General features: G+C 38.0%; 2 pseudogenes; both read right to left on the bottom strand.

Moving 5' to 3' along the window:
• Window positions 1–17,983: 17,983 nt before the first annotated feature.
• Window positions 17,984–19,973, bottom strand: LOC149183878 (magnesium-chelatase subunit ChlH, chloroplastic pseudogene; annotated as a pseudogene).
• Window positions 19,974–20,351: 378 nt separating this feature from the next.
• On the bottom strand, window positions 20,352–47,330 carry LOC149183879 (C2 and GRAM domain-containing protein At1g03370-like; annotated as a pseudogene).
• Window positions 47,331–72,089: the final 24,759 nt, after the last annotated feature.

Below are 72,089 nucleotides of genomic sequence, written 5' to 3' on the forward strand. Positions count from 1 at the left end.
TGGACGCAGTATACCTTATGCTGTTCTGCGTGCAGACGCACTGTTCCTTTTGCTTGTCTGCGACCGACGCACACATCAACACTATCGCGCCGCGTCTTTCGCTTCAGAGACGCACCCAATACCACAGTCGCGCCGCGTCCTTCGCTTCAGAGACGCACCTGATCCTTTACTGTACTGCGTCCCGACGCACTTTCCCTTCACTGAATCTGCGTCCCTTTAGATATAGAAGATAAGAGGACTTCAGAACCAACCCAAACACTCAGATCCACAGATCTGATCATGCGCCATATAGATCGTAGTCCATTAGAAGATTTATCCTTAAAGATATGGACTAGATCACACCAAGAGATGATCAACCAAGATGATACCTAATCCAAATGAACTCCTTTGCTTTATATAGGCAAGCTTCTCCCCAAAGCGTGGAACAATACCACGAGCCGACACCAGAGAAACACGCAACCGTCGGCTAGATACCACACAAGAAGCCCCCACGAGTTTTTCTCTACCTTGAAATGTGTGCACTGGGCGGACGCACCTTCTGAACGGCTGGCCGGCGTCCCTAGACGCGGGTTCTGTATGGAATACCTGCGGGGACGCGCTTGCTAAACAAAATTTCCTGCGTCCTTCTTGATTTACCACCTGAAGGCGTTTGCCATCAAGTACAACACCTGAATCATAATGCCAACAAACTCCCCCTTTGGACTTGATGGCAACCACATAAACTTTCAGCTTCATCATTCTCCCCCTTTGACATCAAGAGCAAAGGGTATGCTCCCCCTATGCTCATGCTTCTCCAGAATTGTAACCAGAAATCCATCATGAAGAAGACAGAGACATATTGCAGCTATTTCCAAGATCTCCTTCTCAATAATGCCAACAATGCATTATGTGCTCCCCCTGAGCCTAGACCATCAATAGGAAGATGGTCAACAGTGAGATGATGCATCAACAACCCCCAGCTTTTGCCTGAGGTATTCAAAAGTGTCCCTGGGCAACGGTTTGGTGAAAATATCAGCAACTTGTTCCTTAGAAGGAACATACTCCAACTTGAACTTCTGTTCAAGTACTTGTTCCCGGAGAAAATGGTACTTGATTGGTATGTGCTTGGTTTTTGAATGCATAACCGGATTCTTTGAGATGCTGATTGCACTTGTGTTGTCACATAAGATAGGAATAGGAGGTGTACAAGTGATTTGATAATCCTGCAAAGTCTGCATCATCCAAAGAAGTTGGGTGCAACAAGATGCAGCCGCAACATATTCCGCTTCAGCTGTAGACAAGGCAATTGAACTCTGTTTCTTGCTGAACCACGATACCAGTCTAGAACCCATAAAGAATGCACCACCACTTGTGCTTTTCCTGTCATCCACGCTTCCGGCCCAATCTGCATCTGTATAAGCATGAAGAGTGAGATCTGGATCTCTAGGATACCATAGGCCATAATTTTGAGTCCCTTGAAGATATTTGAAGATTCTCTTTACTGCTTGAAGATGAGTCTCCTTTGGATTTGCCTGAAACCTTCCAACTATTCCAACTGCATGCATGATGTCTGGTCGGGTACCTGTCAAATATAGTAGACTTCCAATCATAGATCTGTAGGTTGGTTGATGAACTGCTGCAGATTCGTCATTTGCACTGAGACTACATCCTGTGACCATGGGTGTACATACTGGTTTTGCATCTTCCATGCCATATTTCTTCAAAATCTGCTTGAGATACTTGGTTTGAGATAAAAGGATTCCTCCTTTCTTTTGTTGGATTTGCAAACCAAGAAAGTATGTCAGTTCTCCTAGCAAGGACATCTCAAATTCTTTCTGCATGACTGAGGCAAAGCTTTGACTCATAGCTTCTTCATTACTGCCAAAAATAATGTCATCTACATACACAACAAGTATTAGTAATTTGTCATTTTCAACTTTTATATAAAGATTGCTATCTGCTGAACCTTTTGAGAAACCTTGTTGATGAAGATATTTGTCCAACCGGTAGTACCAAGCCCTTGGAGCTTGTTTGAGACCATAGAGCGCCTTTTTTAATCGGCATACAAGATTTGGATCGTTTCCAAGAATGAAACCATCTGGCTGTTCAATGTACACTTCTTCATCCAAGTCTCCATTCAGAAAAGTTGATTTCACATCCATTTGAAATACTTTGAAGTTCTGACAACTTGAGAGAGCAAGAAACATTCGGATGGCCTCAAGTCTTGCAACAGGAGCAAAAGTTTCTTCAAAGTCTATTCCTTCTTGCTGTGCATACCCTTTACAAACAAGTCTGGCTTTGTTTCTAATTACTTCTCCATTTTCATTCAATTTATTTTTGAACACCCATTTTGTTCCGATAACATTCTTATCCTTTGGTCTAGGAACCAGCTCCCAAGTATTGTTCTTTTCGATTTGCTCAAGTTCTTCATCCATTGCTTTCACCCAACATTCATCTTTGCATGCTTCTTTCACATTTTGTGGTTCAGTAGAGGAGAGTAATGCCAAATAACTTGAAGCTTCTGCAACTGTTCTTCTAGTTTGTATACCTGCTTCCTTTTGTCCCATGATCTGAGATTCTGGATGGTTCTTTTGAACATATCTGGATGGAGTCTTTTCTTCTATTCTTGTTCTTTCTTCTGCTTCTTCGTGAGGTCCGTCTTGAAATTGTTCTTGCGGTTCTTCTTCTTCATCATTCTGTCTTTGAGGGTAGCTTTCATCTTCTTCAATGTCTTCACGATGTATTTGCCTAGGAATGTATCCTTTCTCATCAACCACTACATCAATGCTTTCAACAATTCTGCCAAGTCTTTTATTGTAGCATTTGTATGCTTTGCTATGTGGAGAGTAGCCAAGAAGAATTCCTTCATCTGCTCTAGGATCAAGTTTGCCAAGCTGCTCCTCAGTATTTTTGATATAGCATTTGCTCCCAAAGATTTTGAAGTGCTTTACTGAAGGAGTTTTACCACTCCAGAGCTCATGAGGAGTTTGAGTGCTGTTCACTCGAACATTTGTCTTGTTGAGAATAATAACTGCCGCATGTGCAGCTTCACCCCAGAAGGTTGCAGGAGTTCCTGATTCATCAAGCATAGCACGAGCCATTTGCTGGACTGTTCTGTTCATTCTTTCCACTACTCCATTTTGCTGAGGAGTTCTAGCTGTAGAAAATTCTCTCCTTATTCCATGTTCATCACAGAAATCGAAAAATTCATTTGAAGTAAATTCTCCACCTCTGTCGGATCTGAGGCACTTAATCTTGTGACCTGATTCATTTTCAGCCAAGGCTTTGAAGGATTTGAATTTTTCGAAAGCTTCATCTTTGTGCTTCATAAGTCCCAACCAAACAAACCTGGAGAAATCGTCAATAAATAATATCAAGTATTCCTCTCCTCTAGGTGTTCTTTTTCTGAATGGTCCACATACATCTGTATGTACTAGCTCCAGAGGCATACTGGCTGATCCTTCTTTCTCTGGAAAGTTAGTTCTAGTCTGTTTTCCAAACTGACATGATCTGCACATGGTGTTGTCAGGAATTTTGATATCTGGAAGATCGCGAACTGCCTGATATTTGCAAGCTTTCCTTATTTGTGAGAAACTTAGATGTCCCAATCTTCGATGCCATAACCAGTGCTCTTCATCCTTGCTTAAATAGCATTGTTGTTGTTCTTCATCAAAAATGTATAGATTATTTGAAGTTCTTTTTCCTTTGAGAACTGTTTTACCTGTATCAAGATCACGAACAAGACATCCATTTGATCTGAATATAACCTCGGTTCTTTGATCACACATCTGGCTTACACTTAGAAGATTATGCTTTAGTCCATCAACAAACAAAACATTTCCAGCCTTAACATCTTCTTTTAAAGGAGCAATACCTTTTCCTTTTATAGTTGCAGGAGTATCATTTCCAAAAGAGACTTTCTTTCCCTTTTCTAAATTAGAATAAGATTCAAGTTTTTCTTTATCACCTGTCATGTGCTTTGAACATCCACTGTCAATGTACCATAGATTTTCTTGTCCTTCTGCATAGAATGCTATCCCACATCTTTCTGTTTGAGGTTCCTTTATTTTCCATGTTTTGGTGCCTGAGGTTTGTTCCCTTTTTTGTTCTTGTACCTTTCTTTCCGGAAACCTGCTTCTGCATTCAACATCTTCATGTCCAAAATTATTGCAAATAGAGCATTCAACTTCATTTTCAAGAGCTGAAAAATTGTTATAGGTCCTTTTTGTATTCCCTGTCATGCTTCTTTGTTTTTGAGCTTCCCTAGTCATGATTGTTTTATACGCAACACATTGGGCTGCTTTGTGACCAAAGTTATGGCAAGAAAAGCATTGTCCATTGAAGAAGTTTCTGCAATTATTGAATCTACCAGCCGACTGATTGTAATTTCTATTTTCATCTATTCTTGAACCAAATTGAGAAGGTTTTACCTGTGGCTGGTTGTGGCTTTTGTTCACCCTTAAGCTGGATTGCCCCTGATAGTTTGAAGTTTGTCCCTGCTTTACCTGATGATCTTCCTTGTGTTCTTGCTCATTTCTTCTTGCGGCATCAAGATAACTTTTTGAAGTGGAAGCTTGAGAAGTTTCTCCATTGTAGCCCAGACCTGTCTTATTTAGAGGAGATCGCTGCACACTGATAATCTCATTCAACGTTTCAGATCCTTTGACAAACTTGAGATTAATAGTTTTTGTTTTCTCAATTTCTTTTCTAAGACCAACAATTTCACCTTCTAATTTTTCAAGATGTTTTTCCTTTTCATCAATCTGAAATTGTAGAGTATCAATAATCATGTTCTTTTCTTCTATACATCTCTTGAGTCTAGTAATTTCATCATAAAGGTTATCCACATCTATAGCATCCTCATAATTGTCATCTTCAAATGCCATTAACAATCTATATTTGTTACCTTGTTCATCTTCATCACTGTTTGATAAGCCATCGCTATCTTCATGGGTGTAGTAGCTTTTCTTATTTGTACCCTGTTTCTTGTTCCATCTAACTGGTTCCTTTCCTTTATCCTTATAAGAGCATTTTGCAGCATAATGACCTACTCTTCCACAAGCAAAACATTTGAAAGGTAGCTTACCTCTGAACCTTCCAGAACCCCTTTGAAGATTTCTGACAAAGTTTGATTCTTCTTCCTCTTCTTCTGGAACATGACATGCTTCATAGTGATCTTCTTTGCCTGATGCTTTAAAAGCAGCTTCCCTTCTATCTGATGGACCTCCCTTTCTCATTTCATAAGCAGTTAGAATTCCATGCAGCTGAGACATAGTGAGAACACGGAGATTTTCCTTTTCTTCTACTGCAGATACTTTAGATTCAAACTTGGGAGATAAAGATCTTAGAATCTTTTGAACTACTATAGTCTCTTTTATTTCTTCACCCAAATTTTTCATACAATTAACAATCTCATCTACTCGAAGAAAATAATTAGCCACACTTTCATCATTATACATCTTGAGAGTCTCATATTGAATCCTGAGAGTTTGAAGTTTAGCTTCTTTTACCTGTTCATCTCCTTCATAGCTAGTGATCATTTTGTCCCATATCTCTTTTGCTGATTTGAAGTGCATGACCTTCATGAACTCTGTTTGAGATATACTTCCTAATAGAGTGCTGACTGCTTTTGCATTTGTTTCATACTGCTTTTTCTCAGCTGGATCTGTAGGAGTAACTGAAGGAAAGGCATAGCCTGATTCTACAATGTTCCAAACTTCTGTACCAAGAGATTGAAGATATGCAGTAACTCTTACCTTCCAATAATTGAAGTTTGTTCCATCGAAGACGGGTGGCCTGATTGATGCTTCTCTCTCGTAGTTGCTCATGATGAACGATCTACCTTCAAGCGATCAAGCTGTTCTGAAGGACCTGCTCTGATACCAATTGTTGGAAATAATACTGAGGGGGGGGGGGAATCAGTATTATCTAGCAATTTACCAAATCTTCCTTATTTGATCTTTTGAAATATTCTTGCATATCAGTACCATAAAACAATGAGCATGAATAAAGAAAATAGACAGTCACACCAAAGAACACAAGATGTAAGGTGGAAACCCAATGCGGGAGAAAAACCACCTGCTGCAATAATGTCTCTATCTTCTTTCAAGAAATTCTTTTTACAATGATTTTGTACTGGTGCAGTCCTTTACCAGCACGCAGGCTGCAACCTGCAAAGAGCTACAACTCTTCCTTGTTTTCCAGACTTCTCCTGGAAGGGAGCTACAACCCCCTACTTCTTTTCAAAATGATCAACAAGTATACAACAGATACAGTCTACTACAGATATCAGATCAGTAATTACAGAAACAACCCATAACACCTTATGAACAGAAATATACAGTTAACAGATCATCTTGAGACAGGGACGCATATTTTCTTTCTGTGGCCTGCGACTGGACGCAGTATACCTTATGCTGTTCTGCGTGCAGACGCACTGTTCCTTTTGCTTGTCTGCGACCGACGCACACATCAACACTATCGCGCCGCGTCTTTCGCTTCAGAGACGCACCCAATACCACAGTCGCGCCGCGTCCTTCGCTTCAGAGACGCACCTGATCCTTTACTGTACTGCGTCCCGACGCACTTTCCCTTCACTGAATCTGCGTCCCTTTAGATATAGAAGATAAGAGGACTTCAGAACCAACCCAAACACTCAGATCCACAGATCTGATCATGCGCCATATAGATCGTAGTCCATTAGAAGATTTATCCTTAAAGATATGGACTAGATCACACCAAGAGATGATCAACCAAGATGATACCTAATCCAAATGAACTCCTTTGCTTTATATAGGCAAGCTTCTCCCCAAAGCGTGGAACAATACCACGAGCCGACACCAGAGAAACACGCAACCGTCGGCTAGATACCACACAAGAAGCCCCCACGAGTTTTTCTCTACCTTGAAATGTGTGCACTGGGCGGACGCACCTTCTGAACGGCTGGCCGGCGTCCCTAGACGCGGGTTCTGTATGGAATACCTGCGGGGACGCGCTTGCTAAACAAAATTTCCTGCGTCCTTCTTGATTTACCACCTGAAGGCGTTTGCCATCAAGTACAACACCTGAATCATAATGCCAACAAGTAAGAACCATCCTACTTGAAAATTTTAAGGTTCTAAAAGTCTAGTTTTGAATTCTGTTGGACATCTTAGTTAATAAATCTTGCCAACAAGAGATTTGTTTTGAATATCACTCCAACGGTACCCACAAATAATTCGCCAGGAGCTGGCCTCTGTGAAATTTTAGAACACGAGTTAGATAGTGTTGAATAGATTCCTTACAATTAAAGAAAAATACATTGGTTTTCTCTTTGTTAATAACAGTAGCAAAGGCTAAAAAAATATTTGTAATATCTTTTGAAGGCCTTTAATTTCACGTAGTGTGGGTAGACCAAATAAATAGATGTCATCAACAAATTGTTGATGTGTGAATGAAAAAAACTCCCCAAATAATTGAAGGCCTTTAATATGACCCTTTATACGAGACCAAGATAAAAATATACCCATTCCTTACATAGCCAAAATGAAAATAAATGGTGATAAAGTATTCCCCTATCGTAACCCTCTAGAAGAACAGAACATAGAAGACGAGAAGTTGTTAACTAAGATAAACAAAGAGGGGGATGAAATAAGAGAAAAAACCCAAGAGATACACTACCAAGAAAAGTCGAATGCATTTAAAACCTGGAGTAAATAATCCCAACTGAGGTGATCATAAGCTTTTGACAAGTCCAGTTTAATCAACATACCTGGTTTCTTCATACTTTTAAGGAAGTGAATAACTTACTGGCCATTGAAAATGCCATCGATGATCTACCTTCCTTCCGCAAAGCTCATCTGTTCTAGATAAACAAGGATGGAAAGAAAAGGTTGCAGACATTTGACCATAACTGTAGAGATGACTTTATATATAACATTACATAAGACTATAAGTCGAATGCCCTTGGGATCCTCTTAGTGTCCATCTTTAGGTACCAATGTAATGAAAGTCACATTGAAACCCTTTAAAATTGACTGAGTTTGTCTAGATTCCTCCACTAATTCATATATCTCTTGTCCAAGAAAAGACCAACAGGCTTGATAAAAATTCAAGGTGGACCCATCATGCCCCAATGCTTTGTTTTTTTGCATACTCATTACTACCATTTCAACTTCTTGAAAAGATATAGGTTGCATCAAAGCTAAATTATACTCTTTAGTGATCATTTGAGGTATACCTGTTAAGATCTTACATATATGTACTTATAAATGAAAATACATTTCAGAAAATATACCCTGATTATAATTGATCAATTCTTTCTCAATATGTGAATGGAGGTTTTTCTTAGTACCATCTGACCTCAACAACCTATTATTGTGGCACCATTGTGTTGACGGTGATGGACCTGCCAACATTTAGGCGCTCTCCTCGATATGAAATCCCAATTAGACCTCACACCATTTGGAGTAGGAGCGCCATTCATAATATGGATCGATAGTCGAAGAAATGGGTTTTAATGATGTGCCTTGGTTGCAATAACATGCAAAGTGGTGTATTTGTGACTTTGGGAAGTAAGTGTGTGACTCTGTGGAGAGTCAAGTGCAATGTATGAAAGGTTATAACACAACGAGGGGAAATGAGTGAGCCCCTTAGAATATTGTAATAGTACGCAGCTTGAAAAGAACACACGAGCATAAAATATATCTTGAGTTAGCCTGCAAAATAGTTCACAAGTTAACCATTATGGAAATATACAACAACACACATTGAACAAGATTCATACTAATGCAAATGACATAGTTCATTAGCGTTAGAGTAAGTGAAACAACAAACATTGCAAACATAACAAGAATAGTCCTACTATATTCACAACATATGCATGAAAACGTGTTGGCTCTGAGCTTTTGTTAAAGTGAAAGATCCAAGCATACATATACCATTGACAAACCACTAGTACCAATAATGGAACATGAAGTCTACACCTTCTCCTCCAAAGAAAGATACTCCCTCTATGCTATGAAGAATCCAAGGCTCTCAACAAAACTCCCAAGCTCCTGATCCTAAGCTAAAAGCCTAGCCAAAAGCTTGGCTCCCAAAATCCATTTACATGAGTTATGAGGACATATTTATAACAAAAGGGGTGATTGTTCATCTCCCTTTTGTGACTCTTGGACTTCTCTCATGACTCTTCAACTTATTTACAAAATGACTCTTCACATTCCATAATTGACACTTGGAATTCCACTTACAAATTAATTACAAAATAATATTACAATATACTCATACCCATATAGGACAAAATTGGGTAGAGCCAACTAGACAACTTAATAAGACAAATAAGTCAAGCTTGAGTTTGGGGAAACTCCAACTCAACAACTTTGACTTGTAAGTTTTTGGTCACATGATGGTGCCAAGCTCTATACTGCGCGATGACTTCGCCAAACTGTGCGATGGGATCAAGCTGAAAGCAAACTCTAACCTACATGGCATTCAGGTACACTGATTTGGAACCAGCTCGAGTTTACTTCTTTAACATGGTATTGATATAAACAGAGCCACCAATGTACTTCTGCATATTCTTCCCATTCACTTCAAGATCTTCCTCGATAGTGATATGTCTGAACCGATCCCAGTATTCTTCAACCTCCTTCCTAACCTAATTCCCACGTCTGGATTCAATGAGTGAGCCAAACGATGGGATCTTGTATGATTTCACCATGAAATCCGCGTTGTTGTACAATCGTGCATATGAGGAATGAATATTGGCGATGAATGAGGTGAGTTGTTTGTTACTCTAAATGATCATCTACATTCATGCTTTCTCCAACTCTTCCTGTTTCCCTATTTTCTTCGCCAATTCGGATGGTGCCCCTTGGTATTACATTGACCACTCATGCATGGAAGTGATGGGTGTATGGACAAAATTGAGGGTTTTAGCATTATCATTACGCTTCTATTGCATGTCATGCAAGCAAAAAACTTCTTTATGCACAATGACAAGATCCTCATAAAGGATCCACATGGTTTCTCCCAATATCGATATTTTAGCAAGTGTGGTTGCCTTAAGTTATTCTAGATATACTTGTATGGGAGATGCGTTTTGGACCTCTGCTCGAAGTTGTTCAAATTATTGCTTCGTATCCTATAAGTTTTTTGCCAACTGGTTTTTCTCGGTGATCGGATACTTCGTGTTTGACTTGGTAGCACCTACGAAGGCCAATTTGGTTGCGACAATGGCATTCAGATTCCTTTTGGTGTCTGTCACAATCACCTTTTCTCTAATGAATGCAGGAATGCGAGATCATTCAGAAAATTTTCTTCCTTATGCAATCTTCTTCTAAAGCTCATCATAAGTCATATTGTACATGTCCATGACCAAACTCATCAAGAGGAACAATTTCCTCTTCCTCACTTGGAGCTTGGTTTACTATTGGAGGAGGTGGAGATTGAATGGTGACCTGCTGAGTGCTCGGCATCAGATCAACATCTTGGTTCAACGAATCTGGTTCCACCTCCACGTCTTAAATCACAATCAACTTCTCAATTTCTTGAGTGAGCTCCTTGTCCTGCAATCGTTCACTCTCCTCTCCTAGTATTAGGTTATGCTCTTGTTCCTCGACTTATTTATGTGTTGCTTCTTCTTCTTCTTCTATTCTCTGCCTTTCTTATTATTCTTATGTTTCTATTTCTTCCTCCAATCTCCTATGCTCTTGTTCTTCCCTCTGCTTCATCTCTTCTTCCTCTTCCTTTGCTTCTTCTTCTTCTCTGCTACTATGGGCACTTTCAAGATGATTGAATCTTATTTCATCTTGCGACTCTACTCTTCCACCGGAATGTATGTAACTTTCCTCTAACCCTTTTAGTGCACTGGGTTTCACATTTCCGCTGGTACTACCTATGGAGTGACTTCCTTTTGCGGAGTAACCTACAATCTTCCTACGAAGTTTCACTAGTACAAAATGGCTAATTAGTTACTAAAAAAACAAATAAAATTTGCATATAAGCAACCATTTTTCAGTCGGTGACCAATAGTAGCTAGTTTACAGTATCTTATAACACAACCAACTTTTAGTCATTTTTAGCTTAGTCATTAATTGGTTGTCTCAATTTTATCATCTAGTAGTATATTTAGTCATAAGTTTGGTCATTAATTTAGTCATTGATTTAGTCATTAATTGCCACAATTAATGACCAAATATACAACAAAATATATTACTATATGATCACCCGTGAAAATGTTGGCCGTGTTATAAGATATTGTAAATTAGCTACTAATAGTCATATATATGTAAATTTTAGTCATTGTTTGAAACCAATTAATGACCAAAGAAATATGAGTAAATTTTGGTCATGTTATAAGATACTGTAAATTAGCTACTAATAGTCGTATATATGCAAAATTTAGTCGTCATTTGTAATCACAAATTTATCATTTGCAGTAGTCATTTATCTTTTTTTGGTAGTTTCATATTCATTATATAAACGACTAATTTAGTAGTTTATATTCATTTCATTTACTTTCATTAATAATCATTATAAATGACTAATTTAGTTATATATTCATTTTATTTATGTTCATCATTAATCAATATAAACTAATAATTTAGTACTTTTACATTGATTTTATGCATTCATTATTAATCAACATAAATTAATTAGTATGATTTTGCAATTAAATTAAAAAAATACCATACAATTTGCATGTTCATCTAATAAGAAAATGCAAAGTTACATATGTTAATTACAATACTAAACAATATCAAGTGCAACTAAAAATAATTTCAACCACGTAAATTATATTATATGAAATTTCAAGTATTACAATATGATTTTCCAACTTAATATTAGTTGGACTACAATTTACACATGAAATGTTGTTTCATCACTTCAAAACATTATCATTGTGTTTCCAAGGCATTGCGGGTGAATTCACCAACTCTAACGACTTGACCATCAGTCTCTATATGTATGTCTTATGTGGGATATTGGATCGAAGGGTATCACTAGACCAATTATTTTATCTCTCCTTTTCCATTTGTTGCTCCAATGTTATTGTTCTCCTTTTTCTTCAATTCCCGCTTCTTACAATCAATACTGAGTTCTTTTTTTGAAAACAAAAGAAGATATAATGCAGAGTGTAAGACATGAAAGATGATGAATACTAGAATATAAACTAAAGCATAATATAAAGGATTTATACAACATATACCTCAACATCAACAATGTCAAAGCCATTTTTCTCCATAAAAGCAAGAAACTCGAACAAGTTTTCTTCAGTTGGGCGATAATGTCCATTACGTGGCCAGATGACCTGTATAAACAAAGCAAATAAAACATCACCATAGAAAAAACGTATTAGTAACTTAATATTCAACCTTTATGGAAAACTTACGCACAATCATGCCAACTAAGTTACATGTTAAAAAAGTAAAGTGGTAGATAACTTGTGAAAACAAATAATCTGAGGTGTGATGTCTAATCCTTGTCGTTTTATTCGCAACAACATTTAATTCTATAACGCATGAACTTGGTCAATTATATAAACAACATGTGCTCAAATAACATGAAAGTAAACTTTTCTAATAGTCATGATTTTTTTTTTTAACACAAAATAGTTAAAAGGATTTCAATTAATATCGTGTAATACTAATTTCATATTCAAGCTTTGGTTGTTGTTTAAATGGACATGATACTAAGTATTTTCAATTTCATACTTAAAAGACAACAAATAAAATAAAAAAATGTTCAAAATACAATCAAACAATAAAGAGAGGATATCATGGAATGACATTGCAATTATAAAAAAATTGTTTACCTATCCATCGATGTCTTGTTTGGCATTCCTAAAACATTTTCTTGCTCAAAATAGTCATGAGGTGAAAGAATCATATCCAAGACATGTTTTGCATTATCTCCCCATCCTTTTTCCAATCACATTTCTTGTAACCTACCCACACCAGAGTCAAGTAACAATCAAACGAGGGCATTGACATTTGTTTTCATCTTTTATATCTATAAACTTTGAATTTGATCTATTTCAAGACCATGTTAATTCATATTTAAAGCCTTCTTGTCATGAGAAGGTATCAATCAAGTAGGACATCAGAAAATTCAACCTCAATGAGGACATCAAACGATTTCTACAATATCAATATTTTTATTTTGTGATATTTTGGGTAGAAAAAAAAAACATATCTACAAAAGAAAAATCCATATATTACTTATGTTCAAACTTTGTATATGTTGTATTCTTAGGCATCTTTTTAAAATGTTCATTTGACTCTACCAAAGCAAACTGTAGCCTAGTTAAACTCTATATCCTTTCATTTAGCATCAGTTTTTGCATGATAAATATCACACATTATTCTTTCCCATTTTTCAACATGCTAAATATGATAAATTAAAAGTCACATAAAACCAAGAGAAATCCCTTTTCTAACCAAAACAAACAGACAAACAGTGCATCTAATGAAATTTCACACCTCATAAATTACTCTGCCACGTGCTTAGGCTAAAGGTGAGATTATTTTAATCATATTTAGGTCATATTTAATGGGATATTTGTATGTTTACCGTGATGTCAATTTGGTGTTAAAAACAATATATAAATCCAGGTTATTATCAATGAAATTCAAGTATAATTCAGAAAAATAGCGTCATTGCAAGGTAGTGGAGAGAGAAATGTCTTCATAATTAAGTGAGACTACAGAGTGTTGAAACACCAAGCCAAAACTTCAAACCCAGCATGTGTGGGATGCCAAATGAAAAAATACTACAAATAATTCTTGTAATTATTATGAAATAAGGTAGCTTCTTTATGATCTCATTGTTGTATAATATATATATTTCCTGTACACAAATCAACCTAATATAAGCACTCATAATCTTTTATTTGCAAATCATTTCAATGTTTCCATTCACTTTAAAGAGAAAATCTATGGAAATTTCTTTTGCTTACTTTCCGCTTCCCAAGAATTTTTTTCATTAATCTTAGAATTCTTCGTTTAATATGACGTGTAATTTTATGTTGAACCGTGCTATCCACGTAAAGGGAAAGAAGTGACAATATTTTAACCATAAGCAATACCCTTACAATTTTTAATGGACAACCTGGGCAAACACGTAGTTAAATATCCTAAGCCAGAAGAGTGGAGTTGGGAAAAGATCTTTGGAATACCTCAAGTATTTGGTGATCTAGTCATTGGAATAGGCTTCTTTCGCTAGGGGGTGACAGTTATATATTTGAACATTATGTCGGTGGTTGGGAGGAGATTCTAAAACTTGATCCCAATGGCCATTTTAAGTCACATTTTGCTGAATGTTTTATTAACTATCTGGCTAAGGTACAAACTACAATGATTTTTTCACCTCATGGTTATTTTGAGCAAGCAAATGTTTTAGGAATGCAAGACAAGACATTTATATGCAAATTTTAGTCACTTTTTAGTAACTAATTATCCTCTGCCCTAGACCTTGGAAATCCCATGTCAACCATCATAGAAATGATAGCCTCATCAGGTGGATGACCTCTAAAACGTTGACCTGTGCTTCTAGGAATACCAATTCTTCTTCCTTTAACATCACCTATGGCAGTGTATTCATGGGTAATAATGGAAACAACATAGGTAATCAAACATGGACTGTAGTGACAAAACATTGGATTTCTCTAGATAGATAGAACAACATTGATAACCTGAGCCTATAGGGTGCGAACAAAAATCTTTGGATCCCTTGGAACACTGATAGAGCCTCCAACAACTAGTTGCATGAACAACTATGATGCAGAGGGCACAATTAATAGCAAAGAAGAATTCACAAGGTACTCCAAAATCTTGAAATAGCTTCATAATGTCTCTAACAACAAAGGTGCATGCTCTAGCTTGTCATTTTCAATACCTTAGTCATTTCTTGTTTCCACTCCTTGTTGTGACATAATGGTACGGTCCATGGTAAATGACATGTTTCCTCAAAAGTATTCAAAATACTTTTAATTGTACCTTGAGCATAGAAACAATTCACCATTGCTATATTGCACATTTCCTTTCAGTTGTCATATATAATTGTTTTCATGTCATCCACAACCTTCCCCGAGTAGAGACACTTTGAAGAAAGTGATGACTCAAACTTAGACAAGCTACAGTTCTCATCGACATCAAGGTTGTCATGAAACATTTTGGTAAGAAAAACCACCACTCTTGGCTACTGCAGCTACTGCACTAAGCAATCCTCTCTCATCACAACATCAATTGGGTACTACCAAAACCTTCACAAGATTCACATAGAATGATTGCATTGTAGACTCAACCTTATTCATATTCTCTAAGTCTAGGAGATCAAGAGACTTCCTTTTAACTTTTTGGGCTTGAGATGTCAACCCTAGATGCATCTGCATATCTCCCAAGCCGACCAAGGCGCATTCTTGAAATCCCTTTGATACCATGGTCACTTCTTCTATGGAGATGAAGTCTTGTTTGTATAATAGAAAGATATTCAGGTTCAATGGACTAATGAGAAGCAAGTCCATTCCTCATAGACACTAGGTTCATTTACTGAACAACTGAAACTATGTTAGTGTCACTGCTAGCTTCTGTACCTACTACATTTGGTGCCAAATTTCTAGTTGCAAGTGCTTGTTCAACCTCTTTATTTACATCTACTTTTGAATCACTAACAAGAGATATTTGAAAACAATTTCTTTGTACACCCTCCCTACATCATTCAATATTTGCATCCCCAGAACCAATTTTAGGCATCATTGTTGTTGTGTTTTTCAGTAGATGTGTTGAAAAGGATAAACACCATATATACTTGAAAGGAATCTCAAAATTCTCATGTGTTGTGCTACCTCAATATCATGTCAACTTTGTTCCAACCAACAAATGCATGAATTCAATTGCAGGTTTCATGTGTTCTCCCAGAGTAGTACAAACTACCCTTCTCAAAGGAGATGAGTGCTACGATGAAAATTTCTTAAATGTTGTTGGGACTCAGAAATGTCATATTTTCATCCACCTTTCTCTTCACTATTCCTTACATTTCATCATCCCATTAACCTTTTATCATATCATTTTCATAAATACATTTGGGTTTCACCTTCTTATTTTCCATTTTATTCATTTTTGTATTACAAGTGAATTTATGATTAAATATTAGAAAATATACATATTTTTATATATATCTCAAGAATATGTGAGTTTTGTGATGTGTAGGAAATATGTGAAGAATTAATATCTCCTCCACCATATTAAGGAGATAATTATGCAAGCCTATTCCTAAGGAGAAAATCATGGAGAATTTGGTTGGCATATCTTATCCTATTCCTAAGAAGAAAATCATGAAGGATTTGGTGGGCATATCTTATCCTATTCCTAAGGAGAAAATCGTGGAGGATTTGGTTGGCATATCTTATCCTATTCCTAAGGAGAAAATCATGGAGGATTTGGTTGGCATATCTTATCCAATTCCTAAGGAGAAGATCATGGAGGATTTGGTTGGCATATCTTATCCGAGATATGTGAGAGATTTATGGAGGATTCAAAGGGATCATATCTTGTAATAATGGGAAAGTAGTTAAAAATGCTTGAGAGATTTGTGGGATCATATTTTGTAATAATGGGAAAGTAGTTGCGAGATTTGTGGAACTAAAGAGAGATTAGTGGATGATCATTATTAGTTTGTTACTCATCCCATTGTATAAATAGGAGTACAATCTCCTCCATTTGTAATCTGGAAGTTTTTGTAATCTTAGAATTTGAGATTTTGAAATAAAGGATCATACTTCAATTTTGCTTCTACATTTGAGTCTCCATTGAAGTGGTGTGCTTGTGGAGTTATGGAGGGCCCCCATGGCCTCACTTGCATGCTTATTTGCTTATTTTAGGTATAATTTATTTTATGTTTTTGTTTGATTTCAGCTTTCAAGTTTTGTTAAATGTTCTAATATTGGAAGAATCTTATTTGAAGGTGTTCTTGTAAGAGAACCATAAGATCTCATACAATTATTAGATCTAGGTTTATTTCATTTCAGCTTTTAATTTCTTATTAGATGTTTTAATGTTGGAAGAGATCTTGTAGAATATGTTCTTGTAAGAGAATCATAGATCTCAAACAATTGTTAGATCTAAGTTTGATTAGTTATTGAAAGAGATCTTAATGAATATGTTCTTGTAAGGGGACTTTAAGATCTTGGACAAATTAGGAATCTTTCTAGATCTATATATTCTAGATAAGCACTTCTAAGTTTACCTTCCCGGGTTGACATTAAATTAAGCTCTAATTTGCATATGCATTTTAGACCACACAAATGCAACAACAATACGCTGGCCACTTACAAATGATAATGGTAAGAGGGGTAAACCAAATAGTTGCAGCACGACCTCTATAACTTTTTTCGTAGAAAAACCTCCCATACGTATTTGTGTTATGCAAATTATTCTCTAAGATATGTGTAGCATTGCTTATACAATTTGGAAAAATGATTCGATGTTTGAAGACAAATTTTCAGCAAAAGTATCAACCCCCCAGCTCAGATGTTTCCCTCGATGATTCATCTCCATCCATTGAACTAACTATTTTATGTTCTAAATCTGCTTCCATGGGAATAAGAACATAAGAGCTGGCATATTCTTGCAGCAGGGGAGACACTTCATCACTAAATCCAAGTTTTGTAATAGAATTTAAGTTTTCAATCAATACATCACTCCAAGACCCCTCAAAGAAGCATAATACCACATAAGCTCATCCAAGGTAGACGAGAAGGACCCAAGAATGTCACTTGCCAAATTCAATAAGTAGGTTTTTGACGTAAAAAAAATCACAAAACATCTTAGAGAATCATGATCATTAATAGCTTGAAGACCAAGTTTATTAAGGCACAAAGCATCCAAACATTGTGGTATACAAGCTACTGCATCTGCAGAAGGGAGGACACCAACCATGATGGCATCCAAAAAAACATTAGGCAGACCAACAACATCTAGAACAAAATAGAAAGTTGGATCTTTGTTAATAAGATCACTCATGACTATAGCTGCAAGTGAAAAGACCCCACCACCAAAGTCCTTTTATCTTCTAAATATAGTGCACAAGAAAAATGGAAAAGAACTCTCTTCAGATCCATATAGGTAACAAAATTGTCTAGGTAACATACATCACTCATACCCACTTGCTTGCTAGACATAAATTCCAGGGATCCATGAGTTTCAAAATGCAAGACATGATCAACCTTAAATATTTTATCCAAAAATGAGTAATAAGCAGCAAATCCATGGTGTGGACTTGCTGATTTTGCAAAAAATAAGCCTCATTGGATTGCCTTCATATATGAAAGTTGGTTTCACTCCAATGAAAACATTGCCAAATTGTTTTCCATATACAAGCAGGTTCTCCCCATCATAATTAAGGTTCCTTGGAGGTTTGCCCCAATTTTCTTCCAAATCCTTAGCATAAGGTGTGAGTTGTTGGTACTCTCTCACATTCATTTTGTAAGCAATATTAAGATTTGGGTTGTTGAACTTAACTTCTTTGCCATGAATTGTGTCTTCAATCAGTGCTTCAGAAGTATCTAGCAAACCTTCTACATTATATCCATCTGTCTTTAGTTCATGTAATACACTGAAAATTGAAGAGAATACATTGAGGTAGGTTGTAGTGCCAACATTGGCTTTGTCAGGTGGGAAGCTAAATACATATACAGTTATTTTCTTGTCCTCCTGCAAACATGCAAGTAATAATATATTTCATTAGTGAAAATTGTCGTTATACCTAACTTCAATTATCTCAATTAGGTTGTAACATCCAAAACAAATTGAAATGACATTTTGACATGATCACGTTTACTATTTTCTTTAGCTGAGCCCACTTGAAATCCACAAAATTGTTCAAAACACTTATGAAGTGCATGGGACTTTCCTACACATCAATATAAAGAAGTTAGAAACAAATTTTTACGAACACTTCAAAAGGACCCTACAATGGCTCAAGAGGAACTTTGATCCTACATATGTGTATGGTACCATGACCCCTATTTTGGTATTCTGACATCAATGTAATGATAATTTGATTTTCACAACAAGTTTAACATTTTTAGACAGATTATATTGTTAACATATTACCTGATTGATGAACTTTCTGAAACAATGTTCATAAAAACAATGAAACCTACCCATTCTTGCATCGCAGCCTAAGAAAACAATCAGCTCCAAACCACCATCAAGCTCAGGAAGAGAAAACTTCTATTCAACCTGAATTGGATGCAATCCCAAAGTGTTGATAAGCCATTCCTCTGTAGTATGCAACACTAGTGGCAATGCCACAATGTAGGGAACATCAAGCTTGGACAAAGATTTATAGCACGAGGATGATCCTGTCTAGAAAGTCCACCCACAAGTGTAAACACATTCAAGGAAACCAAGACATCTATAAGAGATTTCTTTGTTATTGTATCATACAAGAAATGCTCCATAGGGGTGCAAAAATCTAATCCACCTAAAATTATTGCCACAACCTTTTCACCTCTAGTTTCCAATTCCATCACAATAAAAGTGACTATCATCACCAATAATAATGTGGCTACATTGCAAGGTGATACTAATGACTAGTTCATTTAAGTTTTTGAGTTTCTCAATTGCATACTTTCGAGTGTAATACCAATTAAAATACTCTTTAACAACATCATACATGCAAGGAGCCAGGGGGTGCCATATTCTTGTGTCCAAATAGACAATTAGATCAAAAAACTCCAATTGTGTTTTATTGAGAGCAGGCACATACAACCCAACAATAATCTTAAAGAAGTTTTCAATATTCTCTAGGGATCGACCTAACCAAAACTGCAAACTTGTGATATAGGCTCTAGCATCTTGAGCCTTGTTGCTTGGAAAATACTTGAGGACTTTGGGTAGGGTCCTAATAAGCTTAAGCATGCTTTTCTCAAAGCACGACGACTTGTTATTTCTTTTAAACATTTGAAAGAACAGACTTTTGGATTGGACCAACTGATACATACTAAGCATGGTTACCAAGTATCTGATGCCTTAGAAGGAAGGATTACTATTTTGGATCCTCATAGACAAAAAATGGCCTTGACTGACTGTGATCACACTTCATCTAGTGACACCTTTGTAAATAGAGATATCTCTAGAGATCTTCACCAAAAGGAAGGTACATTGAAATTCAACAATGACTCTCAAGGTATCCATCCTACTCGTGATGAAGAGGCTACATCCTCTCATACTATGGGCACTAAGAATGTATGTGATATATCAGGAAAAAAAATTCACGATTGTAAGGTTGAACTGTCTTCCAGGTCCCTTGGTTCATTCAGGTGCTCTAATAGAAAAGCAAATGATAATTGGCAAGACTTGTAGGTAAAGGCTTTCAAATCCACTTATTTACCTAGTAATGATTATTGTCTTGAAGGATCTTGGAATGGGTGAAATCGGAGAGATGAGGAAGCACTGAAAATGGTCTCCAAAAAGCATACCATGAAGGGCAAGAACTTCATCAATAATCCAACCATTTCTAGCCAGAAGCTTTGACTTTTGCTGGATATTTGTGATCTCTACACCAAACCCAGAAACATTTCTATTGAACTTGTACCAAATCTTCCTTTTAATACTTTTTGATTGTAAATTTCCAATGTTGCGGTTCTGTAGTTTAGACAACCAGATTTCTCCATTATCTCTTTGTCTAAGCAACCCCCGTCATATAATACCATGAGTGACTCAACCTGTCATTAGGAATTGAAAAAAAAATATTAGTAGGGATGTCTTTCTAATCAACAAGTAATACTAAATCAGTAAGGGCCATTTTTCGCAGGTTGTTGAGTTTCATTGTTTATTATATCAATGATGTAGCATGATCTTACCAAAACAAACCATCAACACAACAATTTGAACTTTGTTCGAAACAACCTAAATATCAGAATGATAACTTCACAGGAATGCAGACTAAGGTAATGCCTCATGAATTGAGATACTTACACTAAACGGTAATGTTTGTGAATGGACCTTGGTCATGCTTTCTTCCTCGTCACGCAAAAAATATCTAGAATCTTCATTTTAGAGATCCCCTGAATCTATTGGTTCTTCATCCTCTACTATTTTCATATTCTCCTCAAGACTCAATTCCCTATTCCTCCATAGTGCCATGATTGCCTTGTTTGACATATAAATTGTAGTTTCTTAGGAATCAGACAAGAAATATATTTCAAGCTTTGTTCAAAATTCCAAACTATATTGTCTCAAATTCATGCACATTCGCTCTTTATTTTAAATTTTCTTTATTGGAATTCATGAAAATCAATCCTCTTTCATTGATCTAGTATTACTTCTTCCATTTTTACAAGTGACAGAGGACAATGTATGGTTTCTATGATGAGAAAATAACTCAATGTGTACCTACATGCAACATTGTAGGAAACAAAGGATTGAAAATGGAACTTGAGTCTTCCTTTGTCATCTGTGTACTTTGCACCATGGCTAGCATCAAGGCCTCTACCTCTGTGAAGGATAATGAACGGAGATGGACTACGCATTAATGATAAGGAAGGAGGCAACTCCACTATTTCCTCTATATCTTCCCACAGGAAGGAAAATTTGGTTTTATGTCCAAAGAGCAAGCAACCCTGCAAAACATAAATTCACTTGAGACCCATGTTTTGGTTTGTTATTTGCAACAACCCATGCAAATGTATCTAAGGCATAGATACCCAAAGAGGCATTCTACGTTTCATGTAGCAAGAAAAATCATTAATCAAAAACTCCTCACTTGGAAGTGAAAATAGCTTCTGGAATGTTGAATTTGCCTGAGTTGAGCACCAGGTAATATGCATAGAATTCTTTCTCATTCTCATGATGTCTAGAAAAATAGGACAATCCATTGAACTACACGTATGCCAAGGAAAAGACAAGTATCTACTTGAGATTTAATATTGAAAGATGAATACCTTTTTCCAACTTCCTTTTCCATATTTGTTATGTACTTAGTAACAACATCAGGACCCTTTGTATTTGTCAGAAATATCCTAAGGTGCAGCTTCAATTAGCAAGCTTGTGCCAGTCTTTCCTAAAGTGGGATCAAAAAATTAGCCAGTTCCTGTGAAATAAATTTCAGAAAATTGATCTCATCATACCCTAGAGATGTAACCTCAGCAAAAGGCCCTTCAAATTCAAAAGACTTATACATCCATCACAGAAGGAGGTTGTTATGTCGCATCATATTCGAATATTTCTGCAGAACTATTTGGAGAACGAAAGTCAGAATGGAAATCATGAATAGAAGCATGGAGAAGCATAGAATCTCAAGAACAAAATATTTGGATAGTTTTATGACATTTTATCATGCCATTGAGGATCCAGTGTTTGCAGTTTGATTGAACTTGTTCGAGGTTTCCCATTACAATTAAATACCACATATGGATTTGAATAACCAGTAGCATCTACAACATAGAAATTCTCCCCTTCAATTAGGGAAAATGTCAATAGCCATCCATCTACCTGTGCTTTAATTCCATGATCACTAGCTGTAATCAAGCCATGAATAAGTGTAGAGAAACCAAAATGTTTTTTAACTAATGCCAATCTTACTTTTACTTAAATAAGAGCTCTAGTAACTGAAATGACTTAGAGCATGAATGAAATACTGTCTTACCCTTTTGGAACCGTGCATGCATGAAATGTGAAATCATCTTGAAAATATGCTCCACTTGGAGAACAAATAACCCACATGTAATAACTTCTCCCAAATAATCAGGTAAATCTAGCCCACCAAATTCCAAGCCCTGCATCACACTAGGATTGGCCAAGAAGATGTGCGAAAGGAGATATGCCGAAGAAAATAATGTAGATACCAAGGTAGAAACCCCAACGTAACTAACAATAAGCTTCCATTACGATTGGGGATCCATCTGCAAATATAACCTTGGTTGTGCTTTCTTAGAGGCCAAGGATGAAACATCTAGTGGTGTAACATACTAAGAAAGAAACTTGGAAAAATGTTGGTAGTTGTCCTTTATTCCTTGTCTCGCCCCACCTTCAATCATGATTTTAATCATTGTACATTGAATAAAATTCATTCTCCAGGAAACATAAAGATGGGAGGATTCCTGGTTGTTGGTTGTCGGGGAACCGGGAGCTGAGTTTTTCTAAGAACTGCGAGATTAGGGTTCGGGCGATGGCTTTTTCACAGGTGAACAGGGTATCTGAAGGCCCGGATGCCGCCGATGCTCTCAAAGATCAACACTGTGCAGCAAAGGAGGGGTACTGGGCAGATGGAATTGCGATACATGATCGCTTCAATCGGTTTTGGCCCGGACTTACAAACGGAAAGCAGTTACAAGAACTAGATCATAGCAAACAGAAAATGGGTTTTACCCACCCCATCGCGGCTCAGGAGATTACATACATGACGGATCAGGATGCTCATCGACACTATACTCGGATTCTCGCATCAAATAGGCCGGATCTCATCCACTATCGAATGGAGGCGACGGTGAAGGCATTCTACAGGATCACAATAGATCTGGTTTGTGTCGCCGCTAATCACATAGAACAACACGGGGTAGAAACGGATGGGGCCCTGGTAAATGGATGCGCAGAGTAACTTTTCATTCGGGTTTGGTCCGGATCCACCACCGGAAAGCAGCCTCAAGATTGGGAACTATACAAACAGAGATTGGGATTGCTGCTCCGCTCCTTACGCCCTAATCGCATCTGTAAAACCCTCGATTCGCCCATAAGCCAACAACTTGGAGCTGCAAGACCAGCACGGGCCTTCTTTGCGCCGCCGAGAGCAAGGGTTACATTTTATTTGCAGGAGATAAGGTTCAAACGCAGCCCGGAGGCTCGGATCCGGCCGGATCTGTTACAGGAGGCGAAAATTGGTGGTAAACCCCCAATTGGCACAAATAGATCGGCTATATTGCTGAAATGCACGCGGATCGGACGGTGGAAAGCTTGCTCGGTGCATGTAGTCTTCATGAGGACTGAGAAGCCGCCGCAGACAAAAGAGCCAGGTAAATCGGAGGTGAGGGCAATAACCTGGCCCCAGCCAGATCCAGAAAACGAGTATGCAGCAGAAGACCGATACTCAGGTGGAGCAGCACATAGATCTATAGTAATTGGTAACAGATCGGGCCATAGGCTTTCAGATCTAGACCTCTGTAGAGCAGATCTACCTCTATGCAGATCAGATCTGGAAACACACTCACCAGAAAAGTCGAGTAAAGATAAAAAAATCTCTCTCTTTATTAAATCTATGGGAGGGAACACAATATGCATCGAAATAGGGACATGGGAGGCAACAGAAATCCTCAAACAGAGGATACATGAAAAGACTGGAATCCCACCATACAAACAACTCCTCATCTACGCAGGGAAGGTAATTCAAGAGGGGTTCAAACTAATGGAATACGGTATAGCAAAAGACTCTACCATCTGTCTCAGCACAAGATTGTGCGGAGGCTGCCCTGGCTCAAGTTCAAAAGGACCTGTTTCCTTCAAAGATGCAGTCAAAGGGAAGATGGAACCACAAAAGAAACCAGAACAGCAAGCTACAGCACCAGGGGCATACATTGTTGAGCAGACAACACAGAACCCTGCATTAGCAATCTCCATACCAGAGGTAAATGAAATACAAACTGATTATTTAACTAAAGCAGTGATATGCAGGTTCAATGGATTTTGGCCCAAACCGGAAGCCCTTCGTCAATGGATCTACTCCATATGGACAGAAAACTGTGATATCCATCTCTGTTCAAAAGGATTCTTTATTGTCAAATTTGACACCATAAAGGACAAAGAATATGCTTTGAACGAAGGGCCATGGTTTTGGGGAAACGCTGGCCTTTTCGTGAAATCTTGGTTCCCGGATTTCGATCCAAACAACATGGTGGTCACCAAAATGCCAGTTTGGGTAAAATTGTTTAATCTTCCTATACACTTTTGGCACTACAAAGTGCTGGAAGGAATAGGCAATACCCTGGGATCTTTTTTAAAAGCAGATCATGAGCGCCTATCCAAGGATATCTACACATTTGCCAGGATATGTGTGGAGGTAGACCTCAGTCAAGGCCTACCAGAGCACATTATCCTAATACACAATGGAAAACAATGGGCACAACCACTGGATTATGAAAACACCGCCTTTCGCTGCCGCATATGTCGACAAACAGGTCATCTACAGAGTACATGCCCACAAAACAAAAAAGATAGGAAAAGGAGACAACCACCAAAACCGAAAGGATGGCAATTTTCAGCCACATGGACAGAGGATGCAGAAGAGGATAAAGAAGAGGAAAGGAATGCGGGAACCAACAACAATATACAAGAAGATGAAGATGGAAAGATAAACCCAGAAATCAGCAAAGCAAGCTATCCACACCACCTACAGAACAATGAATATCTGATCGAAGGAGCAATAGACACAAATGCAGGTAACCCACAGCAGCAATATGAGAACACCAGGCAGGAAATTGGAGGCAGCAAACGAGCATACTCGCCAACAAGCACAGATTCTGAAAAGGATATCATGGCTGCCACAAATGAAACTCAAATGATTATTGTAACAGCTCCGCCTAACAATGAAGGTTGGCGGAAAGTGGAAAAAAAGAAGGGTAGGAAAGTCTAGATTGTCTAGTTGATTGATTATTAGCTCCTGATTAGCAGGACAAGTTTTGTTACTATGAACATCACAACAATGCCAACGGCATCTACTATATGTAATTTTCTAATCTTAATGAAAATCACTGATTTTTCCAGTGGAAAAAAAAAAAGATGGGAGGATTCCTCTTTGGTTGGTACTTCTGGCCCTCATTTGATGCAGAAAAGAAATTCACACCTAAATAAAATTCCATATGGAATATCTGGTGTACTTATACTTGCTAATACTACAAAAACCTTCCCATTTGCTACAAGATAAGTTTTTCCTTCTGTAGCTTTGATGACCTTCTCCAGTTTAGTTGCAGATTTGGTGTATGTGACCACTCTTTTCATGGGTTCCCCTATTGCTTTTCTCCAAGGTCCTTCAATAAGGTTAGTTGTCCCCTCAAGTTGCGCTAGCTCATGCTTGAAATCATTGTTGGGCCCAAAGAGAATGGCATTTAGATTTCAAGGGCTAGTAGCATATGTTTGGTCTAAAAGAATTCCTCCTGGCAGAGGGCTAGGAATTTCCTATTCGCTTGAATCTGCGCTATCAAAGCCTTCTTCAAAAAACCCATCTGACTTCTCTTCCTTTGAATTATCTTCACAATCATGGTAATTTTCTGACAATTTTGACTCATCCCTTTCAATCTAGTTGGTAGTTTCAGTAGTTTTGTTGGTAGTTTTAGTAGTTTTGTTGGTAGTTTCAGTAGTTTTGTTGGTAGTTTCAGTAGTTTTGTTGGTAGTTTCTGTAATTTTGTTGTTAGTTTCTGTATTTTTGTTCGTGAACATTGCAAAGAAACTGCCTGCAAGGGATGGGGTGTTTATTTTATCTTCTTGTACAGATGATGCTTCTTCTGACACTCCAAATCCAAAGAAGGATAGTGAACTGTTGGGAATTATTTCCAGTGTTTCCATTAGTTCCCTTGATTCCCTTGTACTAAGACTTTCTGCATTAACGTATCTGGTCAACCCAGACCCTTGATGAAGAAATATGTTGTAATTCTCTTTACCATATAATGATATGGTGAGAAGAATCTCGCCTGAATTGCAAATATCACTGAGTGTTTGTTTTTTGAGTTCTAGTAATGAAGTATCTGACTAGGTAATTGAATGAATTCTTGGGTTTTCCCCCTTACAATCAACTCTATTCAAAACTGTAGCTAAAAGAGACAAATTAGGGTGCAAAGAAGAATGGATTCAAAAAAACCATTTCAATTTTAGGAGTCAAATCAAATCATGAGTGAATGATAGCCTTAGTCAAATTGCTGCAAGTGCAAATTATCTTATAGCAGTCTTCAGGAAGCTAGCTTTTAAGCCAAACAAACATTTAAAGAGTGGATATAGAGACGTCAACTAGTAAAGTGAACTCGGAAATGTTTTCTTCCTTGACTCCTGGAGAAGATAGAAACATGCATCAAGCTCAAGTTCTTAGTGAAGATACTGTTGATGATAGTGTTCATTCATTTTCTGATGTTCTTGGAGAGAGATGTAGTCTGAAATCCAAGACATTAGATAATTATTTTACTAAAACTATAGGTAGAAAAATTGGAAATCAAGGTGGAGATTTAGAGACATATTCAGGGAAATATGTTGGTTTACCTCTGCAAGAGATCTCATTGGGTGGTCAAAGGGATGAGGAACTGAATGTTGAAGTTGAATTGGAAAGGTTAACTCGAGAATAAAATTGGATGTTAAAACACATGCCAAGGTTAGAAATTCAGGATCAGAGGCATATCTTCCCCAAAGACCCGAATTATCTAAGAATTATGGGTGTGATTTTTTGAGGACATGGTTAATGCAGTAATAAAATCATTGTCAGGACCACCTAACCAAGAAAAAGAGTGCAGACTCGACGATGAATATTTTGTTACAATTGGAATGGGGGATTGTGTACAAGCTTCAGATATTCTTGAAATGTCAAATGAGCATACAAGAAGAAAATAAAGTGAGATGTGTGACTCCAAAAAAGAAAGTGAAATTAATTCCAAAATTGAGTATGTATCATTCAGTGTCAGTCCAAACAGTTTGGGGACAGATATAGAGATTTGTGCAACATCAAAAGGGTGGAAGAGTAATGATACAGATTATTTTCATCTTCTTCCAAAATGTGGCAATGCCCAACAGACTCATTTTTTTCAAGGTATGCCTCTATTTGTTGTAACCTTTCACTACTTAAAATGTTGTTAGACCATTGTAACTTCCAATTATTTTCTTTTCAGTCATGTTGTTTTGCAATGACAAAAAAAATTATACCAATTTGTAGCCTCAGAATCCAAACCAAAAATCAGTTTGACAGATCACAAGAATAAGTATTCATGAAAAATACAAACCATGTCTGGCTTGTACATAGACTTGCATGCACCATAAAGTGACTCTGCAGTAGTACCAACCACAACAAAGTCCTTTGCCAGTTCCCTGTGAACTAAACACAGTCAGCAAGATCTATAAAAGGCATCCAAATCCAGCATTCACTATTTTCTGAGTCAAGAACATATATCTCTCAATAACACAAAGTAAGCTCCTACGTGTTTCCAAAAGATCCAAAAGTTACTTCATTTAACCCCCTGAATTTAATAAAAATAAATGAAAATGCCGAATCAAAGTCAACAATTCACAGATAAGGAAATAATTGCTTAAGAAGCATATCTAGGTTCCATTTATAATTATCATGAAAGAAATTTACTTGGGGAATTGTACCTTTTCAAAGAAGAGTAAATTATATTCAAAGAAGCACCTATTTGGTCATGAGACTCATGAACTATCTCAAACAAGGAAATAAATTGTTTAAAAAGGTTTCATCATTTCTAGGATATATTCTACTAGAATAATTAATTGCTTTACAGTTGGGAATGATATTTGTGATGGAGTAAAATAGATAACCAACCACAGGGAGTGATAATGGATTGCCATAAGAATTCAGCAGGCAGCAACAAACATGCCCCTGATAGCCCCCTCCTACTCAATAAACAGTTTTGCATGCTCCATTAGACAACCCTAACTATAAATGTTACAATTAGAAACACATTTGCAGTCATCAAGAAGGATCTTGATGAAAGTTGCCCATGCAGATTAATATTTCAGCATAGAATGTTAGCGGAACCACTGGTGATCCAAAATCTTTTACTATATATGTGTTAAAGAATTACATGCATAACTTGTAGCTTAATAGAGAAAAATTAATGTGCACGTGAGACAAGAGGAGAAACACATAAAGCATGAAAGAAGACAACAAGACTTTATAACGAAGTTTGTTTGTCTTGGACTACGTTTCCGAGCCCTGCTCGATCAATGGGGAGGTCTTCATTCATTAAGTGGCATGAAAAAGAAGAGTACAAGCATCAGTTACAAAAAGGAGTCTTATACCTCCATACTGAAAAATGGCCAAAAAATGCAAAACTCTGATGGAGAAACGAACAGCGCCATTGCGTTCGTGGCATCGAGAAGTGCTGAAACCATATAAAATTTGTCAAATTTTGACAAAATGAAAATTCGACCCTCCTGCAAAATTTTGCCTCGAACTACGTGCACTGTCTCCTCTGCCCGAGCACACTAAAAAATTACGTTTAAATATAAATTCTGGGGTGGATTTCTCAATAAAGTGGTTGGTGCAATTGGTTAAGGATTCGTTTAATAGGGAGGAGGTCGACAAGCCAATCCTCGCTTCCTCCTTTTTTATACACCACCAACAAAAATAATTTAAAATTAAATAATGGTTGGGTCGGGCCCGCCCACCATACCCTCCTCCGCTCTGCATGTTTTGTTCTAATATATTGGGTTGTGGTTTTGGGTTGGGTTCGCACCCCAAGGGCCGGCCCACCCGTTCATTGTTTTGTTGTTAGTTGTGGGAGCAATGGAGTTCCGTGAGTGAGGTGAGGGACCCATGGGAGGGGCCGAGGGTCGTGGCCCGCCCCTCCACCAATTAATCTCTTTTAATTTTGGGTAGATCTGCTTGGGAATTGGGGTGGCAAGGTTGGTGGCCCGCCACCCCTTTTTTTATATATATATTTTTTGTTATATAAATTAGAATGGTGCAATTTTGGAAATTCGATTTTGGACCGAAGGAGTCTTTTTAACTAGGCCACGATTTCACTCAGAATCTAGCCGGAGTTGGCCGGATTCTGTCTGTTGGAAAAGTGCAAATTGTGTCCTTGTTAAACCCGCCTAGTCATCAAAGTCAACCCAGCTTTGACTGCTTCTATCTCCTTCATCCGGACTCGGATTGGAGTGTCGTTCGCACCGTTGGAATTAGGGCAACGAGCACTTCAATTTAATTTCAAGTCAATTTCCTTTCCACCACTTTGAAATTTGAGCTTTTTCCATGCCTTTGTGTTTGAAGATCCACCTGGATCAATCCTCCCCATTGAGGAGCTTTTGGACCGCCAAAAGCTTTATCAGTCAATTGGCAAGTGATGGAATTGTTCCCTCACTCTTTCCTTTTCCAGCCATTTTGCCTTGCTAGGGTGCATCCCCTTGAAACCAACTCGAAGGTATTCCACATCTCCCCGTCGTGAAGTCCTGGTTCTTCTGTCAAGGATGATGTCTTCAGGTAACTCATCGAGATACTCTGGTGCAAAATCATCAACTGTAGGAACTGTTCCCACCTCCTCGGTGTCCATAATCAATGGTGGCTCATACAACTTTAAGTTCTCCACATTCACTACAGAGTACATCTGCATATATATTGGCAAATCGAGATGAAATGCATTGTTTCCAATCTTCTCCGAAATGGTGAATGGGCCATACCAGATGGGCCTTCTCCCTTCATCTTGTCCTTGCTGATATGGAACCACACTTTTTCGCCCACTTGAAATTGATGGTCAACTCGATGTTTGTCATGTCGAGCCTTGTAATGGGCTTGATTTTTCTCCAACTACTCCTGTACTGCTTGGTGAATCAATTGGATCCACTGAATGAACTGTTGTGCTTTGTCCCTATCATTACGTCCACTGGAGTCATCTTCCCTTCCAAAAACCATATCAAAAGGGTCCTTTGGCAGGTAACCAAAACATGTCTCAAATGGTGAACATTGTGTAGATGAGTGCACTGCTCGGTTGTAGGAATGTTGCACATATGGAAGATGCTCATCCCACAACTTAGGATGTTTCCCACAATAGCCTCGTAACAAGTGTACCACGGTGCGGTTTACAACCTCTGTCTGTCTGTCAGTCTGTGGATGAAATGTCATGCTTCTTTTCAACTTGGTGTCCATCATCTTCCACAAGCTGGTCCAAAACTCTCCGAGAAAGCGAGAGTCTCAATCTGACACAATTGATGTGGGCAACCCAAAATGGACCCAAACATGCTGAAAGAAAAGATAAGAAGTCTGCTCTGTGGTGATCTTCTTTTTACAAGGCATTAAAATACACATCTTACTAAAATGATCAATGACGACATACAAATAGTCGTGACTCTTTTTAGACAAAGGCAAACCTCCTACAAAATCCATCGACACACTTTCCCATGGATGACTCAGAATAGGGAGTGGTGTGTAGAGCTCGAGTTTTCTATTGGAGGGCTTTGAAACATAACACATCACACAACCCTTTACATAGCGAGTCACAATTTTCTTCATATGAGGCCAAAAACAAAATCTTTGTACATGACACAAAGTTTTTTCAATACCAAAATGACTAGACACAAGGGAGGTGTGGGCCTCCCGGATTACATGTACCCTTTCTCCTATGGGTATGCATAATTTTCCAAGGTGATACAACAATTTCCCCTGCAAGTGATAGCTGTCCACCTATGAACCATGGGTTAGTTTTGCATAAATCTCCTTAAAGTCATCATCGTTAATATACTGTTCAACATAACTTTCAAAAGATAATGAAGCATTATGAAAAATAACAGAAGCAGAAATAGGAGGGCGAGATAGCATATCGGCCACTTTGTTTCTAGTGCCCTTCTTATACTTTATTACGAGATGAAACTGCTGCAGAAAACCCATTCACCTGAAATGACGAGATTGCTGCAACTTGGTCTCTAACTGAAGATACTGCAAGGGCTAATGATCCGTATGGATTATGGTCTCCTTGCCGATCAGGTAGTGTTTCCACTTTTTCACACTCTGGACCAAGGCATATAATTCCTTGTCATAAGTGGGATATTTTATCACAGCCTGAGAGAACTTCTCTGAATGGTAACATATCAGCTTCTTTTGATGCATTAGTATAGCTCCCATGGCATATCCATTGGCGTCTGTTTCGATCTCGAATGGTTGTTGGAGATCTGGTAAGGTCAAGACCGGTGCGGTGTTGATCTTTTCTTTCAACGTTTCTAAGGACTTCTGCTGCTTTCCTCCCCATTGAAAGACTTGCTTTACATGTGTCAATGCATGTAAATTTGCTGCAATAATAGAGAAATTGGCAATAAATCTCCTCCAATACTGTACTACACCCAAAAAGTTGCGAACCTCGGTTACACTGGTAGGCTTAAGCCAATCTACAATTGCTTCAACTTTAGAAGGATCAATTTTTAGCTGACCATGACCAACAATATGACCTAGGTAAACGAAAGAGGTTTTCCCAAACTCGCACTTTGACAATTTTACATAGAGTTTTCATTTTTCAATACATTAAACACTTTCTTCACATGACATACCTGTTCATTCCAACTTTTACAAGATATTGGCATGTACAAGATGTCAACCATTGAGATGGAGGAGATCAAAAAGCAGCTGCAGGAACTATTGAACCAAGGGGTCATCAGATCGAGTACTTCTCCATGCAGCTCACCGATTGTCTTAGTGCCAAAGAAAGATGGCACATGGAGGATGTGCATGGATTATCAAGCACTAAACAAAATCACGGTGAAAAATCGTTACCCTCTTCCCTGCATTGATGACTTATTAGATCAGTTAAAGAATGCTATCTATTTCACCAAATTGGATTTGCGTAGTGGTTATCACCAGGTCCAAATTGCAGAGCAGGATGTGTGGAAAACCGCCTTCAAGACCAAACAGGGGTTGTTCGAATGGATGGTGATGCCATTCGGACTTTGCAATGCTCCAACCTTGCTTAAGAATAATATTCCGAATTTAATAAAAATAAATGAAAATTCCAAATCAAAGTCAACAATTCACAGATAAAGAAATGATTGCTTAAGAAGCATATCTAGGTTCCATTTATAATTATCATGAAAGAAATTTACTTGGGGAATTGTACCTTTTCAAAGAAGAGTAAATTATATTCAAAGAAGCACCTATTTGGTCATGAGATTCATTAACTATCTCAAACAAGGAAATAAATTGTTTAAAAAGGTTTCATCATTTCTAGGATATATTCTACTAGAATCAGTAATTGCGTTACAGTTGGGAATGATATTTGTGATGGAGTAAAACAAATAACCAACCATAGGGAGTGACAATGGATTGCCATAAGAATTTAGTAGGCAGCAACAAACATGCTCTTGATAGCCCCCTCCTACTCAATAAACAGTTTTGCATGCTCCAATAGACAACCCTAGCTATAGATGTTACAGTTAGAAACACATCTGCAGTCATCAAGAAGGATCTTGATGAAAGTTGCCCATGCAGATTAATATTTCAGCATAGAATGTTAGGGGAACCACTGGTGATGATAGATAGACCAATGTTAGAAGTTAGAACCCTCATGGCCAATCTGTTGCCTACATACAGATGTGCTCTTCCTTCAAGAGGTAAAAGGTCTTGGCTTCAAGTTTCCCTTGCTGATATACGATTGGAATGGTGAATATGTTGCTACTACTTATGAGGAAGGTTGTATGTGTGTGTTGGGGGGATGGGCATTGTTATTTTCATAGTTGGCTCTAGACTAGTTCCTTATATTCTAGATAAGGAGCAAGATCCCATGTCTTCGTATTGCAACCATCATACTAGCTGGCATGGTGCAAGGATTTTTTAAGAGCATGCCCCAAATGATCCCATTGGTATAAAACACCTTTAGAAATGGATGGCCCTATCTCTGCCTAATGCTGAGAGGATCTTTGAAGGGAACCTTCAACATGTTTGAGTAGGAAGGGGACCGTATGGGAAAGAGTGAAATTACTTTCCACTGAGATGAACAAAAAAATTGGAATGATTGCAAATGGATGCTCAGTGTATTTAACTGAGTGTGGGGAAAAAGAAGAATCATGCTTCTGAAGGGTGGAACACTGGGTAAAAAAGAAAAATTCCTCTCCACTTTGTTAGGCCCCTATACTACTAGTGTAACCCCTTATTGTTATTAGTACAAACCCCCTTATTATATTGTTGTACCCATGTAGTCCCATATTTTTATTATTGTGCCCCATAGAAGCCCACTATTATTATTATTGTGTCCTTACATTATTATTTTTATGTCAGCTCTGGTTATATTATAACCCCTTAGACTCTTATATATAGAAAGGAGGTTTTGTCATTTGTATCATCCAATAATTGTTCATTTGTGTAATGTAAAGGAGGTTTCCCCCCCGAAGAGGCTTATTTCTAAGGCGTTCATCTATCTTTTCTATCTTTTTGTGAGTTGGTTTCATAACATTTGGTATTAGAGCTTCGGATTCTAGGGTTTCGCTGCTCTAAACAAGTCATCGTGTGATTTTCTCTATAATGTTTTCGCAATGAAGTTTCAGACGCTAAAAAAAAACCCATTTGAGAAGAAATCGGTTTGAACCTCGTTTCTAAATTTTAGATCTTGTCTCACTATATTTTCGGATATATGATCTGAGGAAGTTAGAGTTTTTGGAAGCTCCAGAATTTCATCTAAAATAGGTCATCATGGAATTTTCGCTATAATATTTATTCTACGAAATTTCAAACTCTGAAAAAACCCATTTGAACCAAAATCGTGGTGAATCTTGGGTCCAAATTTCAAATCTTGTCTCACTATATTTTTGGAGATATAATCTGAGACATTTAGGGTTTTTGCAGGCTCTCAAATTAAATAGATGACCATGGAAAATCGTCATAACTTTCTCTCTGAGAATCAAATTGAACTTTCGTAAGAAGTTTCAAAACGAGGACATAGTGTAGTTCTTTTTGTATTGGTTTTAGGTCCTAAGGTTGAAACAGTGGCACGTGTCACTTTTTACAAGTTCGCTCTACTGAACTAGTCTATAATCCAATCATCATGGGAGATTTGACATAACGCTTCCTTACAGAATCCAATATTGATCATACTTTTGGGGTTAGAAAGAGGACTCAGGGGGCTACCATAGGATGAAATTTCAGAACTTGGAAATATGAAATTACAGAGTTACAATCATTTCAAGATCGAGCTCCTAAAATCAAGAAAAAGGGAGATGAGGAAGTTTGATGGCAAGGATCCGGTAAATTGGATACTGCATATGGAGCAATATTTTGATCTACATGGTGTACCACTGTTACAAAAGATATGTATTACATCTTCATATTTAGAACCGGATCAATTTTTATGGTATAAAGGGCTTTGTTCTCGTAAAAAAACTTGTTACGTGGTCAATTTTCATGGAGGAAATGGTAGCACATTATGAGGATACAAAGAGAAACACCTTCTTTAGAGCAACATCACAACAATTGGAAGAAAAAAGAGCAAAAGGGTTTTGTTACAAAGTGGAAAGCAAAATTATGGCAACAAGGAAGTCTACCCCTCATAATTATAAATATGGAAGTGTTTTTTGCCCTAGCCTTCCACAACCTACTAGGGTTACACCACAACAATTGGAAGAAAAAAGAGAAAAAGGGCTTTGTTACAATTGTGATAACAAATACATTAAAGGTCATAAGTGTGCTGAGAAGAAATTATTTTACCTTGATTGTGGAGAGGAGGAAGAAAAGGATCAAGAAACGTTAAAAGAGGAGTATATACTCCAGGAACCAACCCTAGAGAAAGAAGAAATGAATCCGGCCATATCTTGTAAAGAATTGGAAGGAATTACTACTCCTCATTCTCTTAAGAAAGAAGGACATATCAAGAAGAAAAAGGTTCAAGAATTGAAATATCACATCGAGAAAGAAATGAATCCAACCATATCTTATAATGCATTGGCTGGAATTACCACTCCTCAAACTATCAAGATAGAAGGACATATAAAGAAGAAAATTGAAAGATCACATCAAGCATCAAGAAATGAAGCCAACCATATCTTGTAAAACATTGGAAGAAATTACCACTCCTCAAATTCTCAAGATAGAAGGACATATCAAGAAGAAAAAAGTTCAAGCAGTGAAAGATCACATTGAGCATCAACAACAAGTTCTCCAACTTTTAAAGGATAATGCCACTTTGGTGCAGAATCAAATGAAACAACAGGTAGATCAACATCACAGTGAAAAAAATTTTGATGTAGGTGATTGGGTATTTTTACGACTACATCTCAAGCAAGCTATTTATGAGAAGGAAATGTTGGCAATACTACATGCACTTAAGAAATGGCGACCTTACCCAATGGGAAGACACTTCAAGGTAAAAATGGATCATGATAGTTTTAAATTAGAACAAATATTATCTTTAGAAGAACAGAAAAAACGGGTCACAAATATGTTGGGTTATGACGTTGACATCCTCTACAGAAAAGGGAAGAAAAATTTTGTTGCAGATTCACTCTCAAGAAAGGATGAGGATGTGGAAGCATTGTTTTGTGCTATTTCTATTATCCAACCAGATTGGATAAACAAAGCAAAGGATGAATGGGAGAAGGAAGAAGAAGTGTGGCCACTCATTCAAAAGTTACAAAAGATCCCAATTCAAACAATATTGCCAGAACTTGAAGAGGAAGGAAAAATCATATTGGAACCTGGAGCAGTCACAGAGACAAGAACCCGACAGCTACAAAATCGATCAATTTCAGAGTATCTCATCAAGTGGAAGAACTTACCTGCTGAAGATTTCACATGGGAGGACAAGAATTTTATACAGAAGCATTAAGGACTACTCAAGTGTTGAGGAAAACACTTTTTGAAGGAGAGGGGCATGTTAGGCCCCTATACTACTAGTGTAACCCCTTATTGTTATTAGTACAACCCCCTTATTATATTTTTGTACCCATGTAGTCCTCATATTTTTATTATTGTGCCCCATAGAATCCCACTATTGTTATTATTGTGTCCTTACATTATTATTGTTATGTCGGCTCTGGTTATATTATGACCCCTTAGACTCCTATATATAGAAAGGAGGTCTTGTTATCTGTATCATCCAATAATTGTTCATTTGTGTAATGTAAAGGAGGTTTCCCCCTCAAAGACGCTTATTTCTAAGGCATTCATCTATCTTTTCTATCTTTTTGTGAGTTGGTTTCATAACACACTTGGACAAACAACAAACTTGGAAGGATTGCAAATGTATGTTTGGTGTGTCTGACATAGTGTGTAGAAAGAAGAACCATGTTGCAACAAGGTGGTACACTTGGTCAAATAGACAAGGTGGAAATCATAGTACCAATCATAGGGAGTGCAAATGGACTACCATAAGAATTTAGTAGGAAACAACAGACATGAACCTGATAGCCCCCCTGCTACTCAATAAATAGTTTTGCATGCTCCATTAGACAACCCTACCTATAAATGTTACAATTAGAAGCACATTTTCAATCATCAAGAAGGATCTCGATGAAATTTTCCCATGCATATTAATATTTCAACATAGAATGTTAGGGGAACCATTGGCGATGATAGATAGACCAATGTTAGAAGTTATAACCCTCATGGCCAATCTATTGCCTGCATACAGATGTGCTCTTCCTTCAAGAGGTAAAAGGTCTTGGCTTCAAGTTACCCTTGCTGATATATGATTGGAATGGTCAATATGTTGTTGCTACTTGTGAGGAAGTCTGTGTGTGTGTGTGTGCATGAGGGTGGGCGTTGCTATTTGTACAATTGGATCTAGACTAGTTCCTTATATTGTAGATAAGGAGCAAGATCCGATGTCTTGGTATTGCAACCATCATACTAGTTGACACGGAGCAAGTTTTTTTTAAGAGAATGCCCCAAATGATCCCATTGGTATAAAAAACCTTTAGCAATGGATGGCCCAATCTCTGCCTAATGCTGAGAGGACATTTGGAGGGGACCTTCAACATGATTGAAGTGGAGGAGGACCATCATCTGGGAAGGAGTGAAATGACTCTCCATTCAGATGAGCAAAAAAATTGGAATGGTTGCAAATGGATGCTTAGTGTGTCTAACTAAGCATGGAGAAAAGAAGAATCATGCTTCCCCAAGATGGAACACTAGGTCAAAAATACAAATGCCTCTCCACTTGGACAAAAAACAAAATTGGAATGATTGCAAATATATGCTTGGTGTGTCTAACATAGTGTGTAGAAAGAAGAACCATGTTGCAGCAAGGTGGTACACTTCGTCAAATAGACAAGGTGGAAATCATAGGACCAATCATAGGGAGTGCCAACGGACTTCCATAAGAATTTAGTAGGCAGCAGCAGACATGCCCCTGATAGCCCCCCTCCTACTCAATAAATAGTTTTTCATGATCCATTAGGAAACCCTAGCTATAGCTGTTATAGTTAGAAGCACATTTGCAGTCATAAAGGAGGATCTTGATGAAAGTTTCCCATGTAGATTAATATGTCAACATAGAATGTTAAGGGAACCACTGGTGATGACAGATAGACCAATGTTAGAAGTTATAACCCTCATGGGCAATCTATTGTTTGCATACATATGTGCTCTTCCTTTAAGAGGTAAAAGGTCTTAGCTTCAAGTTTCCCTTGCTGATATATGATTGCAATGGTGAATATGTTGTTGCTACTTGTGAGGAAGTCGATGTGTTTGTGTGGCAGTGGGTGGGGGGGGGGGGGGGGAGGGTGGGCACTTCTATTTGTAGAGTTGGCTCTAGACTAGTTCCTTATATTCAAGATAAGGAGAAAGATCCCATGTCTTGGTATTGAAACCATCATATTAGATGGCACGGTGCAATGATTTTTTAAAAGCATGCCCTTAATGATCCCATTGGTATAAAACACCTTTAGTAATGGACAACCCAATCTTTGCCGAATGCTAAGAGGATATTCGAAGGAGACCTTCAACGTGTTTTAGTAGAAAGGGGACCATGTGATAAGGAGTGAAACTAATCTCTACTCAGACGAAAAATAAAATTGGAATCATTGCAAACGGATGCTCAGTGTGTCTAACTGAGTGTGGGTGAAAAAAGAATCATGCTTCCGCAAGGTGGCACACTAGGTCAAAAAGACAAATTCCTCTCCACTTGGACAAACAACAAACTCAGAATGATTGCAAATGTATGCTTGGTGTGTCTAACATAGCGTGTAGAAAGAAGAACCATGCTGTAGCAAGGTGGTAACTTGGTCAAATAGACAAGGTGGAAATCATAGGACCAATCACAGGGAGTTCCAATAGACTTCCATAAGAATTCAATATGCATTAGCAGATATCATAGCCCCCCTCCTACTCAATAAACAGTTTTGTATGCTCCATTAGACAGCCCTAGCTATAGATGTTACAGTTATAATCATATTTACAGTCATCAAGAAGGGTCTTGATGAAAATTGCCCACACAGATTAATATTTTAGCATAGAATGTTAGGGGAACCACTGGTGATGATACATAGACCAATTTTAGAAGTTAGAACCCTCATGGCCAATCTGCTACATGCATACATATGTGCTCTTCCTTCAAGAGGTAAAAGGTCTTGGCTTCAAGTTTCCTTACTAATATACAATTGGAATGGTGAATATGTTGCTGCTACTTATGAGGAAGGTCGTGTGAGTGTGTTGGGGGGGGGGGGGGTGGCGTTGCTATTTGCATAGTTGGATCTAGACTAGTTCCTTATATTCTAGATAAGGAGCAAGATCCCATGTCCTGGTATTGCAACCATCATACTAGCTGGCACGGTGCAAGGTTTTTTTAAGAGCATGCCCCAAATGATCCCATTGGTATAAAACACCTTTAGCAATGTATGGCCCAATCTCTGCCTAATGCTGAGAGGATATTTGGAGGGGACCTTCAACATGTTTGAGTGGGAAGGGGACCGTGTGGGAAGGAGTGAAATGACTCTCCACTCAGACGAACAACAAAATTGGAATGATTGCAAATGGATGCTCAGTGTGTCTGACTGAGAGTGGGGAAAAGAAGAATCATGCTTCCGCAAGGTGGCAAACTAGGTCAAAAATACAAATGTATACTTAGTGTGTCTGACATAGTGTGTAGAAAGAAGAATCATGCTGCAGCAAGGTGGTACACTTGGAAAAATAGACAAGGTGGAAATCATATGATCTAGCCTAGGCTTGATTTGTCTGTGGCATTAAACTTTAACTCTAACTTGAGAACATGCAATCCAACACTACTCATAATGCAATGACACAAATTAAGAAAACCATAAAGAGTAAGTGATGGCAAGGAGCATTTTTTACTTGCAACAAGGAACGCCTCCAACCCATCAATATGCCTAGGGACATAACTATTGTCTTATCATCCAACATCCTGAATGCAACTACCACAAAGAGGAAATGTTAGATAAAACAAGAATTCAAAATATAAGAATCATGTAAAAAACCTAGACTAGAGTGAAAAATCAATATTCATTTGCTTTTTGTTATCCTAGTTGCAGATGACATTTTCATATTGAATTTGCAACCGGTTATGGCAAACTAAATGAGAGTGACACTAGTATGATAATTATAACAACTTGCTAGTTATGATAATTATAACAAATTTCTTCGTGAAAATAATATGAAAGATGCAAATGACTTGACAAATGTTAAGTTGTCAATGAATAGGAATGTAGAAATTTTGGCTAGTAATATAAGCAACAGTGAGTCTGACAATTTTCAGCATGGTCACATTAGGCATCCTGAGCATGGTTACCAAGTATTTGATGTGGAAAGTTTGGCTAGTAATATAAGAAGCAACGAGTTTGGCAATTTTCAACATGGTCACATAAGGCATCCTAAGCATGGTTACCAGGTATCTGATACCTTAGAAGGCATATTACTATTTTGGATCCTCAAATACAGAAAGTGGCTTTGAATGACTATGATCACACTTCAACTAGTGACACCTTTGAAAAGAGAGATATCTTTGGAGAACTTCACCAAAAATAAGGTACATTGAAATTCAACAATGACTCTCAAGGTAGCCATCCTACTGATGATGAAGAAGATACTTCCTTTCATACTACATTGAAATTCAACAATGACTCTCAAGGTAGCCATCCTACGGATGATGAAGAAGATACTTCCTTTCATACTATGGGCACTAAGAATGTATGTGATATTTCACGAAAATATTTTCCTAATTGTAAGGTTGAACTGTCTTCCAGGTCCCTTGATTCATTCAAGTTCTCTCGTATAAAAGAAAATGATAATTGGAAAGACTTGCAGACAGAGGCTTTCAAGTCCAATTATTTACCAAGTAATGATTATTGTCTTGAAGGATCTTGCAATGGTTTGAAGAATGGTATAAGACATGATGAAAATACTCCATGTTTAGTGGCTAATAATGAAAACTCTTCCAATTCAGAATCTAGTTTTTAATCCAAACAAACATTAAAAGAGTGGATACAGAGACATCAACCAGTAAAGTTAACTCAGATATTTTTTTTTCCTTGACTCCTGGAGAAGATAGCAACATGTATATAGCTCAAGTTCTTAGTGAAGATTCTGTTGATGATAGTGTTCCTTCATTTGCTAATGTTCTTGGGGAGAGATGTAGTTTGAAATCCAAGACACTAGATAATGCTTTTACTAAAACTAAAGGTAGACCACTTGAACATTAAGGTGAATATTTAGAGACATATTCAAGAAAATATGTTGGTTTACCTCTGCAACAGATCTCATTGGCTGGTCAAAGGGATGAGGAACTGATTACTGAAGTTGGATTGGAAAGGGTAACTCAAGAATCAAAATGGTTGTTAAAACACATGCTAAGGTTGGAAATGCAAGATTAGAGGTATAGCTTCCCCGAAGACCCTAAATTGTTTGAAAATTATGGGTGTTCTTTTTATGAGAAGGACACGATTAATGGAGTAATAGAAGCATTGTGAGGACCACCTCAACAAGAAAAAGAGTGAAGACTCGATGATGAAGATTTTGTTACAACTGGAATGGGGGATTCTATACAAGCTTCAGATATTCTTGAAATGTCAAATGAGTATACAAGCAAAAAAGAAAGTGAGTTGTGTGACTCCAAAAAAGAAAGTGAAATTCTAAGAGCCCTATGTTTCCCGTATTTCCTTCGGTACTGTATTTTTCTCTCCTATGGTAGAGATGATGGTGGTAGAAATTTATCATTGGGTTCCCCAAAGGTAGTTCTAGGGATATCATTGGCATACTCTACAGTAATAGGCTTATCAACAGCTACCCTCCAGAACAATGTTTCCACCACCATAGGAGTAGCGTCCCTAGAGGATTTTGTCTAGACCTTGCAAACAACTTCACCTTGGCCTCAAATTGTTCCAGTGCATAGGTCTCCCCACTCTCCCATACTGATTTTTGCACCACGATCTGTAGAGTGCCTCTGGTTTTCTTGGGACTCTATCCTATATGTTGTTAGTTAGTAGTGAATTTCACAATATTGGTGCCTTTGTTCAACTCATTGGCATCTTTATAAGCATTGGACCCTTGATAATTTGGAGGTGCTCCTGCAACACAACTGTATCATTGTTGATGCTAGCAAAAGCAGAGGAAAGTTTCTAGAAACTACATGCCCTGTTCCAGAAGGGAAAAAGTCAGGAAGAGAGCATTCCTCGCCATTAAAAAATAGTTTGGTAGGATAGCCATCACTAGCTACAACGTCTATACCAGGTGTAAGCTTATTTGTGAAGGAAATCACTGATTGCAAGAATTTGCTGCTATGGCCAAGAGAAAAGAAAAGGAGCAAGCATTTGCTGCTATGGCCAAGAGAAAAGGAAAATTTGGAAAGTTTGGTCCACAGAGAAGGGGAAAAAGAGATATATCCAAAGTCCAATGCTTTGGCTGTCAAGTGTATGGACACTATAAGAGGGATTGTCCTAAATTCAAGAAGGACAACAATAAGAGGAAACGGGAAGAAGCCCACATTACCCAAGAAGTAAAAGAAGAGGATAAGAAGTTGAAGAAGGAAGCTCCTCTGGATCTCTACTATGACTAAGATCAAACTCTTCACATAAGTCTTCTTTAAAGTTTTGGGTATCATAGGAACATGTAGAAGTAGAATAGAATGCATGAGAATGGCATCTTCAGGAATATAGGAGAATTATGTAGAGATAGCTCAGATAAAGATATTCATGTAGGAAAGATGTAGCCATTGAATGACCTCATCAATAAGGAATGATCATGACCAGGAAGAATCATCTTAGAAAGCCACTATCATCCACAGGAAGGAGCATTTGTAGGATGAGGACTACAAGGATCCTCTGGTGAAATCTTCAATAGAGGGTTCATGACTTTCAGGAAAAGCCAATGTCTCGATAGGAATTCCACTCATGGGGATTCAAGAAAGGATGATATGTAGGCAAAGAAAGATGTAGCAGAGAAAAGAAGATTGAAGGTAATTTCAATCAAGGAAGCTATCAAAGGAAGTTGAAATGATCAAGGAAAGAACTAAGATGAGGTATGTATGCATCTATGTTTTTCAGTTAAGTCATGTCATCATTTGTATTAATGGGCATGAGGAATTTCTTTGGAAGCATGGTCAAGAAAAAGATAAGATCTCTTTCATTAAGATATACATGAAGGCATGGTTCACACACTGAGAAAGGTCAACATGAGAAATATCCTCATATGAAGTATGAGGTGGTTGACAAGAGAACCTATAAAGAAGCATATGGGAAAATAGATCAAGAATAACAAGACACCATGGACACTAGGAGTCGACATCAAACGATATGTTGAAGACATCTCCCGAAAGAAGGCACAAGTATTCTGACAAAGGAACAAAAATATCAAAGGACCCTTGACACATGGAAAGGCCTTGGAGATATGAACATGCACGATGTTGATGACTCAAGCCAACAAGATGTCATGATGAGAAGCCGTCTCATAAGGTACTATTTGATTTAATATTATATTTTTTACTTCTAAAATAATATCTGGATGAGTTCATGCAGGGCTACTGGAACAAGGGTTGTCAATACAAGTACAACTAGCACTCATGTGGTGGATGAAAATTCCTGTAAGAAGCATGATGAGAAAGAAATAGCCATGTGACGAAGGTTCCAGATATGTATCAAGTAGGCCACTTTCCATGAACAAGGAATGACATGATGAACTAAGAAGGAAAGTGATTGATGGTTGATGCCCTGCAAGGAATAATCTCGAATGAATTTCATGACATCAAGGAAAGAATGCGATAAAGCAGCTGAAGGACCCACAAGAAGAAGTTGTTGATGAAAAGGAGAGTCCCTAGCTGAGAGTGAGCTCTAAAAAGTCCCTGATTAAGAGGGATCTTGGGCAAGTTCCTGGTTAGAGGGAGCTTGGGTACATTCCTTAACATGAATGGGATTATCTTCCCTAATTGAGAGGGAGAGATATACACTACATTCTTGTCTTCACTTGGGAAGAAAGAATGGAAGGATTGGGTAATCATCTAGCATCCGATGCTCTTTGAGGATGTGTATGACATCCAAGATAAGAGTAGGCAAGAGGACCAATATTCTTTGAGGGTTGGGAACCCAACATAAGAATAGTCCTAGAAGTTCATACTCAATGAACACCCAGGTGGGTATGCACCTTGAGAGACAATGATGAATTTGTCTATAAGCATTGGTCTTGCCAACGTTGTACTCTAATATAATGAGAGATAGAGTTGTCAGTCAAGGCCTTGTTGTGGAAATAATATTGGTTATTATGATGCTATAACAAATGGATTTCCAATCCGATTTCTCTTATGTGAATTATTCAGAGTGAAAATGACCAAACACCTTGTAAGTGGTTTATGAATACCTCCCTAGTTAAGAGGGAGTGTTGAAGAAAGTGTAACTAGGTTCGGTCTTCATAAATGTAATTTTGATCTTTGTACTTGTAAAAGAAAAATAATAATTATTTTGTCAATTGTAACAATGAGTCTCTTGCCCATTGCATAGGTCTAACACATGTTGAAGTGTTATAGGAAAGTCAAAGAGTCAATGTAATTTTTGAAGACCCTTATGGGCATGTTACACCATGTAAATATATGTATTAGAGTCAAATAAATATGTCAAAGATGATCCTCCAAAGCAAAGACAAGTCTCCTCTTCAAGACGGCTCAAAAATGAATTTTTGGTGCACAAATGTCAAGTCAGCCTAAAAGGAGGGACAAACTCCTATATATAGGGAAACTCAACCTCACAAAAGAATCATCACTCATCTCTGAATTTCAACGAAGAAAAGAGGACGAAGAAGAGGTACGAAAAGGAGCATTAAGGTGCTTCTAGGGCAGCGAAAGAGAGAAGGAAGAAATCCAAAGTTTTGGGACTATTTTTGGGCTCTTTCTATCACATGTGTGAAGGTAAGAGAGGACATTATGCTGCTGCAAAAAGTCAGAAATTTCAGCTCTCTTAGAAGGTTCGATTGGGCTAAAAAGAGGCTCCCAATAGGCCTCCCTACCAAGCGAAGTAGGCCCCACCTCTAGTGAAGGAAAGGAACAAGTGAAAGGGCTTATTTCAAGCCCTAGATCAGCCACACACGCGAAGAAATATGAGCTACAATAGGGTCAAGAGGATCAACCTCTAAATTGAAGATATTCCTCAAAGGAAGGTCTCATTCTCTAGCCTAAGTATTAAAGGAAAAGAAAGATTTCCAAGCTAAGTAGAGAATACAAGGAAGACACCAAAGAAGAGGTCTCTACAGAGACCTAGGGTTTCTGCAGTTGCCAAAAAATGAGCGAAGGAAAGTGCCATCAGTTGTCGGAAGAAGTGCCAAGAAAGAAATCAAGGTACAATAAAGAAGAATACTTTGATTGAAAATCATAAGGGAAGATACAAAAGAGAGATTATATCTTGTGCTTGGAGGATCTGCTAGTCAAGGGTCTAGGGTTTGATATTTTTCATGAATTGAAGCTTCAATAAGAGCAATTTGCAGAAGGGTTTTCCTCTCTAGGACAAAGAGGTTTTTCCTGGATGAGATCCAACATCTTGTGCTCTCGTCTTTATTGTTTTGGTAACTGTTTGATGAGTAAGATAACACACACTAATAATAATAAGTGAAGATTGCGCTAACAAGAAAAAGTAAAAGTACCTCACAAATAGTTATCATTGTGAGAAGAATCTCACTATAACCCTGATGCCCTAGATTCTTCAACACAAATAATGCGATTCTATTCAAATCTGGAGTGATTTTGTAGACATGAAGTTAGAAAGCAGATTTGGACTTTCTTGGATCAATGATGGGTGGAAGAATAGTGCCATTTCTGCAACAATATTTTATCTTTCCGATAGCTGTATTATTAGCCATGTATTGACTAAGGTCCACAATTTTTGGGACCTTCTCACAACTCATCACAGTTGAGAAATCCATGTCTTGGTAGAAAGTGCCTGCAGCTCCATTGATGCAGTCACTCTGACTTTGTTCTAGTGTCTCTGCACCCTTCATGGCTTGAATAAATTCTCCCCTCTGCCATTCCCAAGACAATTTCCAGTAGTCCAAATGGCAAATAGGATTCTCATTATAAATTGTTACTTGTGCCCAATAGTTGCTTTCAAAGGCATGTGTGACATCATAACTAATGGTGAGATCTCCTTCTTGTCAAGGCAGAAATTTTGTTTCATTGACAATATTTACAAACTTTGGGTCCTTTTTGCAGAAAACCTCCATAAAGCCCTTTGTAACAGAAGGTTTGGGGCATGTGTATCCTTCATTAGAAAGGTTGATGTTGTTAGGCATGGGAATACTCTTTCCTCCAACTCCAAATTCGGTGCCTTTCATCACAATTTGGACAATAAATGATCCACTGTTTCAATAACAAATATAAAACCCTTAGAAAATGGTCTTCATGTGATTCCAAGTTGTCAAAACTTAGCTCAACACAGATGCTACCAGAATTGGACTTTGAAAGGCATTGAGTTATTTTAGTAGATTAATTGATGCCCGTATAACTGATATTAGGTCTACATATAAACATAGGTATACAAATAACATGGAGGAATTACTTAAATATTGAGAAATAGGCTTCAACCTTATTTTGTGAAGTCATGCAAAAGAAACCTTAGTTTGTGAATCAAAAAATTGCTCTAAGTCGGACCTTTAAAAACAGTATGGCCAAAATTCAATCTAAAATAAACATTTTATGAGATCATTAGATCTAATGTTTTGTGATCTATAAATTCAAAATGTGTTGAACATTTGCAGGATATATATTTAAGTAATGGGTAACTATAAAAACCTAGATGATGATGAAGAGGACTGTTGTAATGAGGAGTAAGATCCGCACATCATAGACATTTCTGGGTATTACTAGAGGCATTGTAATTGGAATGGTAACCATGTTCTTCCTTCTTCAGGCTGGGCATTGTATGTTCCCTTCTTGGCAACTCCATTTCCATTTTCTGTTTGAGGACGCACATAGCCCGTGCCTTGATAGCGCTCTGAGAAGGACTGACTCGGGTCTTCTTGAGATGCTCACATCACCTCTCTTGTTCATTTACCCCAACGAAATCCCATCATTTCATCATCTTTTCCTAATTCGAACTATATCTATCTGACATTGTAACAAGGAGTATACAACCTTGTGACTTGCCAATATGTTCACACACAACCATATCCTTTGAAAGCACTAAAAGAAATTCCATGGCTTTCATACCCTCTCCAATGTCATGTGCAAGTGACAAAACAATAAAATCAATAACATGAACCACCTCAGCCATTTTCACCTTATTATGATTGTTTTCCTTTATCAGGCTACAAAGTAATGCTAGCCTTTTGTTCCTAATCAATGGCTTATTCTGTCCTAGAAGGCAAACTAAAATACAAATGTAACCTTATGCTCCTATCCATTTTCTGCGCTTTTCTTTCTCTTCACTTAACCTCAGTAATTCATTAAGAGCATACAACACAATCTTCTCCTCATCGGAATCCAAATTGGGTTGCAATGAAGCTATTGTGACCATTGCATTTCTATGCTTCCACTTTTCTATAGACCTTCGGAGAATAATATTCGGTCTGAGCTCTTTGTTGATTAGCACCTGATTAGTCATGGGACAAGTAGTCTGCCCCTCTGCAAACCATCTTTCAATATAACTTCTATCAAATGTTTGACGAGAAGAAATCTCAACAATATCTTCCATTACCTCTCGAAAAATTGGAGAGTAAAAGAATTGTAAGGGAGGCAATGAATGACTTTCCAAAAAGAGAATTTTATCGTAATATATCTTATCCCTCTATTTGGCATAATATGCCACATCTACACAACGAAGAAATCCAATGATTTGCTCCATTTGCAAAGCCTCTACTTCATTTTTTTTCTCAATATGGTATCTTCCATACCCCTTTTAAGCTCTTCATATTCATGTTTCAAAGTCGATGTATCAGTGGAAACTCCCACTACTTTGGCAATCTTCAAAAGTAATTTATTTGCATAAACACTATCAGTATGCCTTTCTCTGATCTCAGATTCAATTTTATCAACTATCCAATGCACTATCTAGAGAGTGTTAATTGAATTGAAGGAATTTTAATGAAGTTCATGAGACCAAGAAGTCTAAGGGACCTAGAGCTCCAAACAAAAGAAATCACGTTTTCATGATTCTCTCTATTATTACAAGCCCTCTTGCCATTAATCTTGATCAAGAATTTAATAGTTTTTTTTATCCCTGCTTCCTCAAATAGCTCATTCAAACCGTCCACCTTCAAATTGCTTTCAAACTGATTATTGAATGCAAAGAAATATTTTTTAAGGTAGCTAAAAAGGTCAAATAAATCAAAAAATATGTGAAGAATGAAAATAGTCACCAAAAAGGAAGTTAAGTTATCCAATGGAGAAAAAAGTAACATTACATGAAAATTTAAAAACTATAAAGATTTTGGTAGGTATTGATGATCCAAAGAGGGTTTTTACCAGACATAGAAATATAAGAGAATTTAGCAGTTGGGTGTGTGTAATCCATTGATAGATTTTGTCAAACAATCTGCATATATATGATTAATAATTAATGGGTTAGCGGAATAATTGAAAAAACAAACCTGGCAGCATGATAAGAACAAAGATGGGCCAATAAGGGTGCATTTTCTTCTAAGGCACCAAGGAGACTGTAATGTCAACATGTATGATAATACAAATGAAGAATGGGAACCATGATGCTTTTTCTTCTTGGCCACTGAACTATATGCATAGAGAAAGAGGCAAGGGAGGGATGGAAGATATGTTGTAGCATGCAATCAACACTCAGAGCAACAAGCTGGGTAGATTTGAATCCCATGTAATGCATTATGATGTCTATAGATGATGATATTGCTTACGTTGAGAATAAAAGTTGCATCCATGCCCAACAATGAAAAAAATGAATTAGGTAATCTCATTTTTAAATTTCAAGGATTATCATAAGGTTTAAGAGGAATTGAACGTTCTATGGCAACATTTGTAGGAACTGAAGGTTGTGTGGCAGAACTGGAAGCAATTGAAGATTGTTTTATCCTACAAAAGCATATAAGAGGTTGAATAATTAAGTTTCTAGGTTGGGCGTATTGCAGCAGGTTGGTGTTTCACTCTCTATCTAGGGATGCACACAAGAAAATCCATGAGACACTTATAAACAGGATTGAATAAGAGAGTTTTCTTATGTGTTATAAAACAATTTCTTCAATTGGCCTCTAACATTCCATAAATATAAAAGGCAACATTTTGCAGAGTACCTAAACTATTCACAGTAGATAAAAGGGTAGTCCATTACCAAAATATACAATTTTTATCTTGTGGTGTCAATCAATTAACGGTCTATAAGTGGAACCCTCTCCAAATAGTCTTCTCCTGGCTCTTCTCAGTTTGTGTCTCCTTGGTCGTGCTTCCAAAATCATAGGTACTGGCAACATGAAAAATCAAGCCAAGGCTCAACCCTCTCAAAGAGGATTGAACAATCAAAAGCTTCAGACTTTTAGACTCGTGGGTATAAAATGGTTCGTGCTTTGGCCATGTTAAGGATTCTCCTGTAGCTGTGCTCTCTATTTTGTTGTTAACAAAATGTTGTCTGCCTGTTTGCCTGCTGATCCTTCTTACCATACCCTCTATTACCCTCTATTTCATTGGTAACCTAATGTTTTTCGCCGATTTTCCCGTCAATCTTCCTTGGCAATATCCCACCAATCCTCCTTGGCCATACCTTCTTAAATATCCCCGCCAATGCTCCTTAGCCATACCCTCTTAAATATTAAATTTGATGAGTGGGAAAATGAAATTCCAATAGAAAAGCCCCAAAAATTTTACCATAATATAAAAAAATATTATTCAAATATAATAAATATTTTAATTTTTTAAAAGTTATCCAATGTTATAAATGTTTTAATATTTTTCTAAAAAAAGGTAGTTGAATTTACAAGTTTTTTTATTTTTTTATTTTTCATGTTTGCACGTTATGAAATATTTGATTCCTCTGTCTTGGCGTTTGGTAGATCCAAAGTTAAGATGGATCTAGATCAGTTTAGTTATTAATTATAGTTATAGTTATAGTTTTTTATTTTTTATTTTACGGAGTCAAAATGTTAAAAAAGACATCACAACATCTTTACCATGGGAGAGGAATTCAATAATTATGGAGAAACCCTATAGAGCCATGGAAAAATTGCACGTGAAGAAAGGGGTGTGCAGTTTCTCACTAAATTTAGGCATAGTTTTGATGAAGAGTGAATGGGCTCTGGACAATGTCAGGCTTTGATATCCTTGTCAAAATTAAAAATAAGATTAAATGATAACCATGAGATTATTATTCACATGATATATATATTTTGAAGTACAAATATCATCGTCGTGATAAACCCTTTGAAGACACACAACTACTCATGAGATGTTGGTTTCTTACTATCAGACCCACATGAAGGAGGAGGAGTTGGTGGATTATGCATTGGAGGAGGGGGTTTTCACAAAATTTGGCCTAGTGCAAGGATTTTATCCATTCACATTTGGTAGTTAGATCAAAAGGTCACCATGCCTCAGATTTCAAGCCTGCCAGGTCTTTAGAAAGAAAAGTTAATAATTTGATAGGCCAGTCATCTAGCGATTCAGAGGCCCTAACCCCTACTCCAATTGTGCACTGTTCAGGTCCTCTAGTTTCGGCCAGCCCAGGGCTCGAGGCCATTTTTGAGGGGATGAAAAACTTTTCTTGGAGTTGTCTAGCTTTGAGTTTGGTTTCCCTTTCATCCTAGAGATCGTAGAAATACATGCAATGTATTATGACTTTCTTAGGGTTTTTAGAAGTTTCAGAAGTTACGACTTTCTCTAGCTTTTTTTTTTTGCTTGTCCTTCATCTCAAATCCCATTGGCCTTGCCCTCCTTGGACGAACTAGTGAAGGAGAGGCTTGCCCCAACGGTGAAGGAAGGTCAAACTGATGTTGAGAATATCTGAATCCATTTGCAGTCTTAAAATTTAAAGACAAAAGGGTATTTATAATTTTAACACTGTAAATGGATTCAAAGACCCCTTTGTCTCTAAATTTTAACACTGTAGATGGATTCAGAGACCCCTGTAGTGAAATGAAACACTTCAATATCAAAATTACAATTTTCCATTTCCGGAGTGACACAATTAAAAATTACTAACATAAATGACTAATTCATATACTTGTTGTACTTATTATTTGGTCATGTTTTTATTCTTAGACTATGGTAATCATTTACGTTAATCATTATTAATTTTGTCACTTATTATCTAGTCATATATTTTAGTCCTAGACTAAATTAGTCATTTTAGTTAGTCGCTTTTAGTTTGGTCACTTATTATCTAGTCATATATTTTATCCCTAAACTAAATTAGTCATTTAAGTCAGTCATTTTTAGTTCAGTCACTTAAAATTTGTCAAATTTAGTAGTAATTCACTTGAAATAATTGCAGTGACTAACTTTTTTAGTCACCTAGTCACTAATTTCATCATTTTCTACTAGTGTTTACTGGTTTGCAAGACTTAGAGCCATTATAACAATTATTTGTCTCTTCCTTCTCAGGCCTGTGAAAGGTATCGCTTGGCCACTGAAAATGAATCCTTTTAGAGTGGTTTTTACAAACATTCATAGGATCGTAGAGATTGAAGTCCAAACGACCAAGTGCAAATTTTTCTATCTCTTTCCTTTGGTGTCTGCAACTTTTAAATTATTGATTCCGTACAATCTGATCTACATGGGAAGAGGAGGCCAAGGTGTTTGTTAAAATGTTCCAACAAGAATATTCCAGTTTTAATTTGTCCTTGAATTAAAATTGTGAATTAAAATTCGAATTTAGTCTCACCAGTTGTTGGGTCCCTATAATACTAGTGATTACCCCATTACTATTGTATTTATACCCCTTATTTATATTGTTGTGCCCCTATTACCCCCATATTGTTATTTCTGTGCCTCATAGAATCCCTCTATTGTTATTTTTGTGGCTTTATATTATTATTGTTAGGTCGGCTGGATTATATTGTGACTCCTTAGACTCCTATATATAGAAAGGAGGTTTTGTCATTTGTATCATCCAAGAATTGTTCATTTATGTAATGTAAAGGAGGTTTCCCCCTCGAAGAGGCTGAATTCTAAGGCGTGGATCTCTCTTTTCTATCTTTTTGTGAGCTGGTTTCATAACATTTGGTATCAGAGCTTTGGATTCTAGGGTTTCGCTGCTCCAAACAGGTCATCGTGGCATTTTCGCTATAACTTTTTTTCTGTGACGTTTCAGAAGTCGCAAAAAAAACCCATTTGAGAAGAATTGGCGCTAAACCTTGGGTCCGAATTTCAGAGCTTTTTGCGCGATATTTTCGGAGATATGATCTGAGGAAGTTGGCATTTTTGCAGACTCCTGAATTACATTCAAAACAGGTGACCTGGGGAAAATCGTCATAACTCTCTCTCTGAGGATCGGATTGAAATTTCATAAAAAGGTACAGAAAGAGGACGGACTGTAGTTTCTTGTGTGTTTGTTTCAGATTCAAAGGTTGAAACAGTGACTCGTGGCACGTCGTACAAGTTCGCTCTACTGAACCAGTCTAAAAGCAAGTCACTGTGGGAGATTTCACATAACTCTTCCTTGGAGAATCCAATTTGGCTCAGACTTGTGGCATTGGAAAGAGGACGCAGAAGGCTACTACAGGTAGCAATTTCAGAACTGGATGATCCGAAATTACAGAGATACATCAGATTCAATATCAGGCTTCTATAAAGTGAAAAAAGGTGTGTAGTTTTTTTTTTTAAATTTTTGTGTAAGCTTGGTTTAACGGAATTCAAAGGGCATAGTAAAGCATTATTATCGGTAACTGATGCCCCGAGGAAAGAAAATGCAAACACCTAGTAAGGAACCTGAAAGCTCTAGCATGACTCATGAAGAAGAGAAGAAATGCTACATGATATATCAAAATTACAAGAACAAGTGCAACAAATGTCACGCTCACAAAAGCTAACAGAAGCTAAGATAAGTGGCGTGGAATCTAAGATAAAGGGCATGGAAGCTAAGATGGATGATTCGAAGATAGATTTGAAGAGAGACATGGCAGATTTGAAGACAGATATGGAAGAATTGAAGAAGTTGCTACAAGAAAGGGTCACTAATGGTGAAAAGGTAGTAAAGGAAACTCATGATGAGAACAAAAGAAATGTTAATCATGATTCCATAGACGCTAATGTTGGATCGAAGAATCACCATATTCCAAAAATCGATATGAGGAAGTTTGATGGCAAGGATCCCGCCACATGGATATTACAGATGGAGCAATTCTTCGATCTCAATAATGTGCAAAACACACAAAAGGTACGTATGGCAACTGTATATTTGGAACCAAATCAGTTTGTATGGTATCAATGGCTTTGCTCTCGTAAACAATTTATCACTTGGGCAATTTTTACGGAAGAATTGATAGCACATTATGAAGATACAAAAAGCAACACTTTTTTTAGCCAATTGATAAGTCTCAAACAAAAGGGTTCAGTAATGGAGCACATTGAGGAGTTCCAAAAATTGAACATAAGGGTAAAAGATATTCCAGAGGAGCATAGGATTGATGTGTTCATAGGGTCTTTAAAGGATAATATCCAACATGATGTTCGCCTTTGGGAACCTGATTCATTAGAGAAGGCATTCAGGTTAGCAAGAAAAATGGAAAGCAAAATTATGGCAACCAGGAAGCATACCACTCACAACTATAAAGACGGAAGTGTTGTTGCCCCTAGTCTTCCACAACCTATAAGGTTGACACCACAACAATTGGAAGAAAAAAGAGCAAAAGGGCTTTGTTACAGTTGTGATAGCAAATACACTAAAGGTCATAAGTGTGCTGAGAAGAAATTATTCTACATAGATTGTGAAGAGGAAGAAGAAAAGGAGCAAGAAAGGTCAAAAGAAGAATATACTCCAGGAACAAAGCCTAGATGAAGAACAAATAAATCCGACCATATCTTGTAATGCATTGGCGGGAATTACCACTCCTCAAACCATCAAGATAGAAGGACAAATCAAGAAGAAAAAGGTAATAGTGTTGATTGATTCAGGAAGCACCCACAATTTTATTCATTGTAGGGTAGCAAAAGAATTGAATTGCTTCCTATATCCAGCACCAGAGTGTCAAGTGATGATTGCAAATGGAGGAACAATAAATTGCTCTGGAAAGTGCCATAATATCAAGCTATCCATGGGAGAATATGTATTGACTAGCCCAATGCTTTCCATTCCAATGGGAGGTGCTGATGTTGTACTAGGAGTCCAATGGCTACAATCCTTGGGTACAATAGCTTTTAATTTTCAAGAACTTTTCATCAAATTTTCTTCGGAAGGAAAGGAAGTTGAATTAAGGGGTATTGCAGGGAAACCAGGAAAGATAATCAGCTCTAATGGTATGACAAAGCTTCTAAAAAAGGAGCAAAGAGGTGTAATTGCACAATTATGTTCGCTAGATGTTTCCACATTGGAATCATCTATTTCTCCAGATCTCCAAAAAGTCTTGGACAATCATTCCAAGGTATTTGAGACTCCCAAGGGTCTCCCACCTATGCGTGATCATGATCATGCTATTCATCTGATTCCAGGAAGTGTTCCTCCAAACATCAGGCCGTACAGATATCCCTATGTCCAAAAAAGTGAAATTGAACGTATGGTTGCAGAAATGCTAGAGGCTGGTATAATTCAACCGAGTCAAAGTTCTTTCTCAGCTCCAGTAGTATTGGTGCACAAGAAGGATGGATCATGGCGCATGTGTCCAGATTATAGGGAGCTCAACAAGCTCACTATTAAAGATAAGTTCCCCATTCCTGTTATTGATGAATTACTGGATGAATTGCATGGATCAATTTACTTCACCAAGTTGGATCTTCGTTCGGGATATCATCAAATCAGAATGAAGATTGAAGACATTCCAAAAACGGCATTTAGAACTCATGAGGGTCATTATGAATTTTTGGTCATGCCTTTTGGCCTTACCAATGCACCTTCAACATTTCAAGGTTTGATGAATTCAATTTTCAAACCATTCCTTAGAAAATTTGTGTTAGTATTTTTTGATGATATACTAATCTACAGCAAGTCTTGGAAGGATCATGTTGAACATGTTGACAAGGTGCTACAACTATTGGAGGAGAAACAATTATATGCAAAAAGATCCAAATGTTTCTTTGGAGTCCAGGAGGTGGAATATTTGGGTCATATTGTATCTCATGAAGGAGTTAAGGTAGACCCTAGCAAAATTAAAGCCATTAAGGAATGGAAAATCCCCACATCCATAAAGCATCTGCGAGGATTTCTTGGGTTGACAGGGTATTATCGCAAGTTTGTTAAGAATTATGGGAGAATAGCAGCACCTCTAACAACATTATTGAAGAAAGATTCATTTTCATGGACTCCGGAAGCAACAAAGGCCTTTGAACATCTTAAAGAGGCAATGTGCCAAGCACCGGTCTTAGCTACACCGGACTTCACAAAAACCTTTATTGTGGAATGTGATGCTTCAGGAAATGGAATTGGTGCTGTTCAAAGTCGTCCAATCAAGGGAAAGTTTTTAAGCAAAGCTATTTATGAGAAGGAAATGTTGGCAATACTCCATGCACTTAAGAAATGGCGACCCTACCTAATGGGAAGACACTTCAAGGTAAAAACGGATCATGATAGCCTTAAATACTTTTTAGAACAAAGATTATCCTCTGAAGAGCAACAAAAGTGGGTCACAAAGATGTTGGGTTATGACTTTGAAATCATCTACAAAAAAGGGAAGCAAAATGTGGTGGCAGATGCACTCTCAAGAAAGGATGAGGATGTGGAAGCATTGTTGTGTGCCATTTCTATTATCCAACCAGATTGGATAAACGAAGCAAGGGAGGAATGGAAGAATGACGAAGAAGTGTGGGCACTTATTCGAAAGCTACAACAAGATTCCAGTACTTCTGATACATTTAGCTGGCAAAATGATTCGTTATGGTACAAAGATCGCTTATACCTCTGTAAGAATTCCCAGCTAAAACAAAAGATTCTTATGGAATTGCACACTTCTCCCTTAGGAGGGCACTCAGGATTTTTAAAAACTTACCACAGGGTTAAGAAGGAATTTTTTTGGGATGGCCTTAAATCAGATATTCAAAAGTTTGTGGCGGAATGTTTGGTTTGCCAGCAAAATAAAGTTGAAACAATTAAGACACCGGGTCTATTACAACCTTTATCCATTCCAAGCCAACGTTGGGAGGAGGTTTCAATGGATTTTATCACAGGTTTACCCAAGTCTGAGGGAAAGAGTGTCATCATGGTGGTAGTTGACAGACTTACCAAGTATGCACACTTTTGTGCATTATCACATCCATTTAAAGCCAGTACAGTTTCTACTGCATTTATGGAAACAGTTCAAAAGCTACATGGAAACCCAAAGATTATTGTAAGTGACAGAGATCCCATTTTCACTGGAAATTTTTGGACAGAATTATTTTCTTGTCTTGGTACTCAGTTAGCTCATAGCTCATCTTATCATCCTCAATCTGATGGGCAAACTGAGATAGTAAACAAATGTTTGGAAGGATATCTTCGTTGCTTTGTATCTGATAAACAGACACAATGGGTCAAATGGTTGCCTCTGGCTGAATGGTGGTATAACACTTCCTTCCATACAGCAACAAAAATGACCCCATTTATGGCACTTTATGGGTATCAACCACCATCCATCACATCATATTTAAGAGAAAATTCTAAGGTTCAGGCAGTGGAACATCACATCGAACATCAACAACAAGTCCTCCAACTCTTAAAGGATAACCTCGTGTTGGCACAAAATAGAATGAAACAACAGGCAGATCAACATCGCAGTGAAAGAAGTTTTGATGTAGGTGATTGGGTATTCCTACGGCTACAACCATATAAGCAAATGTCCCTAAAGCAAGCTAAGAAGGATAATAAATTATCACCAAAGTATTATGGTCCGTACAAGGTGTTGCAAAAGATTGGTACTATGGCATACAAATTGGAGCTTCCTGCAGCTTCTCGATTGCACCCAGTTTTCCATGTTTCATGTTTAAAGAAGGTTATAGGTGACAAGCTCCCAATTCAAACAATATTGCCAGAACTTGATGAGGAAGGAAAAATTATATTGGAACCGGAAGCAGTCACAGAAACAAGAACTCGACAGCTACGAAATCGATCAATTTCAGAGTATCTTATCAAGTGGAAGAACTTATCCGCTGAAGATTCCACATGGGAGGATGAGAATTTTATGCAGAAGTATCCAGAACTACTCAAGCGTTGAGGAAAACACTTTTTTGAAGGAGAGGGGCATGTTGGGTCCCTATAATACTAGTGATTACCCCATTACTATTGTAGTTATACCCCTTATTTATATTGTTGTGCCCCTATTACCCCCATATTGTTATTTCTGTGCCCCATAGAATCCCTCTATTGTTATTTTTGTGGCTTTATATTATTATTGTTAGGTCGGCTGGATTATATTGTGACTCCTTAGACTCCTATATATAGAAAGGAGGTTTTGTCATTTGTATCATCCAAGAATTGTTCATTTATGTAATGTAAAGGAGGTTGCCCCCTCGAAGAGGCTGAATTCTAAGGCGTGGATCTCTCTTTTCTATCTTTTTGTGAGCTGGTTTCATAACACCAGCTGCTTGAAAATAATTAATTAATTCATCTTGAGTTAATTAGTTGGAGAAATTCAAGTTAGAAGTCTTTTTGAAGTCATGCAACAGTTATCCCTTGAATTAAGGAAATTATCCCTTAATTAGGGAGATAAGATTGAGTTATATTTAAGTTGTAATTAGTTAGCTCAATTTACTGAGTTAAGTCCAGTTAAATTATTTCCAAACTGTTTGAGGAACTAATTGTGAGTTATCAGTCAGTTGATGCATGCATGCACTCAACTACTGTACTCCAGATAACTGAATATTCCCTCATCAGTAACTCATGCATGTCTATTCTAAGAAAGACCTAGTTGAACTAAATGTCAAGGACAATGTACTATCAGTTGCATGTGTTCTCTTATAAAGAAAACTCATGCATGCAGTCAAGGAATCATTCCTTGAGGATTGCGCAGTTCTGACAGTGTGTTAGAGTAATGTGTGAGATCAGTGTTCTACTTGGTAATATGAGGATCACCCAGGGGAAACTGCACAAGGAATAGGAGCTTGGAGGGTAGAGGAGAAGGTTTTGTGAGAAGCCAAGTTTGCCTGTGAGCATCTATGAGGATTATACTGAGAGTTGGCTAGTTGTGAGAGCTAAGGCTTTGTATAATTTTGATATATTTCCACCGTGTATGATAATACAGATAGTGGGGTTTTTAGCTGAGGCTTTCCCCGAAGTATTCTTCTGTGTATTGTGCATTGATTCTTCTTCTTCTAGTTATATTGTTCAGCTCGGTCTTTAAGCTTCTGAAAATTGATAGTAGAAGTAGATTATAGTATTTTTCTTTGGTGATATTGCAATATCGGGTTAATCTACAGTTAGAATTTCTACAGTGTTTTCCTCTTCCTATGGAGAAATATTGATAACCCGTGGAAAGGTGGTAAGCGATTTCTTGCATGAATAACTTATTGGTGGCATACCTTGGTAGAAGATGCATATAATTATGTCCGCAAAACACTCTAAGTGCCATCCAGTGAGGCAAACCAATATGTTATTTCTGACAATGCTTCCATTTCCCCACGTGACATGCAAGGTGGCTCTTCCCCAAAGATTAACTTGTATAATGGAATGAGGAAGTGATTAGTCAGCTTTTTTGTTACTCCTTTGTGGTTACACTTTGAAAGCAACTTGTAGTAAATGCGCGTGGTAGGATCTCTTGGTGTCCAGGTCTAATTCATGCCAGGAAATGAATTGTGAGCACATATTGCATCCAATAGGTAAGCAGGCATGTAAAATATGGCTTTCTTTCCCTTGGGAATATTTTGGGCATTAGCTACATGGATCTCCAGATATTAAGCCAACAAGTCTAACCAATTGAAAGGTTTTCGTTCATTCACAATCTAGTTAAGCAAGAATGGTCACCCTTCGGGGAAGGTCTCAGTACTCTACTAACCATAGATCTTGCAACATATAACTATCAAGTATTGATAATCCTTCCTGAGATATTTTGTCTTCTAGGTATTGGTCGGTGTCTGATCAAACTTTTCTAACTCTTTCACCTAGCCTTTGGAAACCTCCTTTGTGCTCAAGTAGTTGGTGCCTGCATAAAAGTAAGAATCCATGAACGATTATGGCTCCAAAAAATGATACATGAGATGATAATCCGGTGCTAGGAAAGAGGCAATCCTTTTTCTACTGGCATTGTTAAGAGTCATAGTCTTGGAATCTATATGAGATATTATCCAGCCGACAATCTCTACACATGGGAAAGTCGGGTGCCTGCACGCAATCTTGTGTAACGCTGACTTTTGGACATTGATATACACCTATCATTCTTCAATGTCTGCTTTGAATCTTCTTGCTGAGAATGCCTCATTCACTTCATGGGAAAGTCAGATACCTTCACGCAATCTTATGTAACGATGACTTTTGGACATTGATATACACCTATCATTCCTCAAGGTCTACCTTGAATATTCTTGCTGAGAATGTCTCATTCACTTTGTGTCATGTGATGTCTGACTCCTTTTCTATGAACAATTGAGTATCTGAGAAAACTAGCAAGTTCATTGGAGTACTCTCAATTGCCTCTCTGGTGCTACTTTCTGTGGTGTCCTTTGAGGCATATCTCCTAGGAGCCATGATAACAGTGACTGATCAAAAGAAGTGCTCAACAACTGAAATACCTATAGGAGGAAAAATCACTAATAGAAAACATGAATTATCTTTAGCAAAATGACTCACAAAGCAAGGTCAAGGAAGCAATCACAAGATTGAATGGGAAAATTGCGCAATTCCTGAGTTGGGGGAAAGAATTGGTTCTAAGCACTGTGCATTGCACAATCTCACTAGCTAGGGGAGCATCTTGAGGCTTGAGACTGCATAATGTGCAGTCTTAGCCTTGGAAGACTTAGGGAGAGACTATGCATTATGCAGTATCAATGGCCAAGGGTGAGGCTTGAGCCCCAGAAATGTGCAATGCACAGTTGGGAAATCTAGGTACTACACATTACGTAGTCTCATAGGCTAGGCATAAGGCTTGAGCCTTGGGCTTGCACAATGCCCAGTTGAGCAAGGCAACTGCTGGCCAAGTGAAGGGAAGATATGCCCGGAAAGAGCATGGGAAAGTGAAAGATCTAAGTGATTGTAAAAGTTAGAGTTTGGATATGACTAAATAAATATAGATCAGTGAAGATTAAGTGCAGAAGATCAAGATGCAAAAGGAAAAACAAACATGCATAGGGAGCCATCAAAAAAGTGACCACTAATGGGACAAAACGAGAAAGTTGATGCGACACTTGTAAAAGGTGAACGACGTACTCGACCAAAACTTGTACAAGATAATATAAGTTAAAACTCCAACAACCATGAAAAGAAACAAGAAAAATAAGACTCAAATATGCGAAACTACAAAAAGCAACAGAAAAAGTGACAAAGACGACAAAAGCAAAGCTCACCCAGAAAAGCACCGCAAACTCCACTGAAGGCTCCTCGATCTCCTTGGGAAGGATAGAGATCCAAAATTGAATGTGAAAATGATCTCTAAGGGCATCCATTATATATATCTAGGTTGGTTAGGGTGTATGACACACATGCCTAAAATCAAGGAAAAAGTGAGACTTAATGTCCAAAAATATCAATTTGTGTCATCCTTCAAGAAATTAATTATCGGGGGATTTATTTTTTATTTTTTATTTTTATTTTTTTGGGAAACTGGTCATTCACACTACCAATGAGTATTGTGCAATTCCCAATGATAAGGGACTAGGAAACTCCTTGACTCAGTGAATTACGCGATTTCTGAGCTCAATGAAAGCTTTGCAAAATTTATGTGCTCAATGAAAGCTCAAGGTTGGCCTACTTGTCTAGATTGTGCAATTCAAATCCTCAAGGCTTGACTGCCTTCCAAGATTGTGCAAGTTCTGGAGGGAAGACTGACAATGCAACAAATTCAAGTCAAGGGATAACTTGTGTCTGAAAGGTATCAAATAGGGATCAAAACAACACATCACAAGCACAACACAAAAATATGATTCTTGATTATATCATGAATACTTGACATCAGTAAATGATAATCTCCCGTGGGTAGAAGGGAGGCTCCAAAATCAAAGCATGGGAAAAAAAATTTGAAGGGTGGTTCTAGCAGCTACAACACTTAGTGACCCACTGGTAGAACTCCAGCTCTCTGTATGGGTCTTAACTCATGTAAACTAGGTCTAAATCTTCAAGAAGTTCATTGATCACCATAGCTTTTTTACTTAGCTTACATTAAAGATATAGTCCCTACCATTCTCTTCATCGGCGACACAATAACAAAGACAAGCCAAACTCATTTGTTTCGATTAGGGATGGGGAGTATATAGATACACAAGTGAAGCAAGATTTTCAGAGTCTTGGTTTTCATCGTTGGTGTTTCTTTGCTACCAGCAGGCCTAGACAGTATCCCGACAGAGTCACTTCAGAGACACAAACATTACTCTGCTACCAGCGAGCCTGGACAGTACCCCGGTGGAGTTTCTTGCTTCACCTCTCTGCACATGAATCCTTTCTCTTCTTTCGCCTTTAATTGTTTTTTTCTTTTGTATTTTTGTCCAAAGAACTATGCATAGGCACTTATTGATTTAATGAGGCGGAAGAGGGATCCTGACTTATTGAGAGCATAAGAGGTTGTCCCTTCAAAGAAGGATATTTATACACCTCTGAAATACAATTCACTTGTTAAAGTTTCCTCCCCTCCTTACTCTACTTGACTTAGTTGACAAGATGAAAATAAAACAGTTATAAAACTAATTAAAGTAGGTGCTACTAGTTATAGATTAAATAATGTGATTTCACTATGATTTTCTCCGAAAAGAACATATTTTCGATTAAGGTATCATTGACTATAAGGTGCAAGATCCACACAAAGAGAGGGAATAAATAGATAACCAAGCATTGAAAGTAGCACAATTTCCTCTCGAACTTCACCATTCTTTCTTCGGAAACCAAACATGGTCTCATGCGGAAGCTATCCTACATTGAAAGGAAATAAACGAGCAGGGCGGAAAGTATATCAAAACAAAACAAAACAAAGAAAACAAATAAACTACCCCTACTCCTAAACTAACCAAGAATAGGCTAGGCTTATGTAAAATGAAACTTCCAATGCAACCTCCAGTGCATAGGCTGACCTATATAGGGAAGGCAATCCATATTAACAAATATATTCAAGAATAATACCAAACAAGAAAGATAAATTGATATATGCAGTGACATTCAAAGAGTGAAAATGCATGCAGAAAAATATGAGAGTAAAGCACATGCAAAACGTTATGCGGATGCATGATGGTGTTTGTACGCATCGTAACATAATTACATGTAAGAGCACTCTTTTGAACTTCTAAACTCAGTAAACATAAAGAAAGTGAAAAACTTACATTCCGCAAATGCGTTTGCCAAGTATGATTTCTCCAATGATTGAGTGATAGCATCATGCAAAACAAATGGAGGGTGAGAAGATTGTGAAAAGGATTGATTTTCAATTTGCACAATCGAATGATGAGAATCCTTGATAGATACAACACTACCCTCATCATGATTGGGACAAGCCTCAAGACTGTGTGAACCTGACATAACCATCATCTCGGGCTAAAGTGCCTCGATAAGCAATAGTTATAAGACATCGAATGGTAAATCATGGAAAACAGGTGGCTTAGAAAAATAAATAGAAAAAAAATCAGAGTCGTGACCGAATGAGTCAAAGAAAAGATCATGACAACCATGATAAAAAATTTCAACATTGAAAATAAAAGCATCCTCTTCATCAGATGAATCATAGAGAGCAGAATATTGAAAACAATAAATTTCACCCCTTATTTCTTCAAAATGATCAGATGATGGATTGGAGGGATCAAAAAGAGAAGATTTTTCCTCTCCAGGTTTAGATGTAAAACTCAAATTACACGAGTTTTGAGTGTGATTAGAGTTAACATCATCAGAAATTGATTCTCTAATAGATTCAATAGGTATGACGGAATCGTGGAAGATGTTATAATAATGAGGGAGAGGTGAACAAGGAGAAACATCAACTTGCATCGCAAATTCTTGTTCAGAAATAGAATCCCACACATAATCATCATAAATGATATCACAAGTTTATTTTTCAACACTAACTCCATCGTGATTTTGATCCTCAAGAACATCAAAAGAAATGATTGAAACTGGTGAACACAACATATCACAATTGGGAGGACTATAGGAACCAACGGATGGAGGGTGAGGGGAAAGGACATCACCAGAAAAATTAGATTCGTAGTCCAAACTTGCGTTTCAATTGTTAATATGTGAGATGGTAAAATATGGTGGGAGATTAACGAATGGACTCTCAAGTTCTCTAACCTCAACCTGCGTAAATGGAGTTGTTTGATGATATGTTGGGAGGCTTTTGAAATATTCATATTCTTTAGGGTTCATTGATATATGAACAAGAAATTCAAACTTCTCTGTCATTAAATTCCAATCAACATCATCTTTAGAAAATTCAAAACATAAATGAATAAAGTGATTGTGAAAATCATTAAGAGATTCATCAAGTGCTTTTCTTAAATGCATGATTTTCTTAAAAATAAATTTATAATCATACCTATCAAAGGCGTGGTAGATCTCTTTGACAAGATGTTCAAAAGAGTGTATAGAAGTGATTGGAAACGTGTAACACCATTTCTTAATGTGTGTTTCGAATGTGAGAATGAACAACCCGCAAGAAGTATCCTCACACTGAATATTGTGTTGAGTGCAGAATTCAAGAAAGCGTGCAGTGTGCTCGAGAATGGTTGTTCCACCCTCGCCATCAGAATTTAAATTTTACAAGTCATTTATTATCCCCATGAGCACTTTCAGAATTGTAGTTCTGGAAAAACATGTTAGGGTTGAGATATGGGAAGAAGTCATTTAAAGATAAGGAAAGTTCAAATAGCTTCACGGGCTCGGCTTGTCATCTGGCCCTCCTTCTAGCGCCATAAATGTTGAAAATGTTGGACCAGCCAACATTCAGGGGGTCTCCCTGATATGAAGTCCCAATTAGTCCTTACACCATTTGGATTAGGAGCCCAATCCAGAGTATAGCTTGATTTCCGAAACAATGGGTTTTAATGATGTGCCTTGGTTGTAATAACACGTAGAGTGGTGTGTCCATGACTTTGGGAAGCAAGTGTGTGACTCTGCGGAGGATCAAGTGCAATGTATTAAAGGTTCTAACACAACGATGTGAAAATGTGTGAACCACTTAGAAACCTGTAATAGTATGCAGCTTGAAAGGAACAAATGAGCATAAAAGACATCACGAGTTAGACTACAAAATAGTTCGCAAGTTAACCATGATGGAAATATACAACAACACGCATTGAACAAGATTCATACTAATGCAAATGAAACAATTCATAAGTGTTAGAGTAAGTGAAACAACATACATTGCAAACATAACAAGAATAGTCCTACTATATTCACAACATATGCATGAAAACGTGTTGGCTCTGAGCTTTTATTAAAGTGAAAGTTCCAAGCATACATATACCATTGACGAACCACTAGTCCCAATAATGGAACATGAAGTCTACACCTGCTCCTCCAAAGAAAGATACTCCCTCTATGCTACGAAGAATCCAAGGCTCTCAAAAAAACTCCAAATCTTCTGATCCTAAGCTAAAAGCCTAGCCAAAAGCTTGGCTCCCAAAATCCCTTTACATGAGTTATGAGGACATATTTATAACAAAATGGGTGACTGTTCATCTCCCTTTTGTGACTCTTGGACTTCTCTCATGACTCTTCAACTTATTTACAAAATGACTCTTCACATTCCATAATTGACACTTGGAATTCCACTTACAAATTAATTACAAAAGAATATTACAATATACTCATACCCATATAGGAAAAAATTGGGTAGAGCCAACTAGACAACCTAATAAGACAAATAAGTCAAGCTTGAGTTTGGGGAAACTCTAGCTCAACAAATTTGACTTGTAAGTTCTCGGTCACATGATGATGCCAAGCTCTGTACAGCACGATGAATTCACCAAACTATGTGATGGGATCAGGTGAAAAGAAAACTCTATCCTTCATGGCATCCGAGTACACTGATTTGGAACCAATACAAGTTTCCTTCTTTAGAAGAAGAAACATGGTAATGATCTTGACAGGGCCACTAATGTACTTCTACATGTTTTTCCGGTTCACTTCAAGATCTTCCTCGGTAGAGATCTGTCTAAACCGATCCAAGTATTCTTCAACCTTCTGCCTAACCTAATTCCTGCATTTGACTTTAGTGGGTGAGCCAACTGAAAATATCTTGTGCGATTTCACCATGAAATCCACATTGTTGTATAGCCGTGCATATGGGCCCGGAATATTGGAGATGAATGAGGCGAGTTGTTTGTTTTTTTGAATGATCATCTGCACTTTTGTTTTCTCTAACTCTACCTGTTACCTTGTTTTCTTCGCCAATTCAGATGGTGCCCCTGTTATAGATCTGACCGAGAAATATATGAGAATAAAAATATACCCAGAAATAACAAGATAGAAATAGATAGAAATGTTTCTTATTGATCAAAACCCTTAAGGTATGGCAACACCGTACAATCACTCTTTAAGGAAGGAGAACACTCCACAAGCCATATGCTTGTCCATACAATATTCCTTGACATCTCTCAATGGGGAGTCTCTAGCCTCTATATTGGCCTCATACATACAATACCATGGGTCATTACCATGGTTCCCTCAATACCATCTATCTAATACAATGGGCTTATTACAGTATTGCTTACTACTTGTGGTCCCTTACATGATACGGGTTAACCACTTTATTTATTTCTATGGCCCATCCCATTATTACATTATTCCCTTGGGTACCTCCCTCTGTACCCCATATTATCCCCCCTAAGTATACTACAGCCCCTTTATATTGCATTGACCACTCATGCTCGACAATAATGGTTGTATGGATAGCCTTGAGGTCTTTAGCATTATCCTTACACTTCTACTACATGTCGTGCAAGCAGACAACTACTTTATGCATTGTGACAAGCTCCTCATAAAGGCTCCACATGGTTTCTCCCAATGTCGATACTTTAGCAAGTATTTCCACCTTAAGTTATTCCATATATACTTGTGTGAGAGTTGTGTTTAGTACCTTTTCTCATAGTTGTTCAACTTCTTGCCTCTGAGCCTATAATTTCTTTTACAATTGTTTGCTCTCATCCATCAAATACTCTGTGTTTGACTTGGTACCACCTGTGAAGGCCAAGTTCGTTGTGCCAATGGCATTTAGATTCCTTCTAGTGTCTATCACAATCACTCTTTCTCGGATGAATGCAGGAGATGCAGGATCGTCCAAAAATTGTTTCTTCCGTTCTTGTACAATCTTCTTCTGAAGCTCGTTGTAAGTCAGATTTTATGTGTCTATGACAGGACCCTCATAGTGATCAACATGCATATTGGTGGCCACCCGCCAATTCCACTTGGATCCCCACAATTGCTGCTTTTAGTTTTTCAGTTTTCCTTAATTGTAGCACAATTTACTATTTTTAGCAGTTTTTTTTGGATCCTAAACTTTCGGAGCCGTTTTGAGGCCCTAAACGACATTTTTTTGGAAATCTACTGCCAACGACTAGGAATAAGTAATTTTTTTCAACGTAGTCCTCGGAGAGATCTTTCCAACGGGATGATTTTTCCAGCCGAGAAAAGATTACTTTCGCTCTTCTCAAAGAAGCCCCCCACGTCAAGGACTGGTGGGAAACCTACTGCGAGCAGAAGGATGAAAGTGCGAACTCACTATTTTTAGCCGCTCCCACATGGAATTCATTCTGAGACACCATTAAGGAGTAGTACTACCCTGTTGGGAGCTATGAGGACAAATACATAAAGTGGACCATGCTACAGCAGGAAAGGGACCAAAATGTGTCGGAGTTTACCAATGTTTTTCATACCCTGCGCATGAAGTTGGGCATCAAGGATTTTGAGAAACATTTGGTACTCCAGTACCACGGCTGCCTATATAGATACATCCAAGACGAGATGTAGTTACCAGACATCTCCTCGCTCACCACGACATACCGATAAGCTATCAAGATCGAGCAGAAGTTTAAACAAAAGAAGCGAGACTTTGGATCTGTGAATCAGAAGAACAATGGACAAAGCCAAGGCGGGGTGACCCTAGAAAACCTATTGAATCCACAAGAAAATAACAACACCACGAAGTCAAAGAAGGACACAAGAAAGTGGTGTGAGTTCCACAAGAGCCCCACTCACAGCACAAGTGAGTGTCGGGCCAAGCAGTGGCTTGTGGCCGAGTTGAAGGCTTCAGAATCAGATGCATGTTTCGACCCTGAGTCAGAACCCAACAAGAGGAATGACAAAGGGAAGAAGATCATTGATGCAGAGCCCAATGCCATTGTTGCCACTGCTAAGATCCAGAAGAATGAGCCCGAAGATCCAAAGGAGGGGGAGCGTCTTTTCCACTCACAAATGTGGGTGAAGGGTTCACTGCTGCAATTCATTATTCACAATGGGAGCCAAAAGAACCTCATTTCAGCAGAGGTCGTGAAGCGGTTGGGACTACCGACCATACCACACCTGTAACTGTACAACATAGGGTGGATTCACCAAGGATGAGATCTCCGAGTCCGCCTGCAGTGTTGCCTTCCCTACATCATCAAGCCCTTCACAGATGAGGTATTGTGTGATGTTACACCTCTTGATGTTTGTGATGTGTTATTAGGCCAACCATACTTGTGGAAGCGACATGCTTTATATGATTCAAGGTATTATTTATTTGTGTAATACATTATACAGGATACCGGAGATAGCCCCACCCACCGCCACTTCTTTGATCTCTGCTAAGAAAGGCAGTAAGATCATCTCCTAGACTAGGAAATTTATTTTCTTTCTGGTTCGCTCTCAAAGTAAGGGGAAGATCGTAGCCACATCCATGGCCCTCGAGAAGGGTTCATCCACGCAACAGAAGCAGGTGGATATTATCATGAAAGGATACAGGGACATCTTCTCCTCATCGACAGAGGTATCGTTACACTGTCAGGTCAAGCATTCGTTCGATCTGAATTCCAAAGCACCTCTACCCAATGAGCAGATATATCGTCGCTCCATTCTGGAAAATGCCCAGTACAAGCAACGACATGATCAAAATCAGGTGCCACACAAGTTTAGGGTAGGCGACAAAGTTTGGTTGCATTTGCAGAAAGAATGCCTTACCAGAGCCCAATGGAAGCTCAGACCACTTCAATATGGTCCTTACACCATTAAAAAAGATGTCGGAAACAATGCTTTGGAGAACAACATTCCCCCATTCCTTGGCTTGCACTGAGTGTTCAATGTGGACCACCCTCGACTATGCTTCCCACCATTACTGGACGCATCAGAGATTTCAGAACAACTCACCAGGGACCAAGTTCAGTAGAAGTTTCCCCATCTCATGGAGGCACTCAACGTAATGGGGACCATTGCTTCCTAAGGGGGGAGTAATGATCCAGGTTGATATTGGTAGCCACCCACCAATTCCACTTGGACCCCCACCATTGTTTCTTTCAGTTTTTCAGTTTCCTTAATTGTAGCACAATTTACTATTTTTAGCAGTTTTTCAGGTCCTAAACTTCCGAAACCGTTTTGAGGCCCCAAACGCTGCTTTTTTGGAAATCTACCACCGATGACCAAGTATAGTGAATTTTTTTGTCGTATTCCTCGAAGAGATATTTCCAATGGGATATCATGCGCGTCAAACGGAGATAATATGACCAAGACACGACCTTGGGAAGTTTGTTGCCCAACTAACCCCAACAGGGCCCATAAACTCTTGGTCTTACATCTCCTCGGGTTAGGGTTTTGGTTGTTTAGGGTTTCCTCTTATTGTTCAATAATAAGAAGGCCCTTGGGTCTCATTGTAACGTAGTTCAGAGGCATGTAGCCACCACATCTCTTCTCAGAGATAAGCTACCATCACCGAGCTAGTCTCATTTCCATATTGTTTGTAAGCATATTTCATTATTTGATATTAATCCAGGGAAGTGTTATTTCTATTGCACCTCTATATTTATGGTTATATCTATAATTTGTTGTGTTCCTGTTTAAATCCTAATAAGTGGTATCAAAGCTCCCCAACGAGGTCGAGATATAAGGAATTAGGGATTGAACTAGTCAAACCTTTGAAAGATTAGCCTCACAAATCTTGATGGCTTCCCATGGCAGATGAAAAGAAAGACGAGGGGGTAGGATATCCTATCAAAATCTTGCTTGAAGAAGCCCTCGAGTGACAAAGGAACGTGATGATGGACAACTTTTCCCAGATCCTTCAGCCGCTACCCAGGGGCGACGCATCTAATAGCTACTTTGGAAACACCACACCCTTTAAGGTACAAGTCAACTTTGAAATCGCCATATTCAAGGGTCAAATAGATGCAAATGTCATAGATAAATGGTTAAATCATCTAGAAGGGTATTTTTCTGTTCATGAGTTTTCCACCGGGAAAAGATTACTTTCGCTCTTCTCAAAGTAGCCCCCACGTGAAGGACTGGTGGGAAACCTACTGCGAGCAGAAGGATGAAAGTACGAAGTCACTGTTTTCAGCCGCTCCCACTTGGAATTCATTCTGGGGTGCCATTAAGGAGAAGTACTACCCTCTCGGGAGCTATAAGGACAAATACATAAAGTGGATCATGCTATAGCAGGGAAGGGATCAAGATGTGCTAGAGTTTACCAATGTTTTTCATACCCTATGCACGAAGTTATGCATCAAGGATTCTGAGAAACATTTCATACTCAAGTACCGTAGCTACCTACATGGATAAATCCAGGACGAGATTGAGTTCCTAGACATCTCCTCGCTCACCACGACATACTGATACCTGTCAATATCGAGCAGAAGTTTAAACAAAAGAAGCGAGACTTTGGATCTGTGAATCTGAAGAACAAAGGACAAAGCCAAGGTGGGATGACCTAACACAACCCGTTGAAGCTGCAAGAAAATAAAAACACCACGAAGTCAAAGAAGGACACAGGAAAGTGATGTGAGTTCCATAAGAGCCCCACTCACAACACAAGTGAGTGTCAGGCCAAGCAGTCGCTGGTGGCTAAGTTGAAGGTTTCAGAATCAGATACATGTTCTGACCCTGAGTCAGAACCTAACAAGAAGAATGGCAAAGGGAAGCAAATCATTGATGCAAAGCCCAGCGCCAATGCTAAGATCCAGAATAATGAGCCTGAATGTCTAGAGGAGGGGGATTGTCTTTTCCACTCACAACTGTGGGTGAAGGGTTTGCCGCTACAATTCATTTGTTGAAAGTGGGAGCCAAAAGAACCTCATTTCAGCAAATGTCGTGAAGCGGCTGGGACTACTGACCATACCACACCCGCAATCGTACATCATAGGGTGGCTTCACCAAGGACGAGATCTCTGAATCCGCCAATAGTGTCGCCTTCCCTACAACATCAATCCCTTCACAGATGAGGTATTGTGTGATGTTGCACCTCTTGATGTTTAGGATGTATTATTAAGCCAACCATAATTGTGGAAGTGACATGTTGTGTATGAATCAAGGCCTCACGTTGTTATTATTTCTTTGTGTAATACATTATACAAGATACCAGAGGTAGCCCCACCTACTGCCACTTCTTTGATCTCTGCTAAGAAAGTCAGTAAGATCATCTCGCGGACTAGGAAATCTATTTTGTTTTTGGTTCGCCCTCAAAGGGGAAGCTTGTAGCCACTTCCATGGACCCCGAGAAGGGTTCCTCCACACAACAGAAGCATGTGGATACAGTCATGAAAGGTGTAGTATACCTAGGGGGGATAGTATGGGGTACAGAGGGAGGTACCCAAGGGAATAATGTAATAATGGGATGGGCCATAGTAATAAATAAAGTGGTTAACCTATATCATGTAAGGGACCACGAGTAGTTAGAAATAATGTAATAAGCCCATTGTATTAGATAGATGGTATTGATCAATAAAGAAACATTTCTATCTATTTCTATCTTGCTATAGATCTGACCCAGAAATAGATGAGAATACAAATGTAGTATACCTAGGGGGGATAGTATGGGGTACAAAGGAAGGTACCCAAGGAAATAATGTAATAATGGGATGGGCCATAGTAATAAATAAAGTGGTTAACCCGTATCATGTAAGGGACCACAAATAGTTAGCAATGATGTATTTAGCCCATTGTATTAGGTAGATGGTATTGAGGGAACCATGGTAATGACCCATGGTATTGTATGTATGAGGCCTATATAGAGGTTAGAGACTCCCCATTGAGAGATGTCAAGGAATATTGTATGGAAAAGCATATGGCTTGTGGAGTGTTTTCGTTCCTTAAGGAATGATTGTACGGTGTTGCCCTACCTTAAGGGTTTTGATCAATAAACAAGTATTTCTATCTATTTCTATCTTGTTATAGATCTGACCCAGAAATATATGAGAATAAAAATATACCCAGAAATAACAAGATAGAAATAGATAGAAATGCTTCTTTATTGATCAAAGCCCTTAAGGCAGGGCAACACCGTACAATCACTCCTTAAGGAAGGAGAACACTCCACAAGCCATATGCTTGTCCATACAACATTCCTTAACATCTTTCAAAGGGGAGTCTCTAGCCTCTATATGGGCCTCATACATACAATACCATGGGTCATTACCATGGTTCCCTCAATACCATTTATCTAATACAAAGGGCTTATTACATTATTTTTATCTACTTGTGGTCCCTTACATGATACGGGTTAACCACTTTATTTATTACTATGGCCCATCCCATTATTACATTATTCCCTTGGGTACCTCCCTCTGTACCCCATACTATCTCCCCTAGGTATACTACATTCCACCCCCCTTAAACATGTTTCGTCCCCGAAACATAAGAAGAACACAA

The sequence above is a fragment of the Pinus tabuliformis genome, chromosome 3_2 (genome assembly GCF_031772625.1).
Source record: "Pinus tabuliformis cultivar Carrire ecotype Pingquan chromosome 3_2, CPIR1, whole genome shotgun sequence".
NCBI lineage: Eukaryota > Viridiplantae > Streptophyta > Pinopsida > Pinales > Pinaceae > Pinus > Pinus tabuliformis.